The 69,458-nt window shown below is 37.1% G+C and overlaps 5 protein-coding genes and 2 long non-coding RNA genes across 16 annotated transcripts; 6 read left to right on the forward strand and 1 right to left on the reverse strand.

Annotated features, from left to right (window-relative positions):
• On the forward strand, positions 1,218 to 4,090 carry LOC18768700 (protein DMR6-LIKE OXYGENASE 2). Its single transcript, XM_007201017.2, has 4 exons — positions 1,218 to 1,730; positions 1,810 to 2,045; positions 2,732 to 3,059; positions 3,349 to 4,090. The coding sequence occupies exons 1-4, from the start codon at positions 1,437 to 1,439 to the stop codon at positions 3,604 to 3,606; spliced, it is 1,116 nt and encodes a 371-aa protein (XP_007201079.1). The 5' UTR covers positions 1,218 to 1,436; the 3' UTR covers positions 3,607 to 4,090.
• On the forward strand, positions 18,686 to 20,722 carry LOC109950573. Its single transcript, XR_002272814.1, has 2 exons — positions 18,686 to 19,699; positions 19,907 to 20,722. It is a non-coding gene; the product is annotated as an uncharacterized LOC109950573 (long non-coding RNA).
• LOC18766899 (zinc finger CCCH domain-containing protein 37) lies at positions 21,341 to 24,235 on the forward strand. 4 transcript variants are annotated; one of them, XM_020570546.1, is made up of 7 exons: positions 21,341 to 21,648; positions 22,115 to 22,174; positions 22,271 to 22,347; positions 22,458 to 22,520; positions 22,613 to 22,798; positions 22,949 to 22,986; positions 23,077 to 24,235. In XM_020570546.1, the coding sequence occupies exons 3-7, from the start codon at positions 22,291 to 22,293 to the stop codon at positions 23,129 to 23,131; spliced, it is 399 nt and encodes a 132-aa protein (XP_020426135.1). In that variant the 5' UTR covers positions 21,341 to 21,648; positions 22,115 to 22,174; positions 22,271 to 22,290; the 3' UTR covers positions 23,132 to 24,235. The 4 variants fall into 4 exon arrangements, 3 of the variants coding, with proteins under 3 accessions (XP_020426135.1, XP_020426136.1, XP_020426134.1); XR_002272982.1 differs by having other exon boundaries at positions 21,342 to 21,648; positions 22,468 to 22,520; positions 22,613 to 22,807; XM_020570545.1 differs by having other exon boundaries at positions 21,347 to 21,648; positions 22,613 to 22,807; positions 23,077 to 24,224.
• On the reverse strand, positions 24,279 to 27,079 carry LOC109950684. Of its 5 annotated transcripts, XR_002272985.1 has the most exons (4): positions 26,786 to 27,077; positions 25,997 to 26,460; positions 25,283 to 25,372; positions 24,279 to 25,134 (listed from the first exon to the last, which is right to left on the reverse strand). It is a non-coding gene; the product is annotated as an uncharacterized LOC109950684 (long non-coding RNA). The 5 variants fall into 5 exon arrangements; XR_002272986.1 differs by having other exon boundaries at positions 24,279 to 25,372; positions 25,997 to 26,160; positions 26,786 to 27,079; XR_002272987.1 differs by having other exon boundaries at positions 24,279 to 25,372; positions 25,997 to 26,155; positions 26,786 to 27,078.
• On the forward strand, positions 36,450 to 40,459 carry LOC109950773. Its single transcript, XM_020570865.1, has 3 exons — positions 36,450 to 36,546; positions 39,403 to 39,817; positions 39,932 to 40,459. The coding sequence occupies exons 2-3, from the start codon at positions 39,773 to 39,775 to the stop codon at positions 40,409 to 40,411; spliced, it is 525 nt and encodes a 174-aa protein (XP_020426454.1). The 5' UTR covers positions 36,450 to 36,546; positions 39,403 to 39,772; the 3' UTR covers positions 40,412 to 40,459.
• On the forward strand, positions 42,941 to 45,389 carry LOC18767025 (monothiol glutaredoxin-S15, mitochondrial). Of its 2 annotated transcripts, none has more exons than XM_007201191.2 (7): positions 42,941 to 43,127; positions 43,292 to 43,364; positions 43,929 to 44,063; positions 44,176 to 44,275; positions 44,643 to 44,709; positions 45,014 to 45,092; positions 45,181 to 45,389. In XM_007201191.2, exons 2-7 carry the CDS (start codon positions 43,293 to 43,295, stop codon positions 45,238 to 45,240), a joined length of 513 nt encoding a protein of 170 aa, XP_007201253.1. In that variant the 5' UTR covers positions 42,941 to 43,127; position 43,292; the 3' UTR covers positions 45,241 to 45,389. The 2 variants fall into 2 exon arrangements, with proteins under 2 accessions (XP_007201253.1, XP_007201252.1); XM_007201190.2 differs by having other exon boundaries at positions 43,018 to 43,205.
• On the forward strand, positions 54,004 to 57,844 carry LOC18767971 (root phototropism protein 3). 2 transcript variants are annotated; one of them, XM_020570703.1, is made up of 5 exons: positions 54,004 to 54,194; positions 54,311 to 54,475; positions 54,669 to 54,738; positions 54,903 to 56,192; positions 57,033 to 57,844. In XM_020570703.1, exons 2-5 carry the CDS (start codon positions 54,363 to 54,365, stop codon positions 57,585 to 57,587), a joined length of 2,028 nt encoding a protein of 675 aa, XP_020426292.1. In that variant the 5' UTR covers positions 54,004 to 54,194; positions 54,311 to 54,362; the 3' UTR covers positions 57,588 to 57,844. The 2 variants fall into 2 exon arrangements, with proteins under 2 accessions (XP_020426292.1, XP_007200957.1); XM_007200895.2 differs by having other exon boundaries at positions 54,004 to 54,475.

The raw sequence follows: 69,458 nt of genomic DNA on the forward strand, positions 1-69,458 counted from the left end.
TGGGTCCCACGAGCCCAGGCAAGCCCATAGGTAAATTGTACCTGAGCTGCTGCATGGGCAAAATGACATAATGCTGATGTCATAATAACGCCAGCAACAACAAAAAAATGAAAAAAATACCAAAAATTTCAGAATTTTTTATTATTTTATAAATACCTAGCCATATTCTTTACTTCCCAAACCAAAAACTCTATACAAATTCATCTCCTCATATCTCATTTGAATAGTAATTGATTTTATCCTTGGCCTTTGGGATGGAAACAAAAAAGGTAAGGGCTACCACTATTCATGTGAATAGTGACAAACATTGCTTTGCTTTTGCCTTGCCCTTACCTTGTGGGGTGGAGGTGCTCTAATGAGGGCCTTAAATAAGACCCTCATTACAGAATTCTACCAGTCGACAGAGTCTGTAAAATGGGGTACCCACTTTCTCAGTTCTCTACATGTACCCAAAAAAAAAACAAAAACAAAAACAAAAGTTTTTCTATTTAAATCTCGCACTTCTCTTTGTTCACCTTATATTCTAAGTTCACTCTAACTTCTAATTCAAATTTTTACAATTTCTAAGAAAACCTCACTATCTTCCTAAACTACCCCTAAATACACACCCAACAGGAAAAAAATAAAAAACTCATCAACCTCACACCCCACACCCCGCTATCTTGCTCCTTACCAATCTAAATTCACCTCAACCTTACATTACTTAAAGAGATAAAACATTCCAATAAAAGGCTAAACCCAAATATTCTAATGAAAATTTTATTTGACATGGCCCCGCTTCTCTCCTAATGCATAACATCATGTCTTTAATATTTTATTGTAAAAAAGGATTTTATCAATGACATTGGGAAACATTGTAACATTAGATTCAGCAAATTGTTTTTGTAGGAAACATTATCTCTCCGTATTCTCCGCCACAGTCGCATTCCCATATCTACATTACCAAAGGCACCAAAACAAACCAATCAACTTGGCATAGAAGAAAACAATAAAACTCACATACTCCCAATCAATCAAACTAAAACTGAAAAGAACCCATTAATTAAAAGTTCAAATCAAAACCAACATGTCTTTCTCATGAATATGAAGAGTTCTGGAGTGTATAGTATAGATGTGTTAGGGTTAAGTATTAAGTTAGATAACCTTTTTTATTTTGTTACACAATAATAAAACTTAAGAGCTTAATTATTTAAGTATTAGAATAAACAAAAAAGAATGTGGGGTTTTAAATAGAAAAACTCAAAAAAAACAAAATCCATAATAAAATACATATTAAAAGACTATGAGTAGATCACTAATGGGCATTACGACAATTATCTATCATCTACATTATTGGACTCTCACCTCACCTCCATCCCAAATTGCCGATATCATATATATATATATATATCTCTCTCTCTCTCTCTCTCTCTCTCTCTCTCTCTCTCGCTATCTCCATGGCTGCAACAGATCCAAAGTTCAATATCCACTACTCTTCACAAGTTCCCCATGATCAGCCAGCCAAACTGATGACCAGCATAAAAAAGCTTGTAGAATCACCAGGCATCACCTTCATCCCTCCCACTTATACCTACACAAACAATCCCCATGATGACCTGGCAGCTTTGATAGATACAGAGTCAACGATCCCCACCGTTGACTTTTCTCTCCTCACATCTGGCACTCCCGAACAGCGCTCCCAAGCCATCCATGACCTTGGCAAAGCCTGCCAGGACTGGGGCTTCTTCTTGGTACTATTTTAATTACAGATGGGAATTAAATTGTTGAATTAAATTTTAATTTCTTTTTTTCCACGTGTCAATGACATAGGTGATCAATCATGGTGTGCCAGAGAGTCTGATGAAGGCGATCTTGGAAGGGGTACAAGGGTTTTTTGATCTGACGGAGGAGGAGAAGCACGAGTTTGAGGGGAAGCATGTACTGGATCCAATCAGGTGTGGGACCAGCTTCAATGCCTCGGTGGAGAAGGTGATGTTTTGGAGGGATTTTCTCAAGGTTTTTGTATATCCTGAGTTCCACTTCCCCACTAAACCTGCTGGCTTCAGGTATAATGTTTTGTTTTTTTCATACAAGTGATATTTAAAGAGGAGAATCGAATCTAGAATATTGGAATTTATTTTTATTAGTTAAATCAGAGACAAAAATCACTTGCTTTACCTTATAATTGAAAGGAGTATTTTTGCTCACCACTTTAATTCAAGGTGTATGCTTACAATTCTTCTCAATACTTAATAGGAGTCCATAAGTATAATCGTGATTACATAAATCAGAGTAAAAAGTTGTTATTGTTAGGACAAGTTTCGTAAAATGTTTTCGTTTTTAATTAAAGACAAAGAGAAGGTATAGGAAAGATACTGCATGCTAGGCTGAACACATGATGTGTGAGAAGCAATAATCCAAAACAAAGTCGAAAAACCACTTCCAAAACCTCTGAAGGAGTGCGATTAAGTACCACCATTTAAAACAAAAATTCTAGCAGCCATCCTCGTAGGCAAATAAGTTCGAATTATCCCCGGTCGATGTACCGCAAACATGATTATACACTTCTGACATGTTTACTTACCTGAAATAGATATGAGAAAAAATGTGAAATATTATAATTCATGACTTCCCCTACATATACGAACATATATAAAACCAAAAAAGTATGTTAACTTCACATTAAATATTTAAAAGAAAGTACCTGTGATGATGAATTTAGTGAAACGGGTTTACCTTTTGTTTGCTTTAGTGAACTTGCATTAGAGTATTGCAAAAGAACGCGACAAGTGACAAGAGAACTCCTGAAAGGAATATCAGAGAGCTTGGGATTGGAAGCCAGCGACTTAGAGAAGTTCTTGAATGTTGAGTCAGGCTTGCAGATCTTCATTGCAAACCTTTATCCTCCATGTCCACAGCCAGAGCTTGCCTTGGGAATGCCACCTCATTCTGATCATGGCCTCTTGACCCTCCTTATACAAAATGGCATTAATGGTCTTCAAGTGCAACACAAGGGTAAATGGGTCAATGTCAATGCCATGCCCAACTCCTTCCTTGTTAACACTGGTGATCACCTGGAGGTAAAGTTTCTCTCACAAATTCTTCCTTTCATTGACTAAACATTTGTTGCATTTATTGCTCCAAATTTAGGGACTTGGATGACAATATAAGGTTAAACGGGTTTTGGGACAATCACAATTTGCATATGGCGAGATCAAGTCATTTTGGTCATTTTAGTAAGTAAAATGGTACTAGCAAGTCGTTTGAGAACACTTCACAATGTCATCTCATGATCTAAATTGTTTCGTTTTTTAAGTAACCTAATTAACCTCCACGATTACAGCTCACTTTTTTTCCTACATATTTTAGATTTTTAGCAATGGGAAGTACAGGAGCAATATTCATCGAGCAGTGCTGACCAACAAAGCTACAAGAATATCCCTTGCCACTCCAACTGGTCCATCTCTTGAAACAGTAGTTACGCCTGCACCCGAGCTCATAAACAATGAAAACCGAAAGCCAGCATATATTGGGATGAAGTATAAAGATTACTTGGAGCTTCAACAAAGCAGCATGCTTGATGGCAAATCCATCTTGGATCGTGTACGGGTTTCGAACTCTGAATAAATTGGTGGCTGCTCTGTCTGGTGCTTCTACAATTATTGTGCTTAATTAATTAGTACAATGCTCTAATAAACCAAAGTTGTAATATCACCAGAACAAGTTTGTCAAATGTAAGCAATATCCAAACTTGTATGATTATAAACATTTTTGAAAATGCTCCTTATCCCTCAAGCTTGTATAATGGGGTATAATGATAACTAGATCGAGATTAATTGTTGTAAGAGTGGAGCTCATAAGGTGAAATGCAAGAATTGATGGAAGGAGTGTTGAATTGGTGCAGAACCTATAGAGTGGGTACAACAACTTAATGAATAGTGTGGTTGGGACTTTCATTATTGTGGACTACATGAGTCGATATGTTCGCTTATAAGAGCATTCACAGTTAAGAGGTGTATTTTCAGAGGTGTAAAGTCATTTTTACATTTCCTTTACATATCTGGGGATGTAAATAATTTTTTTTATTTATGTTAATTTGTTTTTGTGTTTTTTTTAATGCATTAACATTTTTCAATTAAATATATGTGTATTAGGTATATTTTATTTTTTCAAATAAATGGACCTAAAAAAATTTAAAGGGTGATTTTATTTGAACCCCGTAATTTGCTCTTTTGACCCCATACTAATTTTAAATAACATATTTTACCCTTGTATGTAATTACCGTTAAGGGCAAAAAATATTTAAAATAAAAATTAAATTTGCTCATTACACTCCACATACATTCCTACAACCCTAGTTAGACTTTTTTCTCAAATCATCATGTCCTTAGAACCCTAACAAGGTTTATAAGCTTATATTGGTGAAAACATACCTAATATTTATTCACGAAGGGTGAGATTGAAGTTGGTGAGGCTTCGAATGAGGTATGAGTTTATTTTTTAGCGTTTTTCAAGTTTAGGGTTGCATGGTACGTAGTAGCTGGTTACGTGCAACACACTAGTACTGAACGTAATAGGAAAATTTGGTGGCATGCCACTGAAACATTGAACTTATTTCGATTGTGTTTGACCAGCCGTTAACTTAAGATGTAGTGGAGGTTCACCATAATGTGGAAAGGAGTTTGATGTCGTATGACCGAATTTTACCTATTATTCAATGGCGAGAACCGAAATATATTTGTTTTTTCAGTAATTTGTTGTCGACCACAAATTTCATGCAAGCTATTTTGACATTACTCCTATTGAAGGAACAAAACCAAGGTGACGCCGCTATTGAAGACAACAATGTTGGAATAGAACGTGTGATGGACTATAGTGATCAATTCACAACTTACGAGGTACTCATTTGAGTATCTTTTTTTTTTTTTTGGTTTGAAATCCTTTTTAGTTTTATTAACGTGGCATTAAAATTTCAAATTTGAACTTCAAATAACATGAGTTTAATGTGTATATATTCAAAGGTAGAGATGCATTAATTAGATGAGCTCGTGTACAAGGAAAGATGAATAATATCGTAATTGTAATTAGAAGGTCTGATTCTGGAGGTGATTGCAAGAGGAGACATCGATTAATACTTGCTTGTGAGAGGAACGGTAAATATGAGCCTTGCAAGTCTAGTGAGACAAATGGTGTAAGGTCGGATGCAAATGGTAATATGAAAAAGTGTTCGAGGGACACTGGTACTAAGAAATGGGGATGCCCATTCTTGTTAAAATGTGTCAATATTGATGATATGGATGATTGGAAGTTAGAGGTTGTGTGCAGAGTACATAATTTGCTCATAGCAGATTTTTATAACAATCTTAAGGCTCGTTTGGTATACCATATTAGACTCTGGATAGGAGTAAATAGTCCATGTCAGTTGTTTGGTGTCAACTTGTATTATTTAATTACTTGACTATTTTAAACGGTTTGGGCTTTTAATACTCTCATTTCCTGACTAACTAATACAACTCACACACCCCGATTTAGATAATACATGCTTAATTATAAGGCTTGGAAAAAAAGAACACACGTGAAAGATCAGACGCTATATATATATATATATCTCTCTCTCTCTCATACTCTCTCCAATATGCTTCTCGTCTTCACTCTTCATCTTCTTCTTTGCTATCTTCTCTAGAAGTTATTTGGTGACTGTTTGTGGAAAACACAAATTAATAATTTGTGTGTGGTGGTTTTTTTGTTTGAATTTCGAATACCCAAGTTTGTAGCTTTGCTTAGTGTTGAAATTTGTTCTTGCTTATTTATGTTGTTTCGATTCAAAGCTCAGCCAAACAAGTTTGGTTCTCAATTCTATTTTAATTTTTTTAATTGGTGGGTCAATATAATTGGCTCTTGATTCAAAGCTCAGTCCATATTTTTTTATATATTAATTTTTTGGTCAAAATCTCATATTCTAAATTTTGACTTGGGGGGTTTTGCATCAATGATGTGGTGGGCCAGCAAGGAAGACAATGAAGGAAGCAGATATAGGGAAGAGAGAATTGGGAAAGAGGTTTCTTGTTTTAGTATTAGGCAGCCATTGGATGTATCTAATAGCTACAATGATTTGGCAAAAACAAATGAAAAAACAATTTTGTCATATAAATCTTACCAAAAAATTTCGTGTCATTTGAATTTCAATTTCCACTTAAATTATCAAAGAAATATTTTTTTTTTTTCAAAGGCTGATATGATGTTATCCGATGGAACACCAAACACAGTATAACTTAGTCTGACTATTTATTCGAAACAATACCAAACACCTTATAATACTATAGATAAACAGTCAGTACTCTTCGAAACATATTATGATCACCACAATTCTATCAGTCTCCGTTCATAGTAGCTCTCATTTACTGGCTGGAGAGTGAAAAAATCTCCAAATAAAGAGAGACACACACTTCACTTTTTAATTGTTTTACTCATTACCAAACATTATGGCCACATTGGATCTTCCCATTTGAATAACCAACGGAAGAGCTGCTACAAAATTGGTCCGCAACTTTTATCATCTAAAAATAATAATAATAAATAAAACATTTCCTGAAATATGCTGCTCTTTTTTTTTGGGTTAATTATAGTTTAGTATTCTGTACTTACATTCCTAAGATATATTAATTTCTGTTTTTTTAATTTTAACAATCACATACCTCATTCTTTTAAATTGTTACAATGTGATCCCAGTAGGAGCCAACTACCCACCATTCCATTCCAGTACAAAAATAAGAAGAACAAAGCAAAGCATTAATTACTGTTCTTAGCCGTTCTCCCTCTCTCTGTTTCTTTGTTGCCTCCACCATCCAAAGTTGCCTTCCCAGGACAGATTCCAGCGACTGCCATCTGCTTCCACATGGATCTGCAGCCACACCCAACCCACCAAATCCACATTTCAAATTGACAACTACGAGAGATCGTGAGTGCAAGGTTCAAATTTGAGGTGGGTTTAGACGTTATAATCTGAAGATTGGTGATGGGTGTCTAGAGAAGATTTGAAGGGAGACGGAGGGAGAGAAGGCACTGGGCGGAGATTGATGTGGTAAGGCTTGAATCTGGGGCAGGTTTTGAGGCTGCGATCTAAAAACACAGATCGGGAGGAGAAAGAGAGAGAGGAGGTGGAGATGGGGAGAGAGAGAGAGGAAGTGGATGATGGAGGGATATGAGGTGGAGGTGGAGAAAGAGAAAGAGGAACTGGGCTGATTTAGATGGTGGACGGGTGTAGGAAGTGGTGGTGATGGTTGAGAAACAGTGAGGGTGATGTCACCGAGAGAGAGAGATTTATTTATTTATTTTATTTTTTGGTTTTTAATATTTTATTAATATTTTAATTAATTTAAAATTAATAAAAATTGAAAAATGTGGGACCTACATTGCCACGTAGGCAATTAACGGAGAGATCTGACAGAAAACCTAACGGAGGAACCACATTATAACAAATTTAAAAGACTGAGGTATGTGATTGTTAAAATTAAAAAGATAGGGACTAATATGCATTAAGGGGTCGTTTGGTACACAGTCTTGGCTTGGACTGGCTTGGACTAAATTTAGTACCATGTTTGTTTCATTTAATTCTAGTCTTAGATGGGATTGCTAATACTGGGCCCACCAAAAACACCTCATTAGGAGGGGACTACTAAGCCCATGTAAAAAGAGAGGATTAGCTAGTCCTATGTTCACCAATGTACAAGATGCATATATTATATTGTAATACTAATAACATATATTACTATTATTATTATTATTATTATTATTATTATTACATACACATATACTATAATATACATATATACATGTATATACACATATACATATATATATATATATATAAACACACAGTCCCCTTCTATTGAGGGATCCCTTAAATAATTTTATTTGAGGGACGCCCTTTAGGGTACCCTACAATTCTTTTCCCAATAATCCAAACCATCTAATTTTTAGGTATTCATTCATAGATCATCCTTATAAAAAATTAGACAAATCGGAAACCGTTTCGACATCCAATTGTGTCTTACAAAATCAATGAACACGGTGCTTTAAGAAAAGTACTAAAATTTCAATAACTCAATTGAGTGGTCACATGATATCGGATTCAAGTGATTTTTTGTAGAGATGATCTTTGAATGAGTATCTACAAAAGAGACGGTTTGGATTAGTGAAATACAATCCGGAGTGGGGCCTACAAGGGGTGTCCCTCAAATAAGCTTATTTGAGAGATCCCTCAATGGAAGCTCTCTGTGTATAAACACATATATACATATAATATATATATACATATAGATATATACACATATATTATTATTATAATATACTCATATACACATACATATTAATATTATAATAATAGCATACATGTATACATGTATATATGTAATATATATTATATTATATATTAATGTACATATATACACGTATATATATAAACACATATATACATATATAATATATAAATACATATAGATATATACACGTATATTATTATTATAATATACCCATATACACATACATATTAATATTATAATAATAGCATACATGAATATATGTAATATATATAAGTATATATACATATATGTGTATATATATTATACCCATGTATGTATTATAATATACATATACACACGTATATACACATATACATTATATATTTATACTATATGTATATATATTATAATATACATATATATATATATATATGTATTATACCCATATATATTATAATATATAGATACACCTATATACACATATATTATATACATGTATATACGTATATATATATTATAATATATGTATAATATATGTATTATATATACATATGTATTTTATAATATATATAATGTATATGTATATATACATATATAATATACGTATATACACGTATATACACGTATATTATTATTATTATTATTATTATTATTATAACATACCCATATATATATTATATATTATAATATACATACATATATATAAATATATGTATATGTATTATACCCATGTATATTATAATATACATATATACACCTATATATATTATATGTATGTATATATACATATATATTTTATATATTATAAAATACATATATACATATATATAGATATTTTTGAAAAAATAAAAAAATTCTAGTTCTAGTCCAAGCATACACCAAACGTAGGATAAGTGTTATCCAACTTAGACCAAGCCAAGCCAAGCCAAGCCAGTCCCTAAGCATAGTCCATGCCAAGACAGTTCTGTGTACCAAACGAGAGTGTAACTACAGGGTACTAAACTGTAAGTAACCCTTTTTTTCCCCTTTTATTTCCCATGGTTTATATAGTTGGTTGAACTCCAAAACGTTGAGCTATAATAATCATACCACGTAAATTAGTTTGAAGGTTTTTTTTTCAAACCCTAGCAGTAATTGCCCAAATATTATAGATATTATGTTGCAAAAACGGGTATAAAGGTTTATGAGATTTTATTGCTATTTTAATGTTTTAAATTTAATTTTGAAGTAGCCAATAGTAATAAAATCCTTAGCTAGTTGGCTCATAAATACAATAGGGGAGCATTTTTTCTTACTACCTTAACCCAATGTGTCACATCCCGGAATCAACTCCGTCGTAGCATGATATTGTCCGCTTTGGGCCCCCCTCTCTGCCCTCACAGTTTTGTTTCTGGGAACTCACGAGCAACTTCCTAGTGGGTCACCCATCCTGAGATTACTCTAGCCCCCAACTCTCTTAACTTCGGAGTTCTTACGACTCCGAAGCCAGTGAGCTCCCAAAAGGCCTCGTGCTAGATGGATGCGTGTGTGCACATATAAGGCACATCATCCTTTCTCCATTGGTTGATGTGGGATCTTACAATCCACCCCCTTAAGGGCCCGACGTCCTCGTCGGCACACTCGCACCACACGGCAAAGTGGCTATGATACCAAATTGTCACATCCCGGGATCAACTCCGTCGTAGCACGATATTGTCCGCTTTGGGCTCCCCTCTCTGCCCTCACGGTTTTGTTTCCCCTCTCTGCCCTCACGGTTTTGTTTCTGGGAACTCACGAGCAACTTCCCAGTGGGTCACCCATCCTGGGATTGCTCTAGCCCCCAACTCGTTTAACTTCGGAGTTCCTACGACTCCGAAGCCAGTGAGCTCCCAAAAGGCCTCGTGCTAGATGGATGCGGGTGTGCACATATAAGGCACATCACCCCCTCTCCGTTGGTTGATGTGGAATCTTACACAATGTGTACCTTTAACACTCATCTTAACAATTGACACATTTCCTTGAAACTAACTATAGTTAACACTTTATTTTTAATTCTTTTAAATTATTTCAAATCAAAAAATAAAGTAATAATAATAATAAAATAACATTTAAAACAAAAAAACAAAATCTCTCTCTCTCTCTCTCTCTCTCTCTCTCTCTCTATCTCCTTCTCCCTCTCCCCCTCTTGACCAGCCCACCTTAAGCCCTATTCTCTATCACTACAGCCTACCCCTCAGCAACCCTAGCCATTATGCCCCTCTAGAAACCCCTCCCCCACCTCGTTCACCCTCTCCACCATTGCTTAGAGATCCACAAGCGGCTTCATCCTCCAATCCGTCATCAAAGCCTGGTCCGTACTTAACAAACCCAACCCTCTCTGCGAGTTGCGAAAATACATGTTGTCAAACTTGGCCGGGCTCATGATGTCGTTGAAGGTCGGCACTGCGCAGAGCTTCTTCGACCCCTGCGAGAAATTGGGATTGGCTGGGTCGATGTCGGAGGACTTGTTGAAATTGAAGATATGGTTGCTGAACTCCATAAATTGTTGTTCCCTCTTTTCGGCAGAGGCAGCCGACATAATGAGCTTTTGATCCTTCTTCTTTTGAGTGCAGGGCGTGCCACCACCAAGCCTCGAATTTGGGCTTGAATGGAATGTGAGTAGATGGATATGTTGCGTCCGAGATCTAACTTTAATCAAACGATTGTTCGGCCGAGCAAGGAACCTCCTCACGGCCTAGGTTGTTTCACTACCTCAGAGTCAAGGCTTTATGTGAGCGACCAAATGATGTGGAGTGGGTGGAGATGAAGATTAAAGGTGAAACGTAATGAAACGAAGAACAAATGCATAAAGTAAAGGTGCTTAAACTTAAATATAATTTAAAGACAAATGTGTAAAGTAAAGTGCGAAAAATAAATAACGTAAAGACGAGAACGAAATGAAAGCGATAAGAACGATAAAGTAAAATGAACTTGAAATTAAACTTAATTGAAGTGCAATAACAATGAAAAGTAAAGCAATCGAAATAAACTTGAATTTAAATGACAAGAAAATATAAATTGAACGAAAATTTAAACTTATACTAAGAAAAGGAAGAACTCGCTACACTAAGTGCATAAAAAGTAAAATCCTAAGTCTAGGAAAAGAAAAGTGCGAGATGAAAAATAGGTTAGTCTGTCTGATGTTGTGTCTGATGTCTTCATCGAGATTCATCCATTCCAAGCCCGGCCGTAATTTTCCAAATCTGCCCAGCCGCACCATCACTCAACACGCCCAGCTGAGATCTCCAACACCCCAGCCCGCGAACTTCTCCAATCCTGGCTGATATTTCCTGCTCCATTCAAACCGCCAGGCCGCACCTTGTATGGCCCAGCTTTTTCCGGCTGTGCCCAGCCATTTCGTAAGCTCAGCTCTGCTAACGAATCCTGGCTGCTATATCTGCCATTGAGAAGCCCAGCCTACTCTTTTAGCCACGCCCCGCCGAATCTTCAACTTCAACCTAGCCGTGCCCTTTCAATTCCTAGGTCGGCCACTATTCTTCACGTGCCCAGTCAATTCTCGTGCACGGGTGGATTTTGACCACCCCCTAACAGTTGTTATCAAAATACAAATTGTCTACAATCATTTTGAAGATTCAGCAAATAAATTACAAATATAAAAGAAATTGACATTTTGAAGATTCAGCATTTTGTGGTAGAGCACATGTTCCAAATTGACAGCGGAATTCCTCTTCTTTATATTGGCAGCAACTTGAAGCCTATCGCCCCCAAAATAAAATATTAACTTAAAAAACAAACGAATCTATTCGAAATACAACTAAGTTGTGAAATGAGAGAACGCCTTTTCAACTAGGCCTGTTGTTTTTGGTGTTACGGTGGCAGTGGTAATGGCTATGACTGTCTATGAGGTGGTAGAGCTGGTAGGGAAGGGGAAGAGAGAAGGGCAGAGAGTTTGTGTTTTTGTTTTTTAATGTTATTTTACTTTATTTTTTTTAATTTGAAATACTTTAAAAGAATTAAAAATAAAGAGTTAACTATAGTTATTTTCAAGGGCAGGTGTCAAGTGTTAAGATAGATGGTAAGGGTACACATTGAGTTAAGGTGGTGAGCAAAAATACTCCCGATACAATAGTTTTGGAACCAACCTCAATTTATTGAGAATTAGACAAAAATAAATTTCATTACTTATTATTATTTTTAAATGAATTTTCTAGATTTAACCCAAGGGTCACACTTGTTTCTAATTGCCATATTTATTTTTCCAATAAAGTTGTTAATAGTTGCCGTTAACATGACCGCCTTAATTTATAAAATTTGTAACACCTGTCCCAACTAATTATTTTATTTTGCAAAGTTACATTTTTGCCCTTAAAGTAAGGTATTTTTGGTCAATTTTTGTTCGGAATTAGTTTTGGGAGTTAAAGTTAGACTATTACGTAGAGCTCACTCTCACAAGTTCATAGACACGTAGTGGGCTCAAATCGGAGTTTTAACGAGAAAGTTGTGATCTACGGAAGTGCTGTGAGAGAATTGTAATTTTGGAGAAGTCAAAATTTAAAAACACAAGATCAGACCATCCCACGCCTACCTCTTTTAGTTCCCAAGTTTTGTCAGTTTTATAATTCCCACAGATGAAAGTCTTGACCAGCTCATGTTCTCTCCATTCCCTAAAGACTTCTCTCCTAAACTCATCATAGCTTCCAAACCCGTCAGTTCTGTTGCACGCTTCAAAACCCCTCTCTCCTAAATCAAAACGAAATATCTTCTTTTTCAGACTTGTTCATCTGTTTGTCTAATAGACCATATCAAAAATTGAGCCCAATCTAAGCAGTGTAGCTACCTCAAATGCAATTTGAGTGCAAGTTCATCACAGCCTAGTACTCTGTGTAAGGCTCGGGTTTGGCCTTGCATGTCTATTTTTCACTGCTCTTTTGGTGATGTAGTCTTCATCACATTTGTTCCTTCGTTTGAGTGCTATGACATAACCAAAATGGAACGCCATTGGAGATGTTTATCTACCTGAAAGCCTGTTCAAGGTGAGACTAGTCTTCTCTTACTTCTTGTCTGCTGGTTCCACGTGTCTAAGTGTCACTTGTTCATCCTTGTCTTATCGGTTGATGTAGGCTCGAATTCTATCTTGCATGTCGATTTTTCTTACTCAGATGAGAAAGGTTCCTTGAAGAAATTTGTTGAGCATTCTGTAGTCTACCAGATATCTAAAATTAATAGTCATCCAGCAAGTTTAGCCTTGTGGGAAGTAGTACAAACTGAAATAAGCTTCTTTGTTTCCAAGTGCTGTTTTTGTGGTTCTTCTCCTTGGGAGGTGAATTGAGGATTTCAGACCAATTCAGAAGAGTGAGGTAAATATTTAAGATGTTTGATTTATGGGAATCTATTTTAGAGGTTAAATTCTTGAGGTTTTGTGGATTGTTGAATTGTTCCAAAGTTAAGTAGAATTATGAACCTATAGGAATGTATGGATCAAACCCGTGGTCCACTTTGTGGCGCCCCGATTAGTTCTAAAATACTCCCCACGTCTTCCCGAGCACGATGGTATGCTCGAATTAGCTTTTGGTTACCATTTGACTATCGAACGGATATTGTGCTTATTATGCAATATCCAGGTTTGATAGGTTCAGATCGTTCGATCGGTTCCATTTTCAATTACATTATTCCATGTACCTCTAAGATCATGTAGGAACTTGTTGATTGAAAGTCGGAGTCCTAGATACTCCGAATTAATGACCCTAGGGTTAGGCGAACCGATCGCCGTCTGAACATGCGATTGACTTAGATCCGACCGCTCGATCAAGACCAAATCCTTGGGTACATGTTAGTAGACCTTGTCGGACCCTTAGGAACTTATTTAAAAGTCGTGCATACACATTGAGTCCTAGGAATTAGGATTTTGAGTTAAAGTTCGTGGTTGGGTACTTTTATTGATTAAGTCCTCGTGTTCTTTCAAATAGGTACTCAGGCTCCACGTACTCCACAACAGGGACCCTCTCATGGTCGGACAACTCTGGACTTGCTGTGAGCGGACATTGTTTTAAATGAGCATTATTTTTCGACTACGGAATTTCATGAATAAATGTGATATGGGATTTCTAGGGATTATTATTATTATTATTATTTTTAAAATATATGGATTTGGGTTTCGGATTGTGGTAATTTTGGATTTCGCGACTTTAGAATATACTATGGATTTTGGTTTTTGGGGTATTTGTTCATGTGGTTATTAGATTTGATGATCAATACCTTTGAGATTTTCGGAATTGGAATTTTAATATGGTGTATTGGGTTTTATTATCTTTGTCTTATGGGATTTTCGAAGGTTGTAAACTTAATCTTTAGTTGCTCTACTTACTCGTTTTGAGTTTGGGTAGAAGTCGTGAAGCCCATTTAAATATTCTTAACTATTATGCATGTTGGAAGTTGGGTGTGTTATGGTGCTTGTTTGCAGGTACTGTATATTAGGAAATGTTCCAATTACAGGGGAGACTCTGTCGAAATTTCGGCAAAAGTCGAAGTCTTTATCAGTTTACATTAGGGCTACAGAACGTTTTAGGAAAGTGGGTCCGTCATCAATTAGATGCTGGACAAGAAGCAGGGTTCATCACGGAATCCGAGGAAGGAGTCCGAGGGTGGGTCCTGTCAAAATTTAATTACATTTGTGTGTGTGTTAATATTGTTAAGTTTGGCAAGAGTATTTTTTGAACTTGCAAATAAGAAATGTTATGATTTGATTATATAGTCTTACTGTAATTTTGAAGTCAAGAGCTTTGCATTAGTTTTGTTTTATTAATTTTTGAAAAAACTGTAGATTAATTTAAATTCCTTTGATATGATTTAATCTTCAATTTGTATTCATATTTGCCATTAAATCATGTTGTTAACGATTCTATGCTGGAATGATTAGGAAAATCAATAATTCTCTTACCCACTTCCACTAAGTTTTACAATCTATCTATTCTTGAATCTACCTTAGCCTTTCTCTCTCCCCTGTGAGAGCCTCTCCTTTCCTCCATGAGAGATCTCTACCCCCCAGGGTGGTTTGTTTCCACCCCATTGAATGCTCATAAATCCCAAATCTTATGAGTAAACTGTAAGGATTTTGTTTCAACAGAGCATTAACTCTTAATTAAGACTGGTGTGATTTCGATTCTGCAAGATTGACTTGTCTATGTCTGGAATACATGCCATGACAAAGGGAGCTAAATTCCTTAGGTCTGTACTTGTTATCTTTATGATTAATTAAGTTGCTCCTATTTTGAATCTCTGCATTCATTTATGCCCCCGCCCCCGGCCACAACAAAATTTATTGCCATCCATTAATAAAACCCTCACCAACCAAAGGATGAGCTTGTATAAATGGACCCCAGCGAATGACCACCTTTCTCATACCCTCAAAAATCTAGAACTCTCTGCTCTGATTATCCTCCTAGTTTTTCTACTGACCCTGGGTTGCAACCAAGTTTTCAAAACCTTTATGCATATGAAAAATTTTCAGTATTACACTTTCAAAAAGTTTGAAACCTTATCAGACCCATATCAAGAACCATTCCCAGTAAACAGCCCTTCTCCAAAAATTTCCTTCACAACCCTAACTCAAAAGGATTTGTACTTGATGGCTAAGCCAAATCATGAGGATCTGGTCAGGAGGCACTGGGGATAGACAACCTGGAAGATGGGCAACTCGTCGGTGTACTTATGGCGGACAAAATGCCCAACAAAGGGGCTATCAAAAGCATTCTAACCAGAGCATGGCGTGAGTATGGTGAAGCAAAAATTTGCTGGGTGCAAGACAACATTTTTTCCATTATTGTTAAGGATGAACTGATGGCAGACAAGCTGGTGAACAATGGGCCCTGGCAAGTTATGAAACAATGTTTCTTGGTGAGAAGGTGGCCTTCAACACTTGCTATAAAAGAGATCCAGGTGAAATATGTAGCTTTCTGGGTTCAAGTTCGTGGCATCCTGCAAAATCTGTGTCACGAAGAAAACATGGTAATGATTGGCGACCATCCAACAGTCCCAACCTATCGAACCCGGATAACGCACAATATGCGATCGTCCGTTCGATGGTCAAACGATGTCCGAATTGAGATCCGCGAAATCCTACACACTCGTGACAACCTAAGGATCTCATCGAGACATAGTGTCACTTTTTCTACAGTGCCCACGCACTGCCGCACGTGCGTGGTGCCCAAAGCGATAAAGCTTCGCCGGAAAATCTCAAAACCACGGCTCCAAACTCCTACCCTAGGTATAACACCCTATTTGGAGCCACTTTTGTTCTTGGACCTACCCCAAAAAGTGGCCGGAAGTGGCCGAAAACAAACTCCCAAAATCGAAAAAATTTCAAATCGAAGATCGACTATCCTAGGCTCAAAATTAAGGAAATCCTACCCAACCATCAGCTAGAGCATGGAAAATAGGTAGAAATCCATACCTTACTCGTCAAATTTGGAGAAGAAATGAGGGAGAACGAGCTCCTTGAATTTTGGGTTAAAATCGGTCGGATTTTTGCATTTTCCGGCGAGCACAGGTGGTTCCAGTGGCTGAGATTGGTCGGGATGGAAAGAGAAAGAACCGTGCCACCCCGAGCGGTGGCCGGATGCGGCGGTGGTGGCCCAAAAATCGCCACTGTGAACAGTAACAGGGGGGGCTGTTCTGCGCGCAGGGAGGGAGAGAGAGAGAGAAAACCTGATTTTTATAAAAAAATCTCATTTCAAAATATTTACGATTGTGCCACTGGGCTTCTTTTGACCATATCTTTCTCGTTACAACTCCGATTCGAGCCCACTACGTGTCTATGAACTCGTCTCAGTACGACCTATCCAAAAATACTAGTCACTGCCCCAAACTCTCTCCGGTTAAAAATATGACCAAAATACCCTTAAATAATTAAATAATTAAATAAGGGTTAAATTTGGGGTCGGGGTGTTACAAGAATGATTGAAGTTTATTTCAAAAATATTTTCTCCTCAAATGTCTCTCGTGATTAGGGTAATGCTCGTGTGGAAGGTGTGGTAACTCCCCAAATGAATGATGATCTCCTTCAGCCAATTACCCTAGATGATGCAAAGGCTGCAGCTTTCAAATTGGGGTCTTTGAAGGCACCTAGTCCAGATGGATTCTAAGGAACTTTCTACCAAAACTACTGGAGCATAATACATGAGGAGATAGTGGGAACGGCTGAGAATTTTCTTGCTGGCATTGTTTCTCCTTCTAGCATAAATGACAAATATTGTTCTTATTTCTAAAGTCTATGGTCATGAAAGTGTTTCACAATTCTGGCCAATTAGTTTGAGAAACTTTTCCTATAAATTTTATCCAAAATTTTGGCAAATCGACTCAACCCAGTTCTCCCTTGTATCATCACCCCAAACCAAAATGCTTTTGTTTTTGATAGACAAATCCAAGATAACATTCTTGTGGTGCATGAGGTATTTCACTACCTTAAACTTCAAAAATCTACAAAAATTTTTGAGATGGCGATGAAGTTAAATATGAATAAAGCCTATGACAGAGTATAATGGGATTTCTTGGAGGCTGTCGTGCAAAAGATGGGTTTCGATGATCATTGGGTAAACCTAGTGATGAGGTGTGTTAAATTTGTGACTTTTGCAGTTATGATTAATGGCCAGCCAAGAAGACATTTTTATCCATCCAAAGGAATCCACCAAGGAGATCAGATATCTCCGTACCTCTTTCTGTTTGTTAGCGAGGTGCTATCACTTATGATTTCAAAAGAAATTAATCCTAATGTCTTGCAAGGCATAAAGCTGGGCTCGGGTGGACCTATTGTCTCGCATCTTCTATTTAGGGATGACACACTTGTTTTCCTGAAAGCAACAAAACCAAAATGTGATCAAACGTATTTTGCAAAGCTTTTGGATAGCAGATAAATTACTCCAAGTCTTGTCTTTTCTTTACTCCAAATACCCCAAATTGCATGAGAATGGAAATTGAGGATACTTTGAATATTAGGGGGATTGATGATCCTGGGAAGTATCTTGGGCTCCCTACACTTTTGGGCAGGGCCAAGAAGGATTCTTTGGCCTATATTAAAGACATAATCAATAAAAAGGTGCAAAACTGGAAGCAAGCGTTACTCTCTTAGGCCGGAAAAGAAATTCTTTTGAAAACTGTGGTCCAAGCCATCCCTGCCTATCCTATGAATATCTTTTGGTTTCCTAACTCCTTGTGTAATGAGCTCAATTCTATTACTGCAAATTTCTAGCAGGGTCAGGCTGGGAATGAAAGGAAAATACATTGGATCAATTGGGAAAGCATGTGTCAGCCTAAGCTTGATGAAGGGCTTGGCCTTTGAAATTTCTAGGACTTTAACCTGGCTCTTCTTGCAAAGCAAGTCTTGCATTTAATCTTGGAACCGAATGCGTTGTGGGCAAAAGTCGTTAAGGGTCGGTACTTTCTTGATTCAAATTTTTTTGAGGCTCGGAGAGGTTGTCGCGCCTCTTAGGCCTGGTCAAGTCTTCTTGAGGCTCGAGATATAATTATTACCAGAGCTCATTGGAAAATTAACAATAAAGCAAGGGTGAGAATTTGGATTGATCGATGGGTCCCATCTCTGCCCAACCTACCCCCACACTGTGTTTCATCATCAAATGAGGTTTGGAATATGACAGTAGATGAGGTAATTGACCATGATACTGGGGCTTGGAATTTTGAGTCCATCGAGGGTTTGCTTAGTGATTCGAAGAAGAAAGCCATCAGGTTAGTTCCTATTGGGTCAAGATTTGCAGGGGATAGACTAATTTTGCCTTTGGAGAAGTCTGGGATGTACTCTGTCAAGTCTGGATATCACTAGCTCCACCATTTGGCTGCCCCGAGGACAATCAACCAGGCTTCTACCTTGTCTCAAGTACCTCTTGAAATATGGAGTCTCATATGGGGAATAAAATGCCCCCCAAAAATTGAAATTTTTTTGTGGCGTGCTCTAAGAAGGGGTTCGGCTACAAATGAGAATCTTTATAGGAGAAGGGTGAGATCTTCGCCCTTATGTGCTTTACGCCATCAATCTGAGGAATTTGTCAAGCATATTCTTCTCCTTTGTCCATGGGTTAGTCCTGTTTGGTTTGGAGGTGTTTTGAGTATGAGAATTTGCAAAAGTGAAATCACTACGATGTGCGAATGGCTTCTTAATGTGGTGATCCGGGCAAGCCTTAATAAAGTTGATGTGGCCCGTGTGGCTATGCCTATTGCTTTTACTTGTTGGATTATTTGGAAATTTCATTGTAAAGCAATAATTGAAGGAAGACCCCATCACCAGTGGCGGACGCACGTTGGGACAAGAGGGGTCAGACGACCTCTTGAAAGGCTGAAAAGTTGGCAAGGGACTCCATGAAAGCCCCCTTGGACAGCTGCTGGAAGCCCCCTTGTATGCACACCAAGTGCTCGACGAAAGTCCCAGGCCATTGGTGAGCTCTGCTGCGCTGCGCATCCTTTTTTTTTTTTTTTAAATGAGCCTTGCCAAACGACGTCATTTGGTCCAAGGCTTAGTCAAATTTTTTTAAAATTGACCTAGCCTCAAAACAACGTCGTTTTGGACCAAGCTTTTTTATAAAATAAAAAAATAAAAAACAGAACACAGCATCACTATAAAATAATTGTTGACGCTGTAACAGCTACCCGCCTGGACTGTCCCTCCCCCACGCTTGTGGAAACTGCTTCTTCTGCTTGGATTCCTCTAGTGCTTCCTAGAGTTAAAATCAACTTGGATGTGGCATGGTCTCCCACCTCAAATCAGGGTGGCATTGGTCTGGTTGTTCGTGACTATATGGGAACCTTTATTCTGGCAATGGCTATTCCCTGTATGGCAAACTCTGCGTAGGAGGCTGAGGCTGAGGCTTTGGCAGCTGTTGAAGCATGTTCTTTAGCTATTGAACACGGTTCAGACATGTCCAGTTTGAGTCAGACTACCTAGAGGTGGTGCGTGGGATCAGTGACAACATTAGTCATGATAGGTGGGAGTTGTACCCGCTCTTATGTAGGATTCAGGATCAACTTGGCCATCCAAACTTTGAGTTTTCTAGCTGGACTTGGTGTCCAAGATCAGCAAATGTTGTAGCATATCATATTGTGAATTTGGCTCGTGTGAAGATGAACAAGGAAACTTGGGTCAGGCGACCCCCATCTTCACTGGTGCACATTTTGAATAAGGATGATTTACCCAGCCCTCACCCTTAGTTTGCATGGAGGCATTTTGTAGATGGCGACGTTTAGAGCAGCTCTACGACATCGGTGTTATGGCCACTTGCAGCTTGCATTTAGTTTATTTTTTTGCTCGTCCTGTCTATCTGGGACATTTTTCCTTGTTTGGTTTCGTTTTGGTTGTTGCGTTTTGGCCTGTTAATGAATTCCTCCCTTTTGACAAAAAAAAAAATAATCATGTTGTTAACGTTGTTATTTTATTAAAATAACTTTCAACGTTGGTTCTTTTACACTATCTTTATATGATTTAATTGATTTGGTCTAATGCTTTATTCCGATTGACAACTAATATCAGTTGTGCATTTTTTTTTTCTAAAGAGTTTTACATGCGTATATTTGCTTTTAAATTTAAAATTTATAGGGAAAAATTACTGCTACTTGGTTACACTTTATAATGTTATTATCGCTCGAACCATAATGACCAATTAAATTTTAAATAATGCATTATTTCATTTGCCTTGAATTATGCAATTTTAAGCTCACTAATTTGTTACATTGGAAATTTGGAACAAAATGAAAGCCTTTGAGATAACAACAAAATGAAAGCTTTCTTTAATGCTGGCTTCTGAATGTCTTAGGCATTTAAGTTATGGAGAAGTTATGTTTATTTTAGTTTTAAAGCTTATTAACAATTATTTTATATTATATATGCAAAATCCTATTATTTACTTGAGTTAATCTTGATTCAAATATATTTGGGTTCTTCTTTATTTATATTTGGGCCTTTGGACTTCTGGCTACCCATTTCGGTCCGCGGTCTGCGGGCCGAATGATGACCCCCTAAACTCTAAACAAGTGACTTGAATTTGAATTTCACAGTTTCTAGGGCAGCTGCTGTATCTGCCTATAAATTTGGGATTTACATCTCCTAACAATCAATGTCGAGCCATCTCTAAGGATACGGCGCCGCACAATCAGCTGCTGCTGCTGATGCCGCCGCCACAGCCGGTCTCTCCAGCGTCTACACCTCATGTGCCCTAACCGACTCCTACCTATCCGACCTGACCCTACGGTACCTTTCCTGGTCGGACACTTCCGCCTCCGCCACCGACCACCATAGCCGAAGTAGCTCTATGTATCTGGCGACGTCGCATTTGATGTCCCACCGTTCCCGATGTCGAGCCCGGCGTTCCCGGCGTCAAACGCCCCTCCGAAGGTTCCGGGCTGCAATATTTTTCGCATTTTATCTCGAATTTTTGTTGTGATGTAATTGTTTATTGTTTGCTTGATAAGAAAGTGAGAATGTTGAATATGGTTATGATTAAAGTTCATTGCTTTAATACAGACGTTTACTGGAAGTTCATAATTGTAGTTGCTGCTTCGATGCATGCTTACATTGCTAATTTAAGTTAATCTTGTATGCAATTGTATTTCTGATTCTATGTGTGCTTTTTAATTTGCGTATCAGCAAGTATGAATATGTTTTTTTGCTTGAATTACTTTCATCAAGTCAGTTCACCTCAGATTTCACCTTAGATCAGGAATCTATTGATTTTAGAAATTGAATTTGTTTATCACAGATTGCAGCTGTTTGTGTCCTATTGTCTATTTGCTTATTAATTGACAAAGAGACAAAAGTTATATTGCTATAACATAACAGAAGTTTATTATTTGTTCATTAGGTTCCACTTGTCGCTCCAAGTGCATTCCTTTCTGATAGACCTGGAGAGCCAGATTGTCCAGTAAGTAGCAATTCAATTTTTTTTTTCTTTTTGCAGAAATGATACTTTTAAACAATTTAACTGGACATGGATTCTTTTCCCTTTTTTATGTTGCAGTACTTTATAAAGACTCAAAGATGCAAATTTGGTATGAGGTGCAAGTTCAATCATCCGAAGACAAACTAGCTGCTGCTGTAAGTGCAAATGATATGTGGATTTTCCAAGAGTTAACTGTCATCTGGACCTATTCCATCTGGATCTATTCCCTATTTTATTAAGAAATGATGCTTTACTCTGGTTTCAGGTTGCTTCAGAAAATTCTGATGTTTTTGCCTTACCTGAGAGGCCTTCTGAACTCCCATGTGCAGTAAGACATATTTCCATTTCTTTTTTGGCGTGCATTATCTATCTAACTATGATGTAGATTTGCTTATATTCCATTTCGTAATTTTTAAACAGTTCTACTTGAAAATGGGGCAATGTAAGTTTGGTCCAACCTGCAAATTTCATCATCCGAAAGATATCCAGATACCATCAGCCGAGCAAGAGAATAAAATTGGAGAAATTGGGACAACTATTCAGCTAGAGGGAACTGGATTTGCTGTGAAGCCTCCTGCACTATCATTTAACTCCAAGGGTCTTCCTGTAAGTCCGGTGAGGATGAAGCAACACATGAGCCTTTTATCGTTCTATTTGCATTACGTCCAGAATTTTAGTTAACTCTTTCTTCTTTTGATTTAACAGCTTTTTGATGTTGTAAATTTATGTTGATCATGTATCTTTTGCTTCTAACAGGGTGAACCCGATTGTCCATTCTACCTGAAAACTGGAAGGTCAGCATATGTATAGTTTTGTTGATTTATACTGTGATAAAAGTAAAAGATGATTGAGAATTCTTAAATGGCTTTTATTTTCTAAATCAGTTGCAAGTATGGAGCCAGTTGGGCACGACTAAAGAGAACAGAAAAGGCACACTGAGACGATCTTGTTGCTGCCTTCACCACGCACTCAGTGTAGTCGGCAATACCTCCTTTGGTGAGAAGAAGGCCACGCAGCTTACGACAGTAGTTCTCCAATTCTCGTTGCCTAAGGCCCAGAGCATCAATTGCAACTTTTACTTCATCAAAGTGGGATGATATCTTTATGCTATTGATGATCCTTGCCCCAAAAACAGCACACCAAATTCCTCAACAAGTTAAGTAGGAAGTTTGTAATTAGTAATCTTATGGCATGAATTCTTTATAAAGTACTGCAACGTATAAAAGGGCCTTCATGTGATCCACGAAGACCTGATAATCAACTTGAGTTGAATTTTATTGAGAAAATTCTCAGTGCAGTCAGGACCCCAAATCAGATCGATGCCTCTCTTTATATTTAGAGAAAGACCAGGAGTCATTGAGGGATCCGACCACATCACGTCGCCAGGAATCAAGTTGGGACCTTCTCATGAAACTCTTCTTTCTCTTTCATAACCCTCCATGGGAAGGCCCCAACTTGATTTCTATTGACGTGATGTGGTCGGATTCCTCAATTACTCATGGTCTTTCTCTAAATATAGAGAAAGTCATTGGTTTGATTTGGTGTCCTGACTGCACTGAGAAATTTCTCAATAAATTTCAACTCAAGTTGATTATTAGATCGCATGAAGGCTCTGATGCACGGGAAAATAGGACATTACTGATTACAAACTTTGTTGGCGGGATGAGATTTGCGAGGCCATACCGTAGGTTCATCATTTCCTCCTCAGAATGATGGAATCACTTGACGGCAAATCACGCACCGATTCTTCTGTTGTGCTCATCCGTTCAACTGTTTTGGATAATTGGAATATAAGATAATCAAATGCTTTTCCTTCAGAGAAGAAGCAGCAGTGAAGTTATATTTACAAACGAACTCACCAGCCACTTTGCTTTTTTTGACTTGTTTTTTATCCCAAAGATTCCCAAGTCTCCATGAACATACATGGCATTGGGTTGTTTCTTTTGTTATTTTGAGTCATCTGCCCCTCGTGTAACTTGTCATGGATTTGTGAGGAAAATAATATACTTAAAAAGAAATTCTTGACGTGTCATACATTTCAGCAAAAGAATAGCCCCCGTCTTGCTAGTAATTTGACAGATTTAAATTATTGCACAAACTATACTCAGATCATATAAGCTTACGGTGTGTGTCCGTAGAAAAGTTTATACAAAATTTACAGAAGCCTGGCAAGGATGGGAAGAGTACAAGCCCCTACTTGAGAGAATTAAAGAAGCTGACTGTGTCATGGAGGGCCTGGATAAAGTCATCAATATCCTCAACAGTGTTGTACCAGTGAAGACTTGCTCGTGCACTTGCAGGCACTCCTAAATGCCGATGAAGGGGTTCTGCACAATGGTGACCTGATTGGATAGCCACTTCATGCTGGGAACACAAGACTCAGTATAAGCTATTTTATTAAATCTCATTTCTATTTCCTTCCACACCTGTTGGTCAAGAAAAGTTGCCAGATATGTAGGGTATATTTTCGACGTTGAAAGAACACAGAGCAGCGGAGAAGACGTGTGCGAATATCAGGGACGAAACAAAGTCTATAGTATAGATATTTTGCAAGAAATATCTGTAAAAAGGAAAATAAAATTGCAAACAAGTTAAGGACTACATAAACGTGTGATCTTGACTTAAGAAAAGTTGCCAGATATGTAGGGTATATTTTCGACGTTGAAAGAACACAGAGCAGCGGAGAAGACGTGTGCGAATATCAGGGACGAAACAAAGTCTATAGTATAGATATTTTGCAAGAAATATCTGTAAAAAGGAAAATAAAATTGCAAACAAGAAAAGGAAAATAAAATTGCAAACAAGTTAAGGACTACATAAACATGTGATCTTGGCTTAAAAGAGAAACGCACAATCTTGGCATAGATTTCGCTAGATAAAGTACTTGGAATGGAATACGCGATTCGCCTTTCTGCCTTTCGGAGTCTTAAATGTTACTAGCCCTGTCAATGCAATACGATTATCTTTTCAACTATAATAGTTTCTCTTTCAATTACTACAATTAATAACCAAAAGAAAAGCCCTGCAACAAAACTGTATAAACCAGATATATAGAACAAGAAATTCAGAAGGCAGAAGAATTCAACTTACCTCATCATCATGTATTTTTTACATACCAAATCCTGATAGATAATCAGTAGCTGCTCCTAACCCAATTGCTGGTGTTCCAGCGCCTCAAATCTAGCTTAGGCAATGAGGGACAATTACAAAAGGACATATCAGAAGGTGGCACAAATCAGTGTATATTTCATGTAGATAAAGGAATCAAGCTTGACAAGATAAGAGCACGAATAAAATTTGTGCCTATGAGCAATGACGCTCATAAAGAGTGATCTGCTTCAAGAAAAAGCTAAAAATTTCATCGGATGAGGAAAAAACTGACATTCCATTAAGGTAATGGGAAACGAGATCAGAACATATGATTTATCAAAAAACAAGGCCAAATGCAGAGCGCAGCAAGAATATTTGTGTGCATTTGCATATAACCTACTTTACTACTTCATTTCTACTTCCATAAGCATCTTCTAGTCTTGATATTCTTGAGAGCAGGACTTGTTGTATTCAAATTCATCTATCAAGGTGACAATTAAACACAGAAATAATTCGGACAATAACTTCAAGCTGCTGTTATCATTGCATTTAATTTAAACATAAAGTTTTCGAGTTAGGCGAATTCACCAACCTAGAAAGAGAGGTGAAACATTACAGTCAACTTCAAATTACACAGAAGCCATTGCTGTCTTAGATAGAGATATAAAAAAGCAAATGAACTTTCAAAAGACAACTTTTAAATAAGAAGCTTACCTAAAAATGGAGGCATGGCGGACAAGAGATCACTCTCTCTTTCCATATAAGAATCCGACGCCTGTAGGCTGTAGGCCCACACATCTGAGGCATGTTTATTCCTTGCTTCATATACTTGCCTTGCCCATAAGGCTAGGTTACAGTACATAAGGCAGTATCCTAACCTTGTGAGAAGAAGCAACAAGAAAGTCAGCATTCATTAGTTTCTTCGTCGTGAATCGGTTATTTAGGGAGGCATGTTTATCAATCATGGAGGAATTTTGAGTCCTGTGGTGCTCTGCTTAGTGAAAGATTGAAGCTTTTCGGTGGGAATAGAAGTTTTCTCTTTTAAAAAAATTAAAAAAATTAAAAATATTCTGCACATCAACCACCATATGTGGAACACTCTTGACATGCATCTACAAGGACTTTTGCACCAACATCATGAGCACAAAGAACAATATCTTTGATAGGAAGAACAGCACCTACATGAAAAAGATTATAAGTGCATCAATATGGGCATGTTATTTATTCCTTTGAGGCAAAATCCTATGATATATTCAATCAATCAATACCACTATAAAAGAATTTACTCAAATAACAGTTTGATGCATTCATAAGCATTATTCAGAAAGAAGAACAATTTGATTGGACCTATGGAACTTGTTAGTCTCCACCAGGTGAGATAAGAATAAACAACAGTGACCTGAGTAAAGTTGATACAATCAAAGCAGCACAGAGGCGAATTACAGACACGCACAAACAAATTTGAAGATGAAAATTATACTCTACAGTCGGCAAATAATGAACCTGGTGGAGCATGGGGAAACCGAGCAAAATATGGCTTCGTATGATTATGGCCACTCCTTCCAATGACATCATTGATTTGAATTTTGATTCAGTCTTCTTCACCCTGTGCCACTCCTTAATTCCACCAAAATCTTGCCAATTCCAATTCTACTCAAAAATGTAATTTTCAGCTAAGAAAATAATATGCTTGGAAAAACCAAAAACTGAAGAAAGTAAGCAAGGTTAGGCATTTAGAATAGGGGGTGGGAGAATCAGAGAACAGCGCCGAAATTTTAAAAAAAAAAATTTTAAAAAAAATTGTATTGGCTAAAACAGTCAACCTTTGGTCAAAAATCAAATCGGACCAATTTCGGTTCCAGTTTTACCAATGCAATCGAATATGATACTGAAAAGAGAATTTGAACCAGTCGAATTATCGATTTCCAAATCAAACTGGTTTACTCAATTTTCTTATTTATTGTAAATTCTTACCTTCTCCCATACTATACACCTCTCCCCATCATATCAAACCTTATGTAAAATCCTAACCTCTCTTGGTAAGTTTGGAAGAGGAAATTTAAATATACTAAAGAATTCACAAATGATGGTATTTAAAATTATAGAAATTAATGTTTCAGAATTTATAAAATTTCTTGTTTGAGTAATCTAAAAGTATAATGAATTAAACACGAAATTTAACATTTATTTAGTAGTGGTGGTGTCATCATGTGTGATATTGGTGGTGCGGTTGCTAGTGGTAAGATGGTGGTGAGGTGGGAGTGGTAGCAATAATTGAGGTGGGGTGGTGGCAGAAATGGTGGTTGGGTTATGGTGACAGCGATGATGATGAGGGTGTTTGTGGTGATGATGATGGTGGTGGTAGCATTGGCCATGAATTGAATAATTTAAGAGCCAAGCTAAATTTGAGGACCATTTCTAGAGAGACTGCTGCTCTTTACTCCAATTTACCTATTTTTCTATGGAAAGAAAGCAGTCTCTTTGTTCTTAAATAGTGAAAAATGACATATTGTTGTAAAGAATAAACATGTGGAGCCCACATTTATGGGACCCACAAAGAAATTAAGCAAAGTTGTTTGGAGGCTTATCACATGCACACTCACGGGCATCATTTCCTCAGCCTATAAATAAGGCATTATTCTACCCTTGCATTTAGATACCACCATCAGAAAAGGAAGAGAGAGAGCTTAGAGAAGAGGATGAGAAGGAAGAAAGAGGATGAGTGAGTGGAGAGAAACAGAGAGCAGAGAGAAATTCTCCAAGAGAGAAAATTCAGTGAGCCACACATATTGTAAACACTAAAGTTGTAGCCCTATTATTTTATATAGTGGAAAAGTTACTGCTGCTGCTCTCCAAGAACGTAGGCATAGCCGAACCTCGTTAAATGCTGTGTCTCATCTACTTTACGTGCAACTCAATCTTCTCGCATAATCCCGTTATTTTATAACACATATTCCTTTTTTTCCTTCAGAAAAATGAAAGTAGGTGGAAGGGAGGTAACTTCTCTTCCTAATATTATTCTATTTAATTAGTTAAACATAATCTTTCTTTCATAGTGTAGTTTGATATAAGATTAAGCTTTAGAGCATCAATCCACAGCTAGAGAAGATCCTATTCTTAGTATGCAATACTTAAAGAGCATCTCCAAGAGTATAGGAAAAAGAGTAAGTAAATGATGTTTGATGTGCCACGTCAGCTTTTTCCTCCTCCATGGAGAAATTATAGAAGGAAAAAGTGTGGCTCCTTAAAATTGAGGAGGAACTCCTCCTCATAACAAATAAGATTTTGACACTTGTCAATTCATTTAACTTTTTCTTTTTCTGAAATTTTTTTAACTTTCTTTGTTTGAAATTTGACAAGTGTCAAAATTCCATTTGCTTTGAGGAGGAGTTACTCCTTAATTTTAAGGAGCCAAAAGTATAGCCATGTGATACATCTTGTACACGTGTTATAATATAAGTGGATATTTATTGATGTTATTCCCTAAAAGGGGAGAAAATAAACTATGGCGTCCACACATATTATAAAATGTGTACAAAATGTACCACGTGGCCATACTTTCATAGTATTATATAATTTCTCTCATTCATTAGAGTATGCGAAGGAGTAGGCAAATGATACCTACTCTCCCCAATAAGGCATTGTTGCCTACTTTAAATGAAAGAGGTATATTAGGCCCCATATAATATTTTTTATTATAAATTGCTTACTTTTGTTTTTTGTTTTTTTTGTGTTAGTCATTTCTTTATGCCAATTATTTTAATAGGCTCCACATAATATAATATTGATGGTACATTTGCATTGCCTAATCTTTTAAAGTGAACATTTCTTTTCAAGAGGCAAGTGAATAGACAAATATGCCACATCAATTTGTATAGTACAATTTTGCCTACTTTGTTTGCCTATACCTTTGGAGATAATGTCTTGTTTCTCTTGTTCCAAAAATCTTATTTCTGCTATTAAGAAGAAAGCTCTAGATTTTTTTTTTCTTTTGGGGAACTAATATTAAAATTCCTCTAGCCTCTTGGAGAAGACTTCGTAAACCTAAACAACTGGGAGGGTTAGGACTAAGGAAGTTTTCTAATATTAATGAGCATTTTTGTTCACCACATTAACCAAAGGTGTATGCTCACCACAACCATTTCCACCCTTAAAAGGTGACACATGTCCCATTACTAACCTTAGTTAACTTTTATGTGAGAATTAAAAAAATTAAAAATTAAAAAATGGCCCACAGCCTTCTCTCCCTCTCTTTCATTCTTTTCCCCCTTCCATTTCTTTCTTACCTCCCCCTTCCCTAACACTTCTCTCTCTTCTCTATATTAATATTTTATTCTACTTGAGCAAAAAAAAGTGGGCCTTGCACATGACACATCATCACTTGTAGTAAAAAGACTACAATAACTCTGTCACGTCATCAAACTAACAGAGTTAAGTAAGGAGATGACGGTAGGGGGGAACTGATTCACCAAACCTTGGTCAAAAGGGCAAGGTGGGCTACTTCGACTTCCGGGGGAAATGTATAATTTGATCATACTTTTGGGGGGCAAATAAGCCTTCTTTTCTAAGATACAACCTATACCAATTGATTATCTCATCTGGCGTAGTATACTTAAAATTCGAAATATGTTAGTGCATGATTTATATTGGATTGTCGGAATCATTTTAACATCAAATTTGGACTTTTAATTATTGAGGTTTTCTTTTCTATTAACTAAGGGCCCATTTGATAACCATTTCAAGTTTAGTTCTTAGTTTTCATTTTTTGTGCTAGAGTATAAGGGAAAAAGAGGGAGAATAGAAGTGAGAATGAGGGTGAAGATGGGATTGAGAGGCAAGATGAGAGGGGAGGATGGAAGGGAGGACTAACAAAAGTGAAAACTAAAACTAAAAACTAAAATCTATTTGAAATTGTTTTCACTTTTGTTACTACTCCCTCCTATTCTCCCCTCTCATCCTCTCTCTCAATCTCTTACTCACTCTCATTCTCACTCTTATTTTCCTCTATACTCTAGCACAAAAAATAAAAACTAAAAACTAAAATTGAAATGATTATCAAACAAGCCCTAAAATTATTGATCTTTCAATATCTCAAATTTAGATGAATTTGTTTCTGATGTTATTATTGCAAGACATTGGAATAAAGAGGATGAATTTGTTTGGAGTCCTACCTCATCTGGCAATTTTCAACTCGTTTGATATTGTTTTAGCTAAAATTTGGAATTTAAAATTGCCTAAGTTTACTTGACTTAAATTTTTTTTTTTCAATTGGCGGCAACAACGTAATAATTTGGTTTTTCAAAATAAACGACATGATCTTAATCTTACTATCTCTCATATCAAATAATTTCTTGATTTTTTTTTTTGGCCACAGTTAGGAAGGGGGAGTGGTATTCTCGCACACACATATGTGCCATGGGAGACATCGAACCACACACTACTAGCCTACATGCCAACAACTCTACAACTAAGTTAAGACCCCATTGACATTTTCTTGTTTTTTTTTAATTGGAAAACTAATAAAATATCTTTTTTTTTAAAAGAAAATATGTGCAGAAAAACTTCAAACTCTAACTTCGAAAAGAGAGAGAGAGAGAGAGAGAGAGAGAGAGAGAGAGAGAGAGAGAGAGAGAGAGAGAAGAGAGATAGAGCTTTAGATCCGGGGGGTATTCCCCCTAGACCACGTCAAATCTTCGGTGTTCTTAAGCTTTTGGTGGACTTATGTCGATCTACTCTACTTTTGGCATATCTATTGTCTCATATATGGGCTGGCTTTGGTCGTGTCTCATCTTGCAAGGTTGTTCTTTGAAGTGTTGCAACTTGATCATGGTACCATGACCAATTGCTTATTGGTACGTTGAGGCCTTGGAGTAACTAGGTGACGCTCTCTATGTCATGTCCAAAAGAAGATTATAGGAAGATGACATCACTAAAGTTGGTGGGGTGTGATGTCACCATGTTTTGTTTGTATGTGAAATATTTTGGTGGGATGGGGACAATGTCACATGGTTGGTGGAATCTTTCAAAAAAAATGTCACCATTTTTTTATTTGACTAACAGAAATCCACATATACATTCCTAGTATCATTATTTTATAATGTTCTTCATTGTTCATAACAAAGACCAATATGTCATTACCAAAAATTACATTTTTATACATGAAAATTCATGGGTTTTTCATGGAATCAACTAAAACAACTATGGCAAATAACATACTTTCATGGGAAGATGAAACACAACACAAAAACCCAAAACCCCCTCATATGCCGTGAGCTCCTATGTGGTGTTCTAACTTTGCATTTTTCATTTTATGCCTCTACCATCCTTATAACTCTTACAACATATGGTTAAAAAAGATTCAAGTAATCATAGGCATCAAATCAGCACATAAAGTAAACCATTTTCAAAATCAAACCCATATTCTTTTCCAAAAGTCATAAGGCACATAAACCTTTGAACCTTTGGCTCTTGATACCACTTGAAGGATATATTGTGTTTTTTTTCTTCTCAAAAACAGGGTTCAGTTACACATCTAGATTATCAAAAATTCATTTGATAGGCAACGGAAGAATTTAAACCAAATCATGGAGCTTAAAAACAAAACCTTTCAAAGGATCTTAAGGTTCAAAGAGTTTATGTGCATTGCAAACCACCATACTTGAAATTAAAGAGAGGAAGGTAGATAGAAACTCATCCTTGGAGCGCAACTTGAGTCCAACCCAAGTATTCCACCAAGTGGTGGTGGTAGGATCCACTTTTTACTTCTCCTCCAAGTCACGAAGTAGGGACCTCCAAAGTCTCCACACCAAGCCTTCTCTTTGAAATGAAGATGATACACAAAAGAAGTATATGGTGCTAGCAATACTTCTCTTGGGAACAATTTTAGCTTGCCTTAGAAAGAGAGATTTGATGCTTTCTCTAACTTCATCCTCACCTTTGTAAGACTTAAATCCCTAGAGAGAAAAATGAGCTCAGTGGTGAATATATATAACATATGGGAGAACCCTAAGGTTCTCCTTCTCTCTCCATTTGGACGACAGAAGAGGGGTGTGCCTTCTCTTGGGTCTCTTGGTCCCATTTGTCCCACTTGACTCTTCTTAAGACCCCTTGCTAAAATCCCATAGGCCTTTAGTTTCTCAAACTATTCTTAGGACCATTGTATTTCAACGTAATTAATCAATTTTTCTCTTAATTAATTAATTGATTTAACCGTTGATCTTGTCATCTTCCATTATTATCCAAATTGTAAGCTTATGGGTGTGCGATTCATTGGATTCTAATTAGCGAGGCCGTGGGTGATCAATAACGCTTTCTTTCATCGATTGTGAATCAAAAACTCATCTTTTTAATTCTCCCTTTGTGAGGACCCAATTACGGAATATGCTCAGGGCTTTCACAAACTGTGGCTGACGTCTAGCAACATATCACAATTACCCCAGCTAATATAGAATATATTAGGAGAACCCATTTAGTTGGAATTACAATGCAATTCGATCCTTCTCTATTTCACAATCTTCTTGATCTCGTTAAAATGATACAAAATTCATGTCAAATCCTTAACGTGATCTCTATTGGCTATATGATTCAATATGAGCTCAATTGGAATACTTTTTGTCACATCCCGGGATCGGCTCCGCCGTAGCACGATATTATCCGCTTTGGCCCCCCCCTCTCTGCCCTCATGGTTTTGTTTCTGGGAGCTCACGAGTAACTTTCCAGTGGGTCACCCATCCTGGGATTGCTCTAGCCCCCAACTCGCTTAACTTCGGAGTTCCTATGACTCCGAAGCCAGTGAGCTCCCAAAAGACCTCGTGCTAGATGGATGCGGGTGTGCACATATAAGGCACATCACCCCCTCTCCGTTGGTTGATGTGGGATCTTACAATCCACCCCCCTTAAGGGCCCGACGTCCTCGTCGGCACACTCGCACCACACGGCAAAGTGGCTCTGATACCAAATTATCACATCCCGGGATCGGCTCCGTCGTAGCACGATATTGTCCGCTTTGGCCCCCCCTCTCTGCCCTCACGGTTTTGTTTCTGGGAGCTCACGAGCAACTTCTCAATGGGTCACCCATCCTGGGATTGCTCTAGCCCCCAACTCGCTTAACTTCGGAGTTCCTACGACTCCGAAGCCAGTGAGCTCCCAAAAGGCATCGTGCTAGATGGATGCGGGTATGCACATATAAGGCACATCACCCCCTCTCCGTTGGTTGATGTGGGATCTTACACTTTTTCTCAGTTGCGCTTCAACTCCGACCGATGATTTTTAACCGATGATTCTTGAATCATATCTTAGAACATTCTCTTCCTCTTACTGGAAATTGAGATCCCTTGTCATACATTCACTTGCCATCTATGAACTTGTTGACGATCCCGACATTACCTTGAATCTAGCCTAAGGATGAGCTCAACCTTATGATACAATCAAAGACCGACTATTCATCCATAAGGCAACCATGGTGCCTCATGTCTAAGGATTAACCTTGCATTATTGCAACCAAAGAAATCTTGTTTGAGATGCAAGTAGAACTTCCATACAAGATTCCTTAGTTTGATCGCATTCTACGAACTCACTCCCTAGCAAGCACCTAAGCACTTGTCTCAGTGTCCACACACAAATAAATCGAGACTAGTCACCCTTCTCGTTGAGCAGATAGAGTACGTACTGGTTTTTGCGGTTCGTCAATGCCCAGTTGAATGATCCTACGACCGCGAACATTTTTGTGTTAAGTTACAGGGAAAGGTCCCTTTACATCTAACCTCTTTAGATCACTTTCCTTATCTCATAAATCCATATAATTTTCAAATAGGTCAATGGTCCTGCATGAACCATTACCTATGTTGACATATTTTCCCCTTTATGTTAACCTAAATAATTGGTTTAAACGAAGTTTCTATGAAAAATTTCATCTAATAATTGGCTTTCAGGGCATAATTCTAACAATTTTGACTTTTTTGGTGAAGTTGTGCCCTCAGTACTCTTTCCTACATTGATGAGATCTAATTTCCTCCAATGTGAGTGCATGGCATCAAGTGTGATCGGTACACCACGATCTCCATACTCTGCAATTTCATGTGCACACGGTAATTGGTGGGTTTAATGAATAGCACAATCACATGATAAAGCATCCATCTCGTTTGTCTCTAACCTTTTTAAAATAAATTACAATATTAAATATGTAGGCCATATATGTACATGCAATAAGTAAACTGAATTTTCCTTTTTGACTCACACACATGTACAATTACACTCAAAGCCTTTATAGAAACAAAACATACTAACTTTCTCAACTCCGGATGCCTATGTTGAATAAAACATCGACTCTTTTCAAAACATGCCTTAATCTCTTTGTGCTCCAGCTCTAACAAGGAGTGAATAGTTACCCACGATCTCTCAAAGCTAAGTTGACTCAAGCGAAGTTTTCGCTTCAACTTTGCATGTGCACTTCCCGCTCCATTGATAACAATAATATAGTCTCCTGAAGCAAAATAAATTATAAAATTAACAATAAAAAATGGACTAAAATACTTACGTATTTGAGGTCGTCGATCCAAGATGCATACAAGTGTCTATCTATCGCGCCACAAACCTATCCTTAAATAGATTTAACCAATTGTCATGTATGTATTCGAGACACTTTTAAAATTCACTAAACTTAGACTCAATCTGTCGCAAACAATACCAATATTCCTCCTCCATTTCTGAGCCAACCAAAGTATTCCAATCCTCATTAAATTGCTTCCACTGTTTGAGGGTCCCAAATAACTTCTTGTAGTTTGCCAACACTCCTTTGTTTATATACTTTATACATAATAAATGTCGTGAACTCGGAAATATTGACGTAATAGAATTCATGAGTGATAACTCTCGATCGGTGATAATAACACTATGAAGACAATTATCATCCAACAACAACCTCAATCTAATCAAAGCCTATGTGTAATTGTCTTCCTTCTCGACATCCATATGCACATAGGCAACAGAGAATGTCATATTAGTAGATGTCACCGCAACAATTTGCAATAGTGGGAAAATATACCTATTAGTCTTATAGGTGCAATCTATGATAAGTACATGTAGAAATGGTGGCAAAAGCTCAAAATTAACAGGGTGTGTCCAAAACAAGCCAGTTACAGTATCACCAGATGTCCTATGCCACTCAATATAATTGTGATTGGACAACTTAGCAAGCAACTGTTGTATATGTGTTCTCCTAGCAAATTCTTTGGTTATATTTCGGATCCTAGCATTGTAAATTGTCTTCATAGCTGAAACATTCATTGCATAAGGGAGACCAAAATATCTCTGGGTTTTACTAAACTCTTAGACATGTTCACCAACAAGGCATTCTCCTCTTTAGAAAGTCACCCAACAAATGAATGACCATGAAGATACTCCGAAACAACATGGTTATGTACTCTGCAAACCACCTCCAACTTCCAATCATCCCCATCACTAATATTAACACCCCTTAACAAAAATGGGCATCCACATTTCTTCGTACCAGTGTCCCTCGAACACTTTTCGTATCACCATTTGCATCTGACCTTACACCATTTGTCTCACTAGACTTGAAAGGCTCATATTTACCATTCCTCTTATAAGAAAGTATTACTCGAGGTCTTCTCTTGCCTTGACCTCAAGAATTAGACCTTCTAATAACAATTACGATATTAGTCATTTTTTCTTGTCCTTAACAGTAATTATGTAGAAGGGTAAAATAGGTTATTCATGTTTAAAATTAGTGTGAGGTCAAAAGAGCAAATTTTTGGGTTTAAATAACATCACCCAAGTTTAAATTTGGAGAATATATAAATTCATCCAATAATATAGCTATTTTACAAACAACACTGAAGAAACTCATAATTGTTTTTTATGGTCGTTGATTTTGAAACAAAATCCACAGCTGCTAATTTGCTTGGAGACGTTGGGAAGATAGAAATTAAAAGCAGGCACGGATCTACATAGTGGGTTGTCTGGGCTATAGCCCATACTAATATTTTTTTTATATATGTAATACCATGTAGTATTCTTAAGAGAAAAAAAAAACTAAATGGAGATAGCCCATCCCAAAGTTGAAAGCAAAGCCCACGCATCAAGCCTTAGTCAAACTTTGTGACAAAGAGAAACAGATAGACAGAGCAAAGCTTCCTTCCCCGAGAAAAGCAAATTGACGGGTGCAACTGTGCGAGTGAGTTGCAGCAAGAGACCGCGTCACAGCAAGTTATGAAGCCAAAACCTTCTCTTTTTTGTTTGTTGAGGTAATTGTTTTAACCCATAACTAGAGATTTTGTTAACATTTTGGATATTTTTTTTGAAATTAGGAGTAAGAACGATTTTAAATTTGGGGATTTTTAACCTTATATTGTATGTGTTTGGGATTTTATTCCATTTTTGGCATTTAATAAATTGGAACTCTGTTTGTTTTAGCTTAATAATACTAGATATTGATTTTTGATAAGATCACATGTATCTATACATTATTCATAGGTTATACTATATAATGTCAGATCATCATCGAAATCCTAAGAGAACAAAAAATATTTTGTATTTTTTTACCAGAAAGAATGATGGATCATAATCAAGTAGCATTCCCTCGTCATCTCCTCCAATTTTTGGGGAGCAATCTCCTTCTAAGCCTCAAATTGTAAGAGTCGAGTTTGAAAGAGTCCATTGTGATCAAGAAGTGGATACTAATTCTCTTGAACGTGATCCAGGATTACGTCGCCAAATATGCACATATCCAACTAATGAACGTGATAATGTTCGAAGATCATATATTTTCTTAGGACCATGTCAACCTACATTAGGAAAATATCCATGCCACTTAGATGGGAATCAAAATCGTCGATATCAGCAATTTTGGTTCAAATAATTCCCTTGGCTTGAGTATTATGTTAATGAACATAAATAGTTTTGTTTTCCATGCTTTCTTTTTTATATTGATCACTCACACAAGGCATTCACGGTAGATGGGTTTAATTATTGGAAGCGAGTTGGTGGGAAAAAATGTGATTTCCTTGCTCATGTGGGCAATGTAAATTCCTCACATCATATGGCTATGCAAAAGTAGATAGATATAAGGAACCCTGCTCAACATATTGACAAAGTGGTGCAATCACCACAAGATGTGAGACAAAATCGGTTGAGACTTATAACCACAATAGAGGCTATTAGGTACCTAGTAAATCAAGGGATGATTTTTATAAGAAATGATTAATCTTATGACTCGTCAAATCGTGGTAATTTGATTGAGTTGATAAAAGTTTTTTCAAGAATGAATGTAGATATTGAAAAAGTCGTCTTAGAGAATGCTTCTAGAAATGCTATGTATATTGCACCAATGATACAAAAGGAGATCCTAAATATTTTTGCTAACAAAGTGAGGAAGAAGATTCGTGAAGAAGTTGGGGAGGATGAAAAATTTTGTATTCTCGTTGATGAAGCACTTGATAAATCTAAAAAGGAACAATTGGCTATTATTCTAAGATTTGTTGGTCATGATGGATTTATTCGAGAACGATTTTTTGATATTGTAAGTGTTCATGACACTAATTCATCAACTCTTAAAACCGAGATTTGTAAAGTGTTTGGTAAACACACTGTTTTTGTTAAAAATATGCATTGGCAGGATATGATGGGGCTAGCAATATGCGTAGTCAATGGAGTGGCTTACAAGCATTGTTTCTTAATCATTGTCCATATGCATATTATAAACATTATTTTGCTCCCTCCAACTAGCTTTAAATGCTGCTGCTATGGGAGTCATTTGGAGATTCTTTTCAATGTTGAATAAGATTGTGAATTTTGTTAGTGCTTCCACCAAGCGTCATTCTAAGTTGAAATTTACTAGAAAAGTTGAAATTCAAGAGTTGTTAGATGCCGGAAAACTTGAAACAGGTAGAGAGGTTAATCAAATTTGTTGTTTGCAACGACCCGGAACTACTCATTGGGGCTCTCATTTTAGTTCTATTAGGAGTTCGATTGATTTATTTGGTGTAACCAAGACACTTCTTGACGAAATAGGTCTTAATAGACCTACCTCACAATTTCGTGGGGAAACTGAGAGTATTTATATTTCTATGACCCTCCGTTTGGATGAGGGAAAATAACTCAGAATTTAGCTAAAAGTCGGGAATTTAAGAGGAGAAATTAACAATTTCCTTGTTTGGCAACTTAAGCGCAGAATTTATTAAATGACACGTGAAAAAAATCATGAAAATTGAGGCATCAAATTCCCGAGTTTAATTTCCACCAAAATAGGCGTCATTTCATAATTTTCATAGTGCGGGAATTCATATTTTTCAATGTGCCAAAACTTACAACAACAAAAATAAACATAAAAAGCCAATACAAGCTCTTTATATCTAATTTGCTTTTTAAAATTTCTTATTATAGATAAGTACTATCTTGTGGATGCGGGTTATACTAATGGACTGAGGTTTTTAGCACCGTATAGAGGAACTAGATATCACTTGAGTGAATGGAGTGGGAACAATCAACCTGAAAATTACAAAGAGTTATTTAATCTACGTCATTCAATTGCAAGGAATGTAGTTGAAAGAGGATTTGGGCTATTGAAGAAACGATGGAGCATATTATGTACACCTTCATTTTTCAACATCAAACGCAAGTTAGAATCATAAATGTATGCTTTGTATTGCATAACTTCATTCGAACTAAGCAAGCTAATGATCCTGTTTTTGAAGTTCAAGATTTAGAATTTTTAGCTTCTGTGGATCATGACATATCAAATCATTCAACATTGGAGGGAACTAATGCTCATGATAGGATTGCAAGTGTTCAAGTTACTGATCAATGGACAAACTTTCAAGCCACATTGGCAGTAGAGATGTTCCATAATTATCAAGTGTAATGAGGTATCATTAATTCTTGATTTATTGTTCACGCTTGGACCTTTGCTTCTCTTGTTTCATATATTTCATGATTTTTTTTTTGTGTGGTAGAAAAAGTTAATCAGAATGATCATTACTTCTTAAGTTATTTGTTTCTATGAGTACTTGACTATTCTATTACATGTTGTCATGCTTACTAATGTCCAAAGTTGGGATTCTCCACCTAATTTCCTTTCTAATTGTATTTTAAATGTGCAAAAGTGAACAAGCAGGGGCTAAAGTCATGAATGAATTTGGAGGAAAAGAGGCTTGCAAAGGAAAGTCACGGAAAAGGAAAGACAAACAAGGAGTTGAACCTGAAGAAGAAGACAAAAACTATTTTCGGTGGAATATAGCTATGGAACGTGAATTAGCTGATATACTTCGCGAGGATTGCAACTTAGGTTACAAATGAGATGGTGGATGGAAGACAGTTGCTTACAATACTGCTGCAAATATATTAGATGCACAATTTAATCTCCAAATAAGTGCCGATAATATTAGAAATCGTGTTAAGTCATGGAAAAAGTTCTATGGAGTAGTGAGTGATATATCAAATCAAAGTTGATTTAGTTGGGATTCAACAAAAAAGATGATAAGTGTACATGAAGATCATGTTTGGGAAGAATATGTGAAGGTAAATATATTAGAAGTTTTTTTATTTTTATTTAAATCATGTGTTTTTTTTTTCTTTATGTTGTTAAAGAGTACTTATAAGATTATTATTTGACTTTGATTATTTGTTTGGTAGTCTCATGACGATGCTAGAGGTTTTCGATTTAAAGTTATAGAAAATTGGGATGATTTAGTAGATTTGTGTGGCAAAGATAGAGCCACTGGAGAAGGCGCTGAAATAGGTGTAGATGCAACTGAGGTTATGACTCCTACTAATGAAGTTGATCATGTTGATATGGATGGTGATACACAAGATTTAGAAGATATTCATGTTATTGATGATATTTCACCAACCTCAACAAATGGTCAAAAGAGAAGAAATCGTGCATCAAATTCTTCTGATACTCTTCCTACAAAGAAAAGAGGTGTTGTCAAAGATGTTATTGCTGATTCGATTGCTAGAATGGCTTTATCATTTGAAGAGTTTATCCGTGCTGATACTAAGAATTTTGATCCAGCAGAGGTATATGCTGAAGTACAAGCAGTACCAGGTTTTAGTGAAAATGAACAACTCAAAGCATGTGCTTGGCTGATAGAAAATGACAAACAATTTTAGATGCTGAAGGCACTCCCAGTTGAGAAAAAAAAGAGTATGTTGCTGATGTTTATTGCTCGTGGGGAGTGATTTGGTTTGCTAATATGCTTTGTTTGTTTAAGTTGAGTTATTTAGTTCATCAAACGATATGTTATTTTATACTTCGAGGAATACCTTCTATGTCGGTTATCAGTTTTTTTGTTCTTTCGAAATATTTAATTTATGTCATTTATAATTTACATGAGCTATCCAAACATTGAAATTTTCAATTTCCGTCATTGTCATTTACAAAATTCGACATACATAAATCCAAACATTGAAATCTTCAATTGTCAGAAATTGAAATAACGGAAATCTAAATTCCGTCATTTTAGAATTCTATGTAATTTGCAATTCCTTCATCCAAACGGAGCATGATGTTATTTGAATTTTCTTTTGCCTTACTTTTGTTGGACAAAACTATAGGATTTACAGATTTTCTTTGTCAAGCACTTCAAAGCAAATCTCAAGACATTGTAAGTGCTTTAAATCTTGTTTCAAGTACAAAAATGAAGCTAGACAAGTTGAGAAATAATGGTTGGGATGATTTTATCAAGAGTGTGATATCATTTTATGAACAACATGACATTACTGTACCTGATATGAGTGTCTGTCATAAAATGGCTAGAGGTCGTTCTTGTCAACAAAAGGATTCTATTACATTTGAGCATTATTATCAGATTGATGTATTTAATGATATAATAGATTTTCAGTTAGTGGAGTTAAATACTAGATTTCCAGAGCAAACAATGGAACTTCTTTATCTGACCTCAACATTGGATCCTATTAATTCTTTCAAATGATTTAACATCGATGATATGTGCAATCTTGCTGAGAAGTTTTATCCTGAAGAAACCGAGCTGCAGGCTTTAAATCAACAATTGAGATTTTATAAGATTGATATGGACCATATTCTAGCCTTCAAGAATCTCGATTCCATTCTTGAATTGCTGAAGTGTTTACTTCACACAGGGTTAGCACACAGCTACCATTTGGTTGATAGATTGATTAGTTTGGTGTGAACTCTTCATGTTTCTACAGCAACAACAGAATGTGCATTTTCATCTTTGAGACTTATCAAAAATAGACTTCGGAACAAGATCGAGGATGAGTTTCTTGCTGATTGTACGATACTTCACATTGAAAAGGAATTTGTTGATAATATTGATAATGAATCACTAATTAGTGATTTTAACTCTTAGAAGTCTCGAAGGGTGCAACTTAAATAGTTTTATTTTGTATTTGCATTGTATATTTATTTATTGTTGCCTTTGTTTACTAGTTTCTATCTTATGTACTATATGCATTTTGAGGGGTACGGCTCATTATGTCTGTCCTGACTAGGTGTATTATTTTTTGTTATTAATTAAATTCACTCGTGTCATTGAGTTTTATTGTAAGGTAAATCCAGCCCATTCCATTTTGAATTCCTAGATCTATCCCTCGTCAGGAGCACTTGTGGGACCCTTGACTAGCTTTGGTCTGGCGACTATGGCTTAAGGGCACGTCTTACGCGCATAAATATTCTTCTCTTTTTTTGCTGCACATGCCTCAACCTTCTCTGCACTCCTTTTCTCCTGTGGGTCCCACTTGCAAATAATGTAAAAAAGATACACATGCATCATTTTATACATTTTTGGGTGGTAGTATAGATGTACATTGTTTTACACCTGACCATTGGAGGGACTTCCGACGATATTAAATGTAAATATAGCATACAACTGCCTTTTACACCTAATCATTGTGGATGCTCTAAGTAAATGCAATGTATTTAAGATGTAACAATCAGACTAAGTTTCAAAAAGAAACATCCTAGAGAGAAAATTCTATGAGTTGTAGCATCAACAAAGTAAATAGAACTATGCTCTTATATTATTTGGTACTCTCATATTTGCTCTATTTTACAATATGTTACGTTATCAACATGAAAGTCATATATTTTCTTTACTGTAAATTTCTCAACTTCAATCAATGTGGTTATTTTGTATCTTGTCCGCTCTCACCTTATTATTGTGATGATGTGCAAATGTTTCTTGATGTATTATGTTTTCTCACAATTTATCCATTATTGCTTTTCATATGTACTTGATTTATTAATATGTATAACACGAATAATTAGAAAGCCCATACGATAAGTTAATTATGAAATAAAATTGTTCTCGAAAGCAAACATAGTATTGGCCTTTTTTAAAAAAAATTTGAGAAAACGGTAGATTGCATTGCATTCATAATTTAGGTGCTATCTGCCACAAAGACAAATACATTTGTAGTCACACCGATAACAGCAAGGGCACAAGGTATTCCTCATAGTCACACACATGACCAAATAAAATTCCTTGAGAAACCAGCTAAAGGCCTCAAAATACAAAATTACAAATACAGCAACCTTTAAATTCTGACAAATAAAACCTTTAAGTAAAGACTACAATACACACAATAAACTCAAAAGAATTGATACATTTATTACAACTCAAAAAATTGCAAATTGCAGATTTTGTCATCCCCATTAATTAACCCATTTTCAAATTTCTCATTTGGTTGTAAAAGGAATTAAGTGCAAATTGAGCAAAATTTAGAGAAACGCACCGTCTTAACCGACTTTCATCTCTCGTTGTGACATCTAAACTTGTTGTGAGCGTGCGTTTCAGTTCTCTCTTCGAAGCCCTAATCTGTTGCTCCTTCCACCTCTCCTCTTCAGGTAAACTCGTCACAGTCTCCAACTTTCCTTTCGTTTCCTTTGGTCTCTGAGCAAGCAAACATCGCTTGAGTTGTCCATGTATGTTAACTTTGTTGAAGAAAATTTAATTACACTGTAAAAAGCCTTGTACCTATGCAACTGATAGGCATTTTCGTGGTTAACAGCATGTCGAGGCCGCTCTCAAAGTTGCTCTTCAAGGGAATTTCAGGCTTCCCGGCTGCCTGTTCTAGTAAAATTGTAAGATTCGACATATGGGTTTGTTTTGCTTCAGTTCTAATTTCAGCTGAAATGGGAAATCGGATTGTGGGCTTGTTTCAGTGCAGAATTGATTTGATTGTGTATGCGTACTTTGTATCTTTGCATGTAACTGGATCAAGTGATAGCATGTGTGCGTGTATATTTGTATTGAATTCATCAATTCCATGTCTACAGTTTTAGCTTTGTTTGAATGTTCGTACTTCATACTCGCCAAGGATAGCAGTTAAATTCTTTTAATTGGTAATAGGTATTTGGATCCTTTTAACAAAATGGATTGAGATACTCGACCTCTGTGCGTAATTATCCCAACACACATGACGATTGTAGACTTGTGTCAGTGCAGAATTGATTTGATTGTGTATGCATATTCTGTGTTTTTGCATAAATAACTGGGTCAAGTGATAGCATGTGTGTGTGCTTGTGCGTTTATTAGTATTGAATTCATGAATTCCATGTCTTCAGTGTTCGCTTGCTTTGTTCAAATGTTTATACTTCGTACTCCCCAAGGATAGCAGTTAAATGTTTTCTTTTAATTGGTAGTAGGTATCTGGATCCTTTTATCAAAATGGAATGAGATACTCAACCTCTGTGCCTAATGACTCCGACACACATGACGATTTTAAACCCGCTAATAAGTTCGACGGTTCTGGCCTTAGTTTGAAGGAACTTGTTGAACAGGTAAATATATGCCAAACGAATCTTCTTGATATGAGCTCCTTGTTTCCCTTTGTCATCCAGACAAAAGTTCACTTTTCCTTAAGTTAATAGTTCTGGTCTGTTTCTGGTGTAGGATGTGAAGGACAACCCTGTAATGCTTTATATGAAAGGAGTGCCTGAGGTTCCCCAATGTGGATTCAGCTCACTTGCAGTAAGGGTGTTAAAACAATATGGTAAGTCTTGAAATGCTCAGTTTGTATTCTAACTATTTTTCATCCCTTGGTTTAGTTCACCAAAGTCAAATTTATGAAATAAGAACAAAGGATAACTAAACTAAACCGTAGTGATGTTCATGGTCTTCAGATTGTTCATATTTGTCATCACAGTGGAGAGGCCTTTAGCTAAAGATAGACATCTAAATGGCTTGACAGTTTTGAACATATATACACAAGCTGATATGATGATTGTTGCAAAAATAAGTCGGTTTCTTCTAAAAGAAACCGAAAGATATTCAGAATTTTTATCCCCTTTGAAGAAATTGGTCATATGTTCCTTGCATTGTTGCTAATGATATTATTATGGTAATCTTTATCCATACAGCTGTTCCTTTGAGTGCTAGGAATATTTTGGAAGATCCTGAGCTCAAAACTGCTGTTAAAGCTTTTAGGTAAGGGTCCATTCTATGAATTTTTTGTTTTTAGCTTTCAGTTTTGTTTTTTTAGTTACAGATGAAGAGGAAAGATAAGAATTAAATGTGGAGGTAGACAAGAAATGAGAGAAGTGAGGGAGACATGAAAGAAAATTTATAAAACTAAAAGTTAAAAAGACAAAAACTGTTTCTAGTTTCTCTTCTCACTTTGCTCTCCTTTTCCCTGCACTATCTTTATTTAAAATAAAAAACAAACCCATTATGAAACGGGTTCGAAGTTCATTCATTTCATCATTTTCCTGCTTGTTTTTGTCCTATGCAGCCACTGGCCAACATTTCCACAGATATTCATCAAGGGGGAGTTCATTGGAGGGTCAGACATAATTCTCAATATGCACCAGGTTAGTGCTTATAAAATTAGTACTTTATTATTATTTTTTTAAATTTAAAGCTTTGCATTGCTCTGATACTATGATCTATCCTATGTAGTCTGGTGAGCTCAAGGAAAAGCTCAAGGATATCGCGGTCAATCAAGAGAAGTCTGCATAAGAAAAATTATGAGAGGGTAGGTTAAATGTTATCTGTGTAATCTTTTGTTGATAAAAGATGACTAGATATGTGGTTATCCTTGTTTCCTTCAAAGTTGATAAACCTAATTTGCAATAAATGTCAGCTTAATATTCTCTTTTCATCTTCAACCTTCATGAAATATGTCAAAGTGTTCATGTGGGCTTCCATTTACTGCTTGTTCACCCAGTGTGCTCAAAGTGGACCTCTGAGGAAACATACAGTTTGGGCCAATGACTTTTCAATGGAGTCAAATTTAGGAGTCTTGAAAAGCCTAAAAATTACTACATTGCCACCAAAGTTTGCGACTCTGAAAACCATATTGCAAGGATAGTAATAGTATTTTACAACTGGTCCTTTTTGGGTTTTTTATCCTTTAATTTGTAGGTGGTTGTGTTTATTTATAAAATCAAGGCTAGAAACGGGGTTCGTTATAGATATCTATTAAAGGAAACCTCTTTCAAGGAATTACTTAAATAAAATTTCAGTTTTTATTTATAGGACTTCAGGTTCAGATTTGAATTTCATACAGAATTGCATGTTAACATAATTCATGAAACGAAAAAGATTGAAAAGTATTTATGCATCTCTTATGCAATGGACTACTTTACTAGTGTGTTGTGTGATATTGTGCCCCGATGACATTTGAAGGATATTGTAAACCATACAGTATCCCTCTATTGTAATTTGAATGAACTAGAGAACTAGCAAGTGATATCATGTAGATGGCGGCAACGGGTCTAGTTCAGTATAAAAGAGTCTTAACTTGTCGATCAGTAGTCTCAAAGTTCGAACTTCCATGACACCTTAGTAGTGTATAGGTCTGTAAAAAAGAGCCCAAGTCCAATGGACTAGTTCGAATTCGGCCCAATTGTAGAAAAGGTAGGGCATGGGCATTTCTTGTATTTTTTTTTATTTTTTTTTAAAAGTATGTGGATGGCATGAGATGGAGAGAACATTAGATTGGGCCAAATCGACCAAACAAGAAATATTCAAACCAATCACCCATTGACTAGATCCTCCAAATGGGCATTGTAACCTGTCAAGTTTCAATATTAGAGCAACTCCACTCATTTGCTCACTATCATGGCAAGGGAGGAGCTAGGATAGTCACTATTCACGTGAATAGTGGTTGCCCTTTCAAATAGTATTTTGTGTTTCCACTCATTGCCATGGCTAAGGGCAATTACTATTCATTTTTTTGTTTTTTTTCACAAATTTTTTAATGAAAATAATTAATTTGGATAATATTTTCGGATAATATTTTTGGGTTCGTATATATCAATATTTATTATAAAATTCATATCTCAATCGGATAAAATTTTGGTATTTATAGGGAAAAAAAACAGTAATTTTTTGGTTTTTTTTAAAAAAAAATTCATTTTTTTTCATTTTTTTTATTGCACAAAAATTGGCTGCCGTTGAATTGGAGAAAAAAATCTGATCAGAGTGCCCAGAGTGCGACACGTGGACTTTTAGTGGTACTGTAGCGCCTGACACTGTAGCACTGTAGTGATGACGTCAGCACCAAAACGAGGGCTGGAGCTCGAGCCAACCTTGCTCTCGGGCCAGCCCATGTTGCTGGGTCCCACCTTGCGCTTGGGCCTAGGATCCTCGCTAAAAATAGGTTTTTTTTTTTAATCCCCCCAGCCTTGGGCTCAGCTCCTTGCTGGAGTTGCTCTTAAAGGGCTTGGGCCATAGCTTAAAAGTGTCAACTTCCTTTTCAGTCCAATCAAGTAGCTATAGGCTCGATAGTTACCCGATTAGCTAATTATGCAACAAATCTCACCGCCCAAAACACAACAAATTGGCTGTTATAAAATGAACTGGTATATGTGCGAATATTGAGCTGCACGTAAAGTAGATGAGACACAGTATTTAACGAGGTTCGGCTATGCCTACATCCCCGGAGAGCAGCAGCAGTAACTTTTCCACTATGTAAAATAATAGGGTTACAACTTTGTGTTTACAATATGTATGGCTCACTCAATTTTCTCTTTTAGAGAATTTCTCTCTTGCTCTCTTTCCTCTCAACTCACTCACCCTCTTTCTTCCTTCTCTTCCTCTTCTATATGTGTAAACTTCTCTTGATGGAAGTATCTATTTATAGGCCTAAGACATTGGTTGTTCACCTCACAATATAAGTGGTAGACAACATCATTAATATTCTTCAATCAACAACATCATTAATATTCTTCAATCAATTGGGTAGTGGTTTGGTTTGGTGGGTGTGTGGTTAGGTTTAGTGGATGTTAGTTGGCTATGTGGGCTTCACCTATTCTTCTTTACTTATTCTTCTTTTACAACATTGGCATTATTTTTTTGCTTTTTGGGTTATCATTGACGTATCATAATGCCATACAAAGTCAAATTTCAATCTAAAAAAAGTGGAATATGGAAAATTACAGAATCATATACATGAATGATTATACATCAAATATTCATCTTCCAGGGAATGCCGCTTTTATGTTTTTGTTTGGTTTGAAGGAACTCTATTGTATATAACAATAGTTCCAAACCCGAGAAACAAATGTTCGTAAAAAGATACATTAATGCAAGATGCTTATACTTAAAATAATTAACAGTATTTGAGCTCCTAGATTCGATTACGTAATTCTATATTGGATAATAGTAGTACAACTAGGACACTTAAAAGAATGAGCTAAGAGGACGTGGACCCTAAGACTCGAAATAATCTGAGGTACCTTACATTATTAAGCATGCTTGGTGAAGAATAATAGAAATAAAAACGAAGGGAGCAATGGTCAAATTGCAGCGTCTGCTTAAGGATATTCAAATTCAATACATGATGTCTGTCCAAACCTGAACAACCAAAGGGCCCAAAGGGGACCAAGCATGTGGGGAAGGGAAGAGAAAGCCAACGCGTCACAACTCTCTCCACACAATGGAATTGAAAACATCGATGTCATGTATTTTTCCCATGCTTTAAAGAAATCAGTTCGTAGGGTTGGGCTTGCTGGGCTTGTGTCCATTTCTTTACCACATTTCACTTCTTGAATTGGATTCGTGGATTGGTAAGATCAATTGCATGGCAAGATGGGACACAAGGGGACCGGCACTCTTCTTAATTTCATCAATCTCTTGTGTTATCCGACTCAAAAAGATCTTAAATTTCCAAAATAAAAGAAGTGGACGACATGTCATTTGAACCAACGGCCGAGATCGAGTTGCGATGCACTATAAACATCTTCCCCCTGGTCGTCGGGTCCGCGTCGCGGAAGCTTTAGCGCCAATTCTTCTTCGTTTTGCGATCATGTCAACTCTTCGTCAATGCCCTTCATCCAATCGCGTAGCACTACATGGCTCATTGTCACACCATGCAAGTGATGCATCTGCGTGTTCGGGTTGTCCATTCCACCAGATGGACGTCTGCAATCGTGCCACGTCTTATTAAAAAATTTATTTTTTAGTTTTAAAATTTCATAATTCCATCAAAATATCCTTCATCTCAGAGAAATTCATCGAAAAATACAACAAACTACTAATCGCCTCTGCTAATTTAAAATAATCCCAAACTAATTCATCTTAATCTCCAAATTCTTCATTTATCATCAAAATTGAGTTTCCACACTTGTCTCGGGGCTCTTTCTTTTTTTTTTTTTTTTTGGTTATGTCCACTAGCACATAAATTATGTATATTAATTTATCTAAGTATTTTTTATATACTAATAATTATGTACTTCCTTACTTTATGGTAGAGTATGATTAATGTACCTACAAAAATGTTATTTTCTGAATAATGTAGCTAGTATGAATGATATATTTGCATATTAGGTAGTGACTTGGTGTCGCTCTCTCGTACACGAGGAGAGGCGAAACAATTGGGGGTTTGCACAAATCCTCCCCTTTTGTCCACTCTCTATAGTTGGTGTTAGCTCTTGGGTTTGGTTGCAGTTTACGGTGTGGTATGTCATCAGTGCCATCTTCTCGATGTGGGTGTGGTTTCATGCGTGCTTTTGATGAGAGTTGCGAGTGATGCAAGCTGTGGGTACAAAGGTGGTTGACGTCAAGGGTTTCTTTGGGTCAATGGATCTCTTGCGATCTAGGATCTCTAGTTTCGATCCTCATTTTCTTGGTGTTAGGCAAGGTTTTCAACGGCTAGGACTATTGGGTGCCATCTTTTTACCAATCTCTATGGGATCGTTTGGTTATTCTGTGATGCGGATCGCGGATCCAGGTGGTGATAGAGTCCTTAATGACCTTGGGCAATTATTCTGGAGACACCTTGTGCTCACGGATTTTTCTAGTGATAGTAGAATTTGTATCAAAGATTGTGCTGATAAGGCGAAGAAGACCAGCCTAGAGGGGTCTCCCAGGGCTCCGTGATGTGTTCGCTGGAACATTTTTGGGCTTAGTATCCGATAAACGTTCCTACTCTGATGATATTCCAATGGAAGTTCGTCATACTAAGAGGTCAATCTTGGTCTCCCCTGCCTTCTCATTTACGAGTCTGGATTAAGAAATAAGGAGATGGCATTTGGTGCTTATGCTGGCTTTGTTTTGACGCTTACAGTAAGCTATATGCAATGTACAAAGAACTATGCACTCATAGGAGGTTTTTGTCAATAGTCTTACGTTGTGGTGGATTGTTATTTGTTGGGCTTGTAGTAGTGCTTTGTTTTGTCTGGTTGGTGGAGGTGCGATTGGTAGTTCTTCTTTATTTTGTGTTTTGTTCTTGTGGCAGTTTCGTTTTGGTGTTCTTTTGGTAATGAAATTTTGCATGCTCAACAATTCTCGCGTTGTACAAAAGACTATGTTTAAATAGGAGGCCTTCTTTGACAGAACCTGAGAGGTGGTGGCGTGCTCTTTTGATGGGTTCCTTTTAGTTTTCACTTTGTTTCTTTGTATTTTGTTCCTGTGGACTATTCATTTTGGTGTGTCATTGTTTCTAACGCATTGCATGCTGAACAAATCTTGTGCTATACAAAGGACTATGTTTACATAGGAGGCCTTCTTTGACAGAATCTGAGAGGCCTTGGTGTCCTCTTTCGATGGGTTGCTATTAGCTTATATTTGGTGGTGGGTTAGATTTGTTTTAGAAGTGTCTGTTTTGTGATTCTGGTTTTGTTTGGACTATTTTGTTAGTCTGTTGCATGTGTGACACTCTTTTCTCACTCGGACTTAGTTTCCTAAGAAGGTTTTAATGAGACCACTGTAAACATGCCGGTTTCTTTTGTACTGTTCCTGGAATGAATTTCTCTTCTAAAAAAAAGATAGTGACTTGGCTATTAAGTATATATATATATGAAATGGGGGTTTTTTTGTCGTAATATATATGAAAGGGTTTTGTTATGCATTCTTATTCACAAAGTGATATTTTTTATAAATAAAAAAAATTCTCCAACTCATGAAAGCCGCCTCCGTTGCTCTTGGCGGGTCTTGTCCAAGTTGAGGTCTAGTAGTGAGCTGACACATGAGATTAGGGCTGGCATTTTAGACCAAAAATCGAAAAATCGCAAATACCGACCTAGGTTTTACCGCATCTAAACCGACCTATCATGAAAATCGACCGTATGCAATTGCAGTTACGGTTCCACATTTTCAAATAATGCGGTATACCGAAAACGGCAATATAATTTAATTAATTATTAAAATAAATACTTATAATTATTTTATATTAACTAATAGATGCTAGGACTTCATCATTTAGATGAATCTTTCTCTCCTCTCTTATCTCTTTTTATTTTTCTTTTTATTCTTCCTCTCTCTTTTCCTCTCTTAGGCTCACCTAGGCTTTGAATGTATTACTAATGAAGTGATCTCCGGCAATCTCTTGAAGTTCCCTCTATTGTTTTTTTAAAAATCTCAGCCTTGAAAAAATATCTTTTGAATATTTAGTGAATTAATATAATTTAATTAGTAAATAATTAAACTTTTTCTAGTAGGAACCTGGGTTTCAATTAGTATTACAAACTCATCGGTTGTGTTGATAATTTTCTTAGGTTGTTATTAGTGGGTTAGCCGAGATAATCTCTAATTTGCATTCAACTATGTAGGTCGGTTCATGGTTCGTCTTTTTACCATATCGTAATACGTCAATCCGGTTCACGATTTCATTGAAAAGTTGCGGAAATCGAACTGCAACCACCCCTAAGTGGTCAATACGCTGTAACAACTAGGCCAAAGGGGAGACAAACGTTGGTTGGTTAGTTAGGTACGAGTAAGTCTCGTGCAAAGTCCGCGTCCATGTGGCATAATATTACTGTTTTGTTCAGCAAGGTAAGTCCCACATGTCAACATATTTGAAACATTATAGATGATAAATTGAGAGTGGAGGACAAATGAAAGAAACAATTTCTTTTCGTTAGAAAAGATATGTAGTCAAGGACACAAATATTTCTTCCCCTATATACATGACGTTCTCATCACTAGAACACACAGTACAAGATGCAAAGTCACCTAACTGTAAAATGCAAGAAATCCTTTTGTTTTGTCTTTTTTTCCTTTTTATATTCCCCAACCAAAACCAATGATGCAAGGATCCCCAAAATGGACCTACTAGTCAATAATAATGAAATTGGGATTTATATTCACTTTACCAAAAACATAAAAAGATTGTGATTTATTCACCAAAGGAGATAATTTTTGGTTTCCCTATTTCCCGATCAAACAAGTTACTAGAAAGTTGACACAAGGGGACCCAACGTACCAAACTTTATCGAGTCCAGAGGCATGTGCATTTGTACTATTCAGTAATTAAAATGGTTGGTACATATTTTACCAAATGTGCATTTCTAAGTGCTACCAGACTCCATATTCAGTCCTCCAAACTCACAACATCATTAACAAATGCAGAAGCTCGGAATCCTACAATCTTATCAAGTTATAAGGACGAATATGTTAAAATACTTTTGTTAGATGGAACATACTCATTCATAAAAGTTGTTAAAATCTTTTGTTAGACCAAAGAATAATAGACAATAATTTTGTTCTTGTTATATGATTAAAAGGTCATCCACATTGTGCATGGGGTCTAGTTAGTGGAAAATGGTCTTCGAATTCCCGCAACATCATAGTCTTGTGTGTGTAAAAAATCTTCCTCTACTGTAATTTAGACTATCACTTATACTAAAAAAAAGGTTAAAAAATAATAAGATTGTGGGTGGACACGTGTGCACTCTGTCCTTTCTAAACATTATGTGCAAAAAGCAAATAGAAGGGATTTGAGTAAGGGTGGATGGAAAAGTAGAAATAAACATATGCAATATGTATTGTTTAATAGATAAAACGATTAGAGGGAATGGGAAAATGGATGGGTGATGAAAACCCCCATACCACAATTTTTAATATTTCTTTTGGTTATTTGGTGCCTACCAAACAACAAGAGGATGCCATTAAAAAGGAGAAAAAAAAACCTCGTATGGGTCCTCGATCCTCCTTTATTTCAAAATCTCAATCCTAAATTTCTAACCCTTTTCATTATGGTTAATTTCTTTTAGGGTTATTGATGAATTAGTTTTTGGTATGTTGCAATATTGAAAACTGTCTAAAGTTTGAATCATCTCTTATATGTTATAAAAATTAATATAATAATAAATCAGAGTTAGACAGAAGCGGATCGAAAGAGGGATCATGAGGGGCAATTGCCTCCACTAAACAAATTGAGCCTCCATTGATCTTCTCAATTTCTTGTCTAAGACATGGAAAAATAACTAAGTGAGGGCAAAAGCTAAGGAAAAGGGTAAAATAGCTAAGTTGGTTTGCAAAGTGTTCATTAAAATGTCTTGAAGAAGCCGGGCAAGTAAACAACTAGTAGTTACGCAGCTTAGGCCTTTCTTCTTTTACAAAAATATTTTGAGAGCTTATTCATCTTATTCCGAGACAAGAAAATTCCTCGATCCCTCACTGATTAGAGTAGCCATCAAAAGGTTGCATTAAGATTTAAACACAACTTGGTAATTCATGGAACATCTGAAGCCAAAGTGAAAAACCAACTCTGTTTTGTGATGTAAAACCAAAGTGAAGAACCAATAGCGTTGAAACAGAAAAATAAAGTGAAAAAAAAATTCATGGTGATAATATAATACACAAATGGCATTTCTGTACTTACCTTCATGTCGTGCATGGACAGTAAACATTCTCTTCGGGTTCGCTTGATCTTTTTAGTCAACCAGAAGAATATTGAATACCTGACATTGACAAGAAAACTGAAGAAGGAAGAGTACAGAACTTTTATTTTTATGAATAGTTCTATAATTTGAAGAAGAAAAAAAAAACTTTTGGTTCCTATCGTATTTATTGCACAAACCGTATAATCAGTTGTGACAAAATAGAGTTAGTTCTATTCTATACGTTCACATGTGTAATGGTTCACGATTGGTGGTTCAAACTGGTGGGTCGAATTTTCTATAATCATTGTTTGATATACTGAGACTGAACTTATTAAATTGAACAATAATCTTATATATTGTTTAAGTTTCATCTAAAGGAGCGAGACTCACAAATACTAACTTGAGCAGTCCAAGCAAAATCATTATTTACTGTTCCAAATTTAAATATGAATTATTACAATATTGGAAGAGATTTCAAATTCAAGTCTCTCCACTTCTTTAAGCGAAAAAAAAGTTTATTATTAATAATAGCATTTGGCTTATAATTGGAGTAACTTCCATAAATCATATTGTCACACATGGTAAGTTAGATACCCGCAATAATTTCTAGTAAAAATGAATAAAGCTTATGTCTACAATTTTTTATTATTATTTATTTAAGAACAGAGAATATCAAAAGAAGAAACTGAATCTTTCCCATTCTTTATGCATAGGGGGAACCAATTTAGCTGAAAAAAGCAAAGAAAGGAGGCTCCGAGTGATCCAAAACAGTACCTACTAATATGCCCATTACTACACAGCCTGTAAGAGCTCTTCGAAACCTCTTAAGAAGCCGACAATTGGAGATAATTCCAAGCACCCCATGTGAGTGAGACTCATCCCTTTTAGTCTCCTTACATCTTTCTCAGTTTCACTGCCTTCTTTCTCTGCTTTGTTCTGCTGCTATCTCATACAATCTCTGTGCCTGCTCTTATTTGTAGCCACTTTGTCGAGAAAATTCCAGCTTAAGTTTTCTGGGTTCTCTTCAAAATCATGTGGGATTCAGAGACTGAGTCAGTTGGAGGGAGAGATTACGGCAATGGAGTTCTTAGTTCAAGCAAGCACAGTGTTAAGACTGATGGATTTGAGCTAAAAGGCAGCTCTTGGTATGTATGAAATTAGATACAATACAATTTAAGCTGCTAATTTGGACTTTGAAGTGTCTTGGTGTACTTAGTTGAGTCTAAATAAAATGAAATTTTACTTCTTCATCATGCTTGTGGTGTGTTGGTTAAAGGGTAGATGATTTTTTAGCATGCAAACTAATTAAAATATTTGGTGGGTTTGGTTCACATATAGGTATGTTGCAACTGATATCCCAAGTGACCTGCTAGTTCAAGTTGGAGATGTGAATTTTCACTTGCACAAGGTACCATTTCTAATTCTCCCTCAAATCTTTATAGTTTCATATCCTTGAGCTTACTAGTCTAATAATTTCTTTTGTTCTGTCATAAGTTATAACCAGTCTAATTATTTGTTTGGTAAGAACTTATAAGAACGGGATTTTATGTTTCTGTCATTCTGTTTTGGAAGTATCCCCTGCTGTCAAGGAGTGGAAAGATCAACAGAGTTATGTATGAATTACGCGACCCGGACTTGAGTAAGATAGCTTTGGATGACCTTCCTGGTGGACCGGAGGCGTTCGAGCTAGCTGCGAAATTCTGCTATGGAATTGCTGTTGATCTAACAGCAGCTAACATTTCAGGCCTGAGATGTGCTGCTGAGTACCTTGAAATGACAGAGGACTTGGAAGAAGGCAATCTTATCTTCAAAACGGAGGCGTTTCTCAGCTATGTGGTTTTATCCTCATGGAGAGACTCCATAGTTGTGTTGAAAAGCTGTGAGAAGCTCTCACCATGGGCGGAAAATCTTCAAATTGTCCGAAGATGCAGCGAGTCTATTGCTTGGAAAGCTTGTGCCAATCCAAAAGGAATAAGATGGGCATACACTGGAAAGCCACTAAAAGTTTCAAGTCCAAGCTGGAATGACATGAAGGACTCAAGTCCAAGTAAAAACCAGCAGGTCCCTCCTGATTGGTGGTTTGAAGATGTTTCGATTCTTAGGATTGATCACTTTGTCAGGGTTATTACTGCAATTAAGGTAAAGGGGATGAGATTTGAACTGATTGGAGCTGCAATAATGCATTATGCATCCAAATGGCTTCCGGGTTTAATAAATGATGGCGCGGCTGCAGCAGATGAAGGAAGCAACAGCAGCAATAATAATACCAGTAATAGTGGCAGCAGTTGGAAGGGTGGACTCCATTTGATTGTGGCAGGAAATAAAGATGAGCCTCCAAGTGTTCAGGCCAAAGATCAACGGATGATCATTGAGAGCCTCATCAGTATAATTCCACCACAGAAGGATAGTGTCTCATGCAGCTTCCTTCTTCGGCTTTTGAGAATGGCAAACATGTTGAAAGTAGCACTTGCTTTGGTTACTGAGCTGGAAAAACGCGTGGGAATGCAGTTCGAACAGGCTACATTGGCGGATCTTCTTATTCCTTCTTACAATAAAAGTGAAACTATGTATGATGTGGATCTTGTTCAAAGGCTTCTGGAGCATTTTCTGGTTCAAGAACAAACAGATATTTCAAGTCCAAGCCAACAATCTTTCCCTGGAAAACACTATGATGACATTCAAAGGGGTACAGGCCCAAATGCTAAGATGAGGGTAGCTAGGCTTGTCGATAGTTATCTTACCGAGGTATCCAGAGATAGAAGCCTCTCCCTAACAAAGTTTCAGGTGCTGGCAGAAGCTTTGCCTGATTCTGCAAGGATCTGTGATGATGGACTTTATAGAGCAATTGATTCCTATCTTAAGGTATTTGGTTCTTCCAAATTTACTCTGTCATAGAACTGTGTTTTCTATCTTTTGGTCTATTCTGTTACAGAAATTACATTTTCTTATGCATGAACGTTTTGAATACCAATTGAAGGTGGAAAAACAAAGAGAAATTAATCACTCACAAGAAGTTTGCATACAATGGGAGGTCCTATGCAGTAAACTGCATGAAAAAGTTTTAATTATAGATATTGCTTTTCTCCAGCTTCCATGCTTGATTGATTTTAAAGCAGAAAACTTTGAAAAAATGTGAATCTGAATTTACTGCAGAGGTATTAAATACTTAATTTGTGACCCTTTTTGACATGGTTATGTGCTTTTTTTTACCTTTTGTGCAAATCTGCCCAGCAGAGGTCCAAAAATACAACAGAAGTTTTCCTGTCTCGATAATTCGAACATGTTATAACATATAAGTGGAGGCTGTAAAGAAATCAGAACCATAATAATCATAAATCAAATATTAGAACGATGGTAGAGTATTACATGTTTTTTTTGGGTCAAAGATGGTAGTCCTCCACTACTATACTCCCAAATAAGACTTAAAGGAAGTCCTAGTATTACTGATTGCTTGTAATGCTACATTTCTGTTAGTGAACAAAATGTCGATATGGGATCTACAATGTGTGTAGAAAGTGCTGCAAGTCGGCTTTCGTGACTATGAACTGAAAATACAGTTAGACAATGTCATTCGCCTCTGGTTTATATAAGTTTGATGAACCATTCTTGATTTTTTTTTTCTGTTTTTCCTATAAAGCATGACAGTATTTTTGTTGATCAATTGCTTCATATTAAGAGTTCCCATCTCCTTATCATTAACAGGCCCATCCTACACTTTCTGAGCATGAAAGGAAGAGGCTTTGCCGAGTGATGGATTGCCAAAAGTTATCAATTGATGCCTGCATGCATGCTGCCCAAAATGAAAGACTCCCATTAAGGGTGGTGGTGCAAGTTCTTTTCTCTGAACAAGTTAAAATAAGCAATGCATTAGCCACCAGCTCCCTCAAAGAAGCTGGAGAATCTCAGTATCAGCCAATGGTTTCGAATCGAAAAACACTACTCGAAGGGACCCCGCAATCATTCCAAGAAGGATGGGCAGCAGCTAAAAAAGACATCAACACGGTAAAGTTCGAACTGGAGAGTGTCAAAGCCAAGTACCTTGAGCTCCAGAATGACATGGACAACTTGCAGAGACAATTTGATAAGATGTCAAAGCAGAAACAGACATCCGCATGGAGCAGTGGATGGAAGAAACTAAGCAAACTCACAAAGACCACGAACTTAGAAAATCAGCACAACATTGGGACTGAGCACCAAGCAGCTGTAGATCAGCAGAATAGAAAGACACCTAGGAGGTGGAGAAATTCGATTTCCTGAAAACAAAAAGACAGATTGAAGGAAAGAGATATACATCTACATGTTTGAATTTGTGTTCCAAAGGTTTTCTTTTATTATTTGGGGGCTTCTTCCCTTTTTATTTCAACAGGAGTTGGGAGACTTCTTTTCTGAACACCTGTATCACTAAAATCTGATTTTTTTAATTATGTGAGTGATTTCTCCATGTATGCTCTAGGGAATTTGTTTTCAAGGGGTAAAGAAGCTAAATATGTGGCTTCGACTTATATTCCATTCAAGGTTTCTTGCTCGATAGATCAATCGTTTGATTAGAATGAGATCTCAAAAGCATCATCTACTTATATTCCATATATGTCACTCGACAAAAAAAGACCAGAACTCTTTCTAACCGCCAACTGGCCCAAGACAGAAAAACAATACCTAAGCAAAAGATTAAAATAAAAATTCAATCTTATGGTGATTTTCAGTGAAAAAAACTTTCCCCTAGAAAATCTAAATGCCCCTAGAAATAGAAAAAAGCTAAAAAGAAACACAAGAGCATCAAATCGGCATGCCAGTAAGGTAAATGTGATATCAGTAGTTTTTAGTTTTCCAAATTAAGCACTGCATACACTGGGGCCTCTTAGTCATCATCATTCACAATATATGTCTATTCTGCATTAACTTTTTGAAGGGCTTTCCATATGTTTCTAGAAATTTGATGCATGAAAGAATTGATCGGCAGCCGAATTAGAGACCACAAGTGTGATTCTATGGGACCACTAAGCTCAAAGATGGTGTTCGTTACTACAATAATCACACCAATTTGGAAAACAATAAAACAATCATGATAAGGTTTCCACTTAAAACAGTATATCTCATGTTACCCGAAACTCGCATTATTGACATAAAATGTCCAGGTTGAATGTTTCAAAACAAATGTGTTCCAATGTCTTATGTGGACGACAACTTTCCAGGTCATCTGTTGACACTACGTCAAGCAACAGCACCAAGGATAGGGCTTGAAAAAAATTAAATGGAACTCTACACTTGAAATTTTTTCCAAAAAATGTCTATGTACTTTTAAGCCCTTTAGGGGCCGTTCGGTTAGGTTTTTACGGCCTTATTATCATTTTATGTTTTTAGTTGTTCCAAAAAATTCTTTTGGTACATTGTTTTCCAAAACTGAAGAATTCGTTTTTTGAAAACAAATTTAAACCTATGTACAAAAGGTGAAAACGGCAAATTGTCGTTTTCATTATTTTCTGAAATCTTATTTTGTCCAAACTAAAACCATTCATCTGTCACCTATTTCCACTTCATCTCTCTATCTCCTCACAGCTGAGAATCTCACAACCATGAATTGCGTCCATCTCCCCTGACCCAAAAAAAAACAACCAACTCTAAGCAAAACAAGCACTCTTCTTCTTCTTCTTCTTCTTCAAGAAAGTAATCAAGACACCCAAGTTGTCATCATCCATTGGTGGTGGTGGCGGGGTGAAGAGAGGGAAGGAAGGACAACCACATGGGAGGGATGGGTTGCGAGAAAGTACGGGTCAGAAGAAGGGTGGTGGGAAGAGATCTTTTGGGATTCTAATTGTGGGTGGTATGAGAGGATTATCTCTTGGGATGGAGAGGTACAATAAGTGGAATTAAGATTGGGTGGTATTTTTTCAGATATTTTTTACAAGTGTTTGTACCATAATTAACCGAGCACAGTCGGTACTAGGGGACTTGTCCATAGACAAGCACACTAACTGCCGAAGGAAAAACACTCTCACGTTAATCCCTAAAACTCTGATGACATCGTCATGATCCCAACCTGCCGAAGAGATACCTCCCTCCGAAGTGGCAATTTGCCTATCGAAGGTGGTTGCCAAAGCTCCCAGCTACATAACCTAAAGCCTTGGACACGTGTCATCACTGCGGTGATTTGCACAAAGTTCCACATCGAAACTTTGTGCAAACTCCCATTTTCTCTTCTCTATAAAAGAAGAACAGTGCTCAAGTAAAAGGGGAACTACTTTTCACCTTTACTATTACTCTGTCAAAATTACTGTATATCCCATACTTGCTAACTTAAGCATCGGAGAGCTTTCGGCATGTGCCACACCAGTACCCGAAGCTTGACGATTGCTTCTTCCATCTTTCTTTTGCAGGATCGCTTTGTGGCCGAAGACCCTTCATTGCCGAAGGTCCACAACCCTCTTCATCTTGTTGAAGACTCCACACTTCTTTTATCTAAGTTAGCACCCGATTTCGGGCATCAATAGTTTGACGTCGTCTGTGGGAATTTGACTTTTACATCCCACATCTCTACTAGTCATGCTGAGCCTATCAAACTCCATCGTCTTTTCAGTCCATCACACTCCAAAATTCAAAGCGAAGCTAGCCTTGGCACTCAGCATCACATCCCCATGTGAAGTCTTCCAAAAGGAACCCTCAATCGACACGCATCTTCAGGCTAAAGTAGAGTGACTTCGTGCCTATGTTTCCAAAATAACGGAGAACTACGACCACCTCCGTACTAAAAATGTCAAGTTGGAGCATGACTGCCGAACCTTGAAGCGTAACTGGGAGAATACTCACCACCAATTCGTCCAGCACGACGCCAACCACAGTATAGAGGGCACCCTGTCGAACCAGCTGGTCGTCTCATTCCATAGTGCTCCAACGCAGCCTACCTGACAAGGGCAAAGACATCCTTTATTCTAAAGCAACCAAGTCACGGCCTCTCGAAATTTCCCCTCCAAGGGACCAACCTCATACCCCAAGCAAGATATACAAGGACTGTATGGATTGTATCTCGGAGCTTTGGCTAGAGCCCATTCAGATTCTTGTAGATCTCAACGACCCACGAGTATGCTCAGTTGGCAAGCCATTCTTGAAAGTGGAGGATGTGATCTGATCATTACATCCCACAATGTTGGACTTTTTGGCTTTGAACCTCTTAATGTAGTCTCTGAGGGACTCATCGTGCTTTTTCTTCAAGTTGAAAAGATGGTCCGCCTACTTCTTAATCATCCGGTATGAGGTGTACTCATTTGTGAGGATGAGAGCTAGCTCATTGAAGCTGTTGATCGACCTTGGTGGCAAAGTACAGAACCAGTCATGGGCTGCTCTTCGCAAGGTCATAGAAAATACTTTGCACATCGGCGCATCTTCAACCTTGAAGAGAATCATAGAACTCCTAAAGTGCTTGAGATGGCTCTCAGGATTGCAATCCTCGTTGAATGGTGTGAAGGTAGGAGTCGAGAACCGCTTCGATGGAGCTCACTTGGTCAACCTTCTTGCTCAGGGCATCTTCCAAATCTCCTCCGACCTTTAAGTCTTGAAGCCGATCATTCACGAGCTTCTTGACGTCCTCTACTCGCAATGCTTGCAGTTCATGTCGGGGTCGTCTATGGCGTTGACGTCGTTAGCTAACTTCTTTTATGGCTATAAGGAGTTGCTTTGCTCTTCTGCCTTGCTGGTATGGGGTATTAGTTGATTAAGCTTGTGAAAGATTTTCTGCGACGCATAGCTGAGAGCTTGCTCTTCTGGTATAGGCCGGTGGGCATCCTCCTTCACACTCTTCATAAAAAGGGTTGAGAGGTTGATCTCCCTGTGAGTCTAGCCTCAAATGAACACTTCTTTGTGGACCCAAGCGGGAAAAAAATCAAAATGTGCACCCAGCCTTGTGTGCACATTAGTTTGTGGACCTACTCTCGAATGGATACTCGTCCTGCTCTGGCTCGCAGATGCTCAGGATATGTCAGCATGCATCACGTTCGTGTCTTCCTCCTCACCTGCTAGTTCCCGCTTGACTTGTCTGGGACCTCTCGTACGGTGAAAATCCTTGCAATAGATAAACTTCAACAATACAATCAAATACATCAACATGACATCTAAATCACCAATCCTAACAAGGCAACAAACTAAGATGCTAGAAACAAAACTAAAGCGGACAAAAGTCGCACTAAAACTACTAGCTCATACCACCACAATTAACCATAATCCCAAATAAAACCCACAAACCCGACATAGTCGAAACCCTAAAGCAACCTAGGAGCCACCACCTCCTCAAGAAGTGGCTTAGCGGCCACACACATTGCCTCATAAAATCTTGAAGTGAGAACAAAATACGTAATAGATATGGGAAAAACATGGTTTCCAATAATCTACTTGCACATAAGAATGAACAAATAGACCAAAACAACATTCCTGACCAAGAAAAATTAGGTGATTTGCAACATACACAATCAAATATGATGTATAACCAAATTTAGATAACATAAGCAATGTTAGAGAGCTTGTTATAGGAGAAAGATTGGATTGAGAACATAATCCAAAAGAGGTAATGGGGAACTTCAATATGAGCATGACTTAGAAGAAATCACCACAAAGGGAGTTTTATAAACGCTCTAGTCGATTTATACACTAACTCAAAGAAAAAGGCAAGAAGAGAGGATGGGGATAAGGGATGGTGACACCCCCCCCTCCAAATGGAGTTTTTATTTTGAAACTCAAAGAGGAGAGATATTTCCATTGATCCCTTGAAATAGTGCAATATGACTGATTAAACTTTATTGTGGATAATCGTTTATTAGTTTACTTCATGACTCTATACAAAGTTCAATTAACTGGATGTACCTATCACGTCCTAAAATGGACATAACAACCCCACGCCTATTAAAAACACAAGGTCACAGTGTCAAAACCTAACATCATAAGCCTCATCTTTCATTAGAACTTGTTAACCCAAAAAAGACTTACAGCCTACTCGACAATAGGCAGTAATCTAGTGAAACAAAAAAGTCACCTGTTGTATGTGATTGCAGCCATGCAAATAGGTAGCCAATGGCCAAACGTACAACTAATTTTGATGATGCTCTGAATATGGACTTCTTCAAATGGTCCTAGCCAAAGAAAGGAGCAAACATAGCCTAATTCCTAGAGAAAGAGTTCAAAAAGCTCAAAGAAGATAGAAAGGAATTTTGCTTCAAAGGATCTACGAACCTAGACTTGGCTAACTTAGAAGAACCATAATTGTATAGTATGCTTAATATTGTTTATGTTTTGTAATTTTTCTTCATAGAAAAAATAAATTAGAAAAGAAGGATCATTTCTCACAGCAAAAAGATCATGTGAAACTAAAACCAACTTGAGTTTGTATGTGCCAAAAGGATTTGTTGGCTTTTCGTGAACATTGTAATGCCCTAAGTTTCTAGCAAGCTATACTTTGGTTGCTATAAGTTGCTTGTTGGTCAAGAAAGAACATATTAGGCCCTAAATTGGGCTCAATTATTGATTTTTTCTCAAGTGCTTTAGGCATGCTACTGCTAGTGTTTTCTCTCCTAGTAGAAAGATGTAAAGTATGGTGAAGTGTTGTAGTGAATGTATTGTGCTATTTTAATCTTAACCTTTAACCAAAGCCATTGTGCTCCAAGTGGGGAATCTAGCTTGGATAGGTTCTTTTCTATACCTCAACTAAGAGGACTTCAATATTTCACTTGTGATGGAATAAAACTCAAAAGAAATAATGACTTTAAACTGCTATCGGACAAAAAGTATAATACAGACTCAAAGAAAAAAGTGTCTGATGGATGTTGTGCAATTACAAGAGAGTAAACACAAGTCCAAATAGACTTAAATAAATTCAAATGAAAGGAATACAAGATCTGACAAGGCTGGTACAAACCCTATATATCGGGCATAAACAACTCTTCTCAAACACGACTTCAATCTGCTTGAGACAGTGCAATGTGTCTGATGAGAAGCTGTCAACAATATCTGCAGTACAAAGAGGTTGTTGCATGTATGAATTTGATTTTAAAGAAGTTGGAATTGGTAACCAACTTATAAAATCATACCGAGCACAAATGTTGGTAGGTCATTAAGATTACAAACAATACCAATGTGATTCCGATAAGAAGTTTCTAATTGGGAATTAAATTGAGTATTTGTTTGGGAGAAGAATAGAATTTCAATCAAGAGTTGTCAACTGGGAACTCAAAGAGTGGAAGAGGATTTGGATTCAAGTTTTGGCTCTGGTATGTTGCGAGACACTTTGACAAGGTGTTTGAATATGGTTCAAATTGATTGTTTGTTCTTGAGATTGGTTGTCCTTGTAATCTTGGTTTCTGCTTCTATTTATAGGCTCCTTGATTTATGAAATTACACGATCTCTGGAAGTGTACTAAACTGTTGTCAACTCCTTTTCGGATGAATTTGGCAAACTCCGATTTGCTTTTGGCACACATGGTTAGTTGTTCAACTACTCCAAGCATGGCTTAGCTTCAACAAGTTGGTGCTAATGAGTCTCACGGATCAAATCGCATTTAATTTGGTTGCTTAATTTCTCCTTCACCACCAAACTCTTTCTCAACTGTCGAAATCAGTTTCGAAATCAGCTTTGGGTGTGAAGCCCATTTGAATAGTCTTAACTGTTGTGTGTGCCTATACCTTATGCATGCTCACGGATTCCGAGGGGGAATCCAAAGCGAGTCTTGTCAACTTGGTATCAAAGCATTAAGTTCAATTTCCTGTGGACTCTGCACCTCGTGTGCATCCTTAGTATTGTTAAGTTTAGTGTGTTCAGTTCTAAAATGATGCCTCTTCAATGTGGATTTCAGGTACATTACGTAAGTTCATCTCCTTTGACACGTGGCGAACTTTAACTTTTGGGTTGTTAAAGTTGTTTGAGTTAACTGTGAGTTTTGGCTAACTCAAATTAAGGAGTAACGGTTTTTGGGGTAAAACGATTTTGTTTATTGTGCTAATGAGACCTGAAGGTTTCTCTTGTGGTCTCGAAATGGTTTTACCAAAGGTCTACTGGGCTTGTTATTGTGAGCCCGGAGTTAATCTTGTAGGAAAGTTTGCTATAAACTTTCAAGAAAAATGTTCGGTTGTTTTGAAGTAAACTTGTATAGGAAGTTGTTATGAGTGTAACCACAGGAGGGTAGTGGAGATTGGTAACCAGATGATGACAAGTATATCACTGTTAGCAAGGGAACCGTTTGGGTGACATCTACAGTGTATTGGAACAAATTTCCATATGACTGAGTACAGATTGGAGTGCACGTGTTTAGTTGGAAGGAAGTAAGACTATTGAGCCTCTCAACTAAGTCTTGAGAGTTTGGTGGTGAAAGTATCACTAGTGGAAGCTGAGGAATGAGGATACTTCTGAGATCGTTCTTATTCAAGTTAGGAATAACGTGGTGGTAGCAGGTGTTGTTGGTATCGTGATTCACTCAAGAATTTGAGAGGATTATGATAGAGAAATAGTTTGTATAGGGGTCGGTTTCAGTTAGTTGTCTGGGTGGCATTAGACTAATGCACAAATGTTTAGGTTCATTACACTAGGGTGTGTGAATCCAATGGTTGTGTGTTGAGGACCGAGAAAGTTACTATATGTTGAGAACCAGTATGACTATTTCCTCAGTGTTGACCATTTCCTCAGGTGGAACTGGTTGTGTGTTAGCATGGGGAATCTTGAGACTTATGTTTCGAGATGGTCAATAACCTAGGTCTAGGGAAATTCAACTGATGATTGGAGTTGGCGGCAGTGTTCTTTGCTGAAGAGTTGAAAATATTACCTAATCGGTTAAGAGTTTGGGGTGTTACACTTGTGTAGCATCTAGGGAAAAATAATGTGGTTGTGGATATCTCAAGTCCGAGAGTCTAGTGAGTCTTGGAATGATGATGGTGCAAGAAAAGGAAGGTGTCGGAGATTGCATCCAGTTTGTGCTGCCTTTACCTTGCTCATGCTTGAATTCCAAGGGAAAATCTGGAGCAAGTCCTGTCAGGTCTTCCCTGGGATTCGACCTTAATGGGTCTAGCATGAAGGATAAAAAAGGGGTATGAGGACGGGTTCAGGGAATTTTTCGGGTATGGTGTTTGGGGAATGGCAGGGTTGGTTTTCTAATTCCCGACACCCTCCCCATTTAGAATATATACATATATGTAATTTATTTTATCATATAATTATATAATTACAGCATATCTAATGGGAATGATCTGGCCTCAAATTAAAAAAACACACTTTCTAATGCATGTGTTTGACCCAGTCCAATTTGACCTATGGCAAGATAAGGCGTTGGTTTTGCCCCATTACTGGTATGAGCAAGAGTGGACCCCACGATCAAGTTTTCAAAAAACAAAAGGGCGCAACTTTGCTGACTTTTCCAATTACAATGGCCATTGACAAGCTGCCACATGGCGCCCTCAATGGCAATGGCCTAACGGCTATAGTTGTTGGGCTTTTTTGTTTTTTTGTTTTTTTTTTTTTCGAGTTCCTAACTTGCTAACTTTTTCTTCTTCTTTTTTTCTTTTGTTCATCACCTTTTCACCTAAAACATCTCTCAATTACTCCAAACATTTCTACTTGTTTGTCTTTTTTCATTTTGCTCAAAATTGTTGTTCCAAAGTATGGCTCAAAAATAAATTTTCGTGTTACTTTTCTTATGCTTTGATTTTTATCACAAATAAAATAATAATAAACTAAAATAACAAGTTTTGAGTTTAGCCCCTAGCGCACACCACCACTAGAACCACAAAAAATTTGAGAGGCTAGATTTTGTGAATAGTTTCATTTTGAGGGGCTACAACAACATCTAGCCCCTTATTCCTTACCCTTGCATGTATGATGGTGGTGCTACTTCTATACTGATGATCATGTGTTGAACATGTAGTTATGATATGTATTAATTTTTTAACTAGTCTAGATTTTTTAGTTAATAAAAATGAAATTGATACATATTTTGTGCTAATAATATTTTTTTTTTCTCATTTGACAAAGTAACTTTTTATGTTTACTTTTTCATAATGGGGTAGGTCGGGGAACCCGTTCCGCAATAAAGGCGGGAATGGAGAATCCCCGACTTAAAAATTGCGGGTATGAATGCTGAGATAGGGAAAAAATATTTGAAATGGGGATAGAAATAGCATAACCACCCCTGATTCGGCCCATTGTCATCCCTAGCAATATTATGTTAATATCCAAGTTTCAACCAAGTCTTTTACAGTTAATTAGCATTGACTGTTAAGTAACTTCCAATTTACATAAAATCAACTGGAGATTGGAATAATTATCCACATTTTGTATTTAAAACCATTTAGTTTTGGTTGAATAACATTAATTGGTTTTTTTAACATTCCATCGGACACATTCTGTCTTATAGGTCTTGGTCTTCTTGGGTTGACCACGGGCCGGTCAACATTAGTACTCAAAAATGCCCCTATACGATGAGCGCTGGGCCTTAGAGCATTTTCACCAGTTGCCCCTTGCCATGGCAAGATGAGCCTTAAGGCAGCCACTATTCATGTGAATAGTGGCTGCCCTAGCTCCCTCCAGCAAAATGTATTTCCAGCAGTTGGGGCTTGCCATGGCCAATACTATTCATTTTTTTATTTTTTTTCACAACTTTGTTTACTTAAACAATTAATTTGGATAATATTTTCGGATAAGATTTTTGGGTTCCTACGTGTCAATACTATTCATATCGGATAAGATTTTCGGTTTCAAATTTCAGATAAATTTCAGATAAATTTCAAAACAAAAAATACAATGAAATCAAAGGCAAGTAAACTAAGACATGAAAGGCAAACAAACTATTTTAATGGTTTCCATCATTTAACCAATCCGTGTTACTAGGTCCATCGTCACGAAAAAGTCTTCGTCTCATAACATCCCTTCGTTCTAGCTTCCAAAATTGTTTTGTTTCAAGGGACATATGGGTTGTATCCATGGCCATGGTTTCCCGATCTTTTTTTTCAATGTTTTGTTCGCGTACATACTCCCTTTCTTTGCGTACATACTCCCTTTCTTTTGCATATTCTACTTGAATAGCCATATCGTGCTCTTGTTGTTTCAAGTCCATTTCAATTCTCATAGCTTGGTGCTTTGAAAGTTCCTCCAAAAATTTAGATGCATTCTTGCTAGAATTACTCCCTCTATTCGCCTTCGCCGCCTTTCTCCCAATAGGCCTTGGCTCCTTTTTAATGGGTGAGTCTTGACTCATTGGGGAATTCATAGGTGAATCCGATGCCGGCGTCTCATGAAGTGGAGTCTCGTTCAAGACTACCGTCAGACCGGTTGGAATAATTTGGAATCTCTTACAAGTCTTCACCACCTCCCAACAATGGGTATGGTTGAAATTTTTTTTCCCTTGCCCCGTAGCACCAAACCACATTTGAGCTTGCATAATCTATAAAAAAAAATTAAATGGAAATGCAAGAAACTTTAAAAAATATTGGCAATGCAACATGTAAAAAAAAAACTAATGCAAATTCAATAAATTTTAAAAAAATGCAACATGTATAAAAAATTAAAAAAACTAGAGACATATTAACAAAATATATAAATTGCAAGAAACATTTAAATAAAAATTAATATGACATAGAAATTAATAGAAGGAAAATGACAAATAATTTACCTCACTGCTAAGGTTTTCTCCGCTTCGACGCTTGTCCATCGCTTTTGCTAAGGCATTTCTCCATTTCGCCAACTCTTTATTAAAAACTTTCCACCTACTGGATAATGTCATTTCTGTACGTGTAGAACCAATTGCCCTTTCACAAAATGCTTGATGAATTTTTTTCCACATATGAGAAAATTTCATCTCATTGCCCGTTACGGGACAATGACTAACTTGGACCCAAGCCTCACACAAGCTAACATCTTCCATCATGCTCCATGCTCCTCCATTTTTATTAGAAGAACCCATAATATGATAGAAAAAAAATACAACTTCAAAGTGAAAAAATATTGAATAGAAAGTGAATAAATTTTGAGGAGAAAGTGAACAATAGTAGAAGGAGAAGAAAATATATGAGGATTTGGTGTTAAAAGTGAAGAGTATTGGTTGGTATTTATACACAAAAAATTCAGTAATTTTTGTATATTTTTTATAAAAAATTTGATTTTTTTTCAATTTTTTATTGCAGAAAAATTGGCTGCCGTTGGATTGAAGAAAAAATTCGAATCAGAGCTACTAGAGGCTGCCACGTGTCAAGTAGCCGTTGGCTGCTACTGTTGCGGTGAATTCGAATTTTTTTTAACGTTGGCGCGTACAATGCACGCGCCAACGGTAAAAAAAATTCGAATTCGGGAGGGCTGACGCCAGCCTGGCGTCAGCAATGACATCATCGCCCTCGAGCCTGAGCTCGGACCGAAATCGCCTTCGGGCCTGTCCTGTCTGGTGGACCCCACGCTCGTTCGGGCTGCTTCTTCACTGCTGGACCTCCGTTTTTTGCCCAACCCCCCCCCCCCCCCCCCCCCTCAGCCCGAGTCCAAACCATCTGCTGGACTTGCTCTTAGATGCAGTCGATTCTGTTTGGTCAATGTTTTGACCATTTAAAATAGGTCTGGTTTGTTAGGCCTTAGTTACTTAAACCATATAATTGGTCCAAATACCTACGAAATTGGGCCATTAAAATTTATTTCATTTAGAAAACCAATTTTAGGCAATGAAGATAACCGTAGAATATTTTTTCTCAAATCCTTATTGCTTGGGGAGTCGTTATATAGTACCTTCACTTAAATTTAATGAAATGATCATGTAACTAATATGAAGGTTCACATAAAGGTTCCATATATGATACTCTCGCTATAGAATTTTGCATTACCTGGGAACCTCCCAACTTGGGCTATTTCAAGCTCAATGTTGATGGTTCCTGTAAAGTGTGATTCTGATACCATTGAAGCTGTAGGAGTAATTCGTGATGACAGAGGGGATTAGACTGATGGCTTTGTGGCTAGTTTCTTTTCTTTGCTTTTCTTTTTTTGTCGAAATCCAAGAAGTTTTTTGGGTGGAGGCTTGTTGTGGAACAAGGTATTAAGAACCTGATAGTCAAAATGGACTCTGCTACTGCAATTATGCTACTTTGGAAGCCTGCGTAACAAGCTTTCCGTCCGCCGGCTACCTTGTTGTC

The sequence above is a fragment of the Prunus persica genome, chromosome G8 (assembly GCF_000346465.2).
Source record: "Prunus persica cultivar Lovell chromosome G8, Prunus_persica_NCBIv2, whole genome shotgun sequence".
In the NCBI taxonomy this organism is placed as follows: domain Eukaryota; kingdom Viridiplantae; phylum Streptophyta; class Magnoliopsida; order Rosales; family Rosaceae; genus Prunus; species Prunus persica.

Excerpts from the sequence above, each read along its gene's own strand:
- LOC18768700 (XM_007201017.2), top strand. The coding sequence starts at position 1,437 with ATGGCTGCAACAGATCCAAAGTTCAATATCCACTACTCTTCACAAGTT. Across the intron at positions 1,731-1,809 it reads AGGACTGGGGCTTCTTCTTG|GTGATCAATCATGGTGTGCC; the intron begins GTACTATTTTAA and ends TCAATGACATAG. Across the intron at positions 2,046-2,731 it reads ACTAAACCTGCTGGCTTCAG|TGAACTTGCATTAGAGTATT; the intron begins GTATAATGTTTT and ends TGTTTGCTTTAG.
- LOC18766899 (XM_020570545.1), top strand. The coding sequence starts at position 22,291 with ATGCAAATTTGGTATGAGGTGCAAGTTCAATCATCCGAAGACAAACTA. Across the intron at positions 22,348-22,457 it reads AAGACAAACTAGCTGCTGCT|GTTGCTTCAGAAAATTCTGA; the intron begins GTAAGTGCAAAT and ends CTCTGGTTTCAG. Across the intron at positions 22,808-22,948 it reads AGGGTCTTCCTGTAAGTCCG|GGTGAACCCGATTGTCCATT; the intron begins GTGAGGATGAAG and ends TGCTTCTAACAG.
- LOC109950773 (XM_020570865.1), top strand. The coding sequence starts at position 39,773 with ATGATAAGTGTACATGAAGATCATGTTTGGGAAGAATATGTGAAG. Across the intron at positions 39,818-39,931 it reads TTTGGGAAGAATATGTGAAG|TCTCATGACGATGCTAGAGG; the intron begins GTAAATATATTA and ends TTTGTTTGGTAG.
- LOC18767025 (XM_007201191.2), top strand. The coding sequence starts at position 43,293 with ATGTCGAGGCCGCTCTCAAAGTTGCTCTTCAAGGGAATTTCAGGCTTC. Across the intron at positions 44,064-44,175 it reads TGAAGGAACTTGTTGAACAG|GATGTGAAGGACAACCCTGT; the intron begins GTAAATATATGC and ends TTTCTGGTGTAG. Across the intron at positions 45,093-45,180 it reads TAATTCTCAATATGCACCAG|TCTGGTGAGCTCAAGGAAAA; the intron begins GTTAGTGCTTAT and ends TATCCTATGTAG.
- LOC18767971 (XM_007200895.2), top strand. The coding sequence starts at position 54,363 with ATGTGGGATTCAGAGACTGAGTCAGTTGGAGGGAGAGATTACGGCAAT. Across the intron at positions 54,739-54,902 it reads TGAATTTTCACTTGCACAAG|TATCCCCTGCTGTCAAGGAG; the intron begins GTACCATTTCTA and ends CTGTTTTGGAAG. Across the intron at positions 56,193-57,032 it reads CAATTGATTCCTATCTTAAG|GCCCATCCTACACTTTCTGA; the intron begins GTATTTGGTTCT and ends TATCATTAACAG.